The sequence below is a fragment of the Phoca vitulina genome, unplaced genomic scaffold (assembly GCF_004348235.1).
Source record: "Phoca vitulina isolate PV1807 unplaced genomic scaffold, GSC_HSeal_1.0 scaffold78, whole genome shotgun sequence".
NCBI classification, from domain to species: domain Eukaryota; kingdom Metazoa; phylum Chordata; class Mammalia; order Carnivora; family Phocidae; genus Phoca; species Phoca vitulina.
The window spans coordinates 440,586-511,204 of NW_022589781.1; the positions used below are offsets into that span (position 1 = coordinate 440,586).

The 70,619-nt window shown below is 47.4% G+C and overlaps 2 protein-coding genes across 2 annotated transcripts; both read left to right on the forward strand.

The window, feature by feature from the left end:
• Positions 1 to 8,106: 8,106 nt before the first annotated feature.
• ACBD3 (acyl-CoA binding domain containing 3) lies at positions 8,107 to 47,093 on the forward strand. The gene is made up of 8 exons (XM_032393926.1): positions 8,107 to 8,434; positions 26,063 to 26,204; positions 26,863 to 27,003; positions 31,050 to 31,208; positions 33,300 to 33,474; positions 36,970 to 37,156; positions 39,125 to 39,409; positions 42,760 to 47,093. Exons 1-8 carry the CDS (start codon positions 8,158 to 8,160, stop codon positions 42,969 to 42,971), a joined length of 1,578 nt encoding a protein of 525 aa, XP_032249817.1. The 5' UTR covers positions 8,107 to 8,157; the 3' UTR covers positions 42,972 to 47,093.
• On the forward strand, positions 28,568 to 29,096 carry LOC116625418 (40S ribosomal protein S29-like). Its single transcript, XM_032393927.1, has one exon. It carries the CDS (start codon positions 28,777 to 28,779, stop codon positions 28,990 to 28,992), a length of 216 nt encoding a protein of 71 aa, XP_032249818.1. The 5' UTR covers positions 28,568 to 28,776; the 3' UTR covers positions 28,993 to 29,096.
• Positions 47,094 to 70,619: the final 23,526 nt, after the last annotated feature.

Consider the following 70,619-nt stretch of genomic DNA (forward strand, 5'->3'; position numbering starts at 1 on the left):
CCAAAATTGGACAGACTGGCTCTATAATCCCTCCCCTTTCTGTAAAATAACGTTCTATTATTACAGATCTCCCTGACCCTCTATTTTCTCTTCTGTAAAATGGGTTCATAACATCTACTTAATGAGATTTTGAGAAATAAGTGAGATACAGCATGTGAAGTGTTTGGGGCATCGTATGTGAGAAATAAAGTAACTGACCATCGTTAATACTGTTGGGGTCCCTGTTTACCAGGGTGGGGGTTCCAGAGGTGGATTGTCTGTGGACCCGGTCTTATAAGGACACATCCCCTTGAGGAACACTCTTGATCTGCTCTGCGGAGGGAGGGTGACGGCTCGTGGGGGCTTCGGCTCTGTAGCTCCAATATTCAGAGCACAGAGAAGCTGTGTTTGTGGTGTCCAAACTGCCCATCGGCGACACAGCCTGGCCCTCCCAGCAGTGCCTCCTCCAAACTCTGTGCGTACTCTGTATATGAAACGCAAGATTCAGAGGTCCGGGCCGACCTGGGCTGGAGGCACCTGATGGAGCTTCGGAGCCAGACAGACCTGGCTGCTAGGCAAGGACCTGCCAGGTGCTTCACCTCCGTGACCTGGTTTCCTCATTTTTAAATAGGGACAATGATGCTTATCTCAAACAGTTACTCCGAGGCTTAACTAAGACAATGTATAGAAGGGGGTTGGCCTAGCTCTTTACACGTACATGTTCAGTAGCTACTATTGGCTCTCTTCAAGGATGAGGTCAAATTTTAGAAAGTCTTCCTCTTAGTGAGTTGAAGTTGGCCTCCTTCATGAAAGTTCCTTGCAATGCTACGAAACGTGCATGCCCTTTCAGTCTTTCAGCAAACATAGATTGGGCACCTTCTGTGTGTGCCAGGGTCAGGCCAGGACTATGAGCACATCCAGAATTCGTGGGGCTTGAAGCTTATTCAATGATGGGAGGAAGGGGAGTTCTTTAAGACAAAGAATAGAAAATCAGGTACAGGGCGCCTGGGTGGCTCAGATGGTTGAGCGTCTGCCTTCAGCTCAGGTCATGATCTCAGGGTCCTGGGATCGAGTCCCGCATCGGGTTCCCTGCTCAGTGCAGAGCCTGCTTCTCCCTCTCCCTCTGCCACTCCTTCTGCTTGTGCTCTTCTGCTGCTTGTGCTCTTCTGTCTATCTCTCTGTCAAATAAATAAATAAAATCTTTAAAAAAAAAAAAAAAGAAAATCAGGTACAGAAATGAATGTTTATTTAGAATACAAAATGAAACCCAAATGAATCACAAATGTTAAGAAAGCTGACTGGTATGACAAAATTCAAATGACACAGTAATAGGGGCGCCTGGGTGGCTCAGGGTCCTGAGTTTGAGCCCCATGTCGGACTCTGTGCTCAGCGGGGAGTCTGCTGGAGATTCTCTCCCTCTCCCTCTGCTCCTCCCCCTGCTCACAGTGTCTCTCTCTCTCTCTCTCAAATAAATAAAATATTTTTTTAAAATGACACAGTAATAATAACCACTATTATTCATATTACTCAACTTCCTGATAGATCTCTATGCTTATTTTTCTTCCTACCTTTTTTTGGGCTGCATATCCTTTGTTGTCTATGTGATAACAATTTCAAAATTTAATTTTCTATTGAGGGGATGGAAAGATAATTCAGTCTTTCCTCCAGCAGGGCTGATTGAGTTTGGGTTTTTACATCCATCATTTAGAGAAGTGTCATGGTGCTCGGTGTCTTGCGTGGGGCAGACCCGCCCAGAGCCCCAGCCTTTGTTCTGGCTCTGCAGGTCCCAGGCGGGGCCACAGAGGCTGTCCCCACCCCCCAAAGCCCCCACCCCCTACCCCACCTTGGCGGTGGCTCCCGCGCAAGGGTGAGTCCACCTGCGGCAGCATTTCTGCATCCGGCAAGCAGGTGGCGCTGAGGGTCCCTAAAGCTCAAGCATTGGTCTCAGCATCTTGGGAACAGATCCTTGGAATCAGGGGCCTCTCGTTTCCTAAGCACTTCACCTCTTCCTACTGTCAGTGGAGGATACTACTTAGTCATAATTACCGGTATTATTATTGTGTAGATATTAGCATTTGCAAACAGGAGAATGGAAGGCTGTACCCCATGTTGCTAATGTTGGTTGGGATTACGGGAGGCTTATTTTTAAAAATATTTTTATGTCTTTGATTAGACCCATTTTTACCTTTGCACCTAAACAAATGTGCATAATTTCATAATGGACAATGACCCTTAAGAGTGTTTGGATGTGGGGGCGCCTGGATGGCTCATTTGGTTAAGCTTCCAACTCCTGATTTCTGCTGGGGTCATGGGCTCAGGGTCGTGAGATCGAGCCCTGGATCTGATTCCGTCTGCTTGAGGTTCTCCTGCTCCTTCTCCCTCTGCCCCTCCCCTTTCTCTAAAATAACCTTTAAGAGTGTTTTGAATGTGAAGGTCAGAAAGTCGTGGTAACAGCAGCTACACGAATCATATCTTACCTTTCCAGGAATTTAAAACACTTTCACAGATATAATTATTTTAGGCCCGTTCCTATATCAACATCTTGTGATGGAAGCAAGGCAGAAACAATTTCTACTTCTTACAGGTAAAGAGACAGAGATCCAGAAAGTGGGCCTAAGGTTACAATGCCTAAAAGGGGCCAGATTCTGTCCCTCTGCCTCCCCAATCCTGGCTGGCTCTGTGGGCTCTGGGCGCATCTTCTTGGAATCCATTTCTTCCTTGTCGTGTCCCTACGCTGCCCCTTCTCAGGATCTTGTCATCTTGGCCTGGGCTAACAGCAGCTTCCATCCCGAGCTCCCTACTGCCGGCCCCCCGTCTGGTTTCTCCTTCTACCACTGCCTGCAGGCCGAGTCCTCCAGGCAGTTCTGGCCTCCCCTTTTCGGCCTTCCGCATCTGGCCCCTGCCGTCTTCTTGAGGCTCCCCCCTCCCCGCCACCCCTCCCCTTGCTGTTTCTGCTCAGGCCAAGGCTAAGCAAGCATGCCAGGTTCTCATGACCCACGGGGTGTCAGCGAACGGTACTCCCTCTCCCTAGAATGTCATTTCTACCTTCTTCAAATATAAACATGCATAGGGATCCATAGAATGACCTCCTCAAAACTTCCAGGCAGGATACCATCTTCTCCTATCTTAAGGAGTCACGAACACAAAAGCCTGCAGTGGCCAGGCAGGTGGCACTAGAAATAGATAGTGTTGGCCTAAAATGATCCCTGGCATCTCCTACGGGCCCAGGATAAATAGCAAGGACGGTGTCCTTCACAACGGGGTGGGGCTGGGGGGATTGTGGCAAACTTGAGACCACACGTCCCTTCTCAAGGAGGCAGCCTCCAGCTCACTGTTGTCCAGCGCCAACACCAGGCCCACATCTTAAAAGGCCAACCACCAGTTCACTGCAGGTGCCCCCTCTTGCAAGCCAAGGCAAAGACCCCAAGTTGGCCGACTTTCTCCTACGAGCCTCCCGAGAGCAGCGTCTCTTCGGCGTTTTAACGGAATGTGGTACACAGCAGTGGCCCCAATTTCTGAAAAGCTTGGTGCGTGCCAGGCGGGTCCTTTCCTTAGTGCTTTACGTGTATTCACACATCCTGTCTTCTCAGCAGCCCAAGAGGTGGGTGCTATTATTATCCCCGATGTACAGGGCAGGCGGCAGAAGTGAAGTCACGTGCCCAAGGTCACCAAGTTGGAATCCAGCCCTAATACAGTGCTTCTCACCGATCCCACCTACTGGACCACAACTCCTTGGGTTTAGACACCAAACACAGCCCTTCACCTTTGTATTTCCCCCAGCGTGTGGTGCAGGAGTCACTCCTTAACTGTACGTTGAGCTGAATTGGTATTGTACGGAACAGATGGAATTGGGCCTTAATTCATCCACTCAGTGAAACATTCTGAGCACCTGCCCCTTTCCCCCATCCTCTGTTAGGGACTGCGGGAGATCAGAGGCCATAGCCTTTGCCCTCCAGATGCTTGCAGTCAAGGAGCACAAAATAATCATCACTACTATTGTCGTCTGCTTTACTGAGACTAATGGCAACACGTACTGAGTACTGATTATCACCAGAGAAAGCCAGAAATTGAACTCAGTCTCTGTCTGGAAATCTAATAATATTTCACAGAGAAGATGAACATAATGTGGAGGGAACAGTTTCCTCCCTAAGATTTAGGGAGGAAACTTCAGAAAGCATTTCAAAAATGGTAATACTTACTTGGCGAGTGTTTGAATGAATGGAGCTTAACTGAAATTCACACGGCAAAGTTGGTTGGTTGGTTGGAAAGTACCCTTGGGTCCTGGGATCAAGCCCCGCATTGGGCTCCCTGATCAATGGGGAGCCTGCTTTTCCCTCTCCCTCTGCCCCCCCCCACCCCGCCCTGCCGCTCATACTCTCTCTTTCTCAAATAAATAAATAAAATCTTTTTTTTTTAAACTATTTTTTTTTAAGATTTTATTTATTTATTTGAGAGAGAGAATGAGATAGAGAGAGCATGAGAGGGGGGAGGGTCAGAGGGAGAAGCAGACTCCCTGCTGAGCAGGGAGCCTGATGCAGGACTCGATCCCGGGACTCCAGGATCATGACCTGAGCCGAAGGCAGTCGCTTAACCAACTGAGCCACCCAGGCACCCTAAATAAATAAAATCTTAAAAAGAGAGAGAGAGAGAAGTACCCTCAGGGCGCCTGGCTGGCTCAGTTGGTAGAGCATGCAACTCTTGATCTCGGGGTTGTAGGTTTGAGCCCCACATTGGGTGTAGAGATTACTTAAAAATCTTTAAAAAAAGAAGAAAAGAAGTGTGCCCTCTTTTGTATAGGAACAGACGCGGGGAAGATATTTGAAAGGTTTCGGAAAATATACCATTTTGCTAACTCTGTGCCTCCACATATAAAAGAGAGAAATATGGGAAATACAGGTGGTTTCTCTGAATTGTTTTTTACAAGTCAGATTCTATTGTGACAAGGACATTAGAACAAAAGTCTATTGAAAAGTCTAGGAAGAGTGATAGATATGTTATCTTGATCGTGGTTAATGGTCTTACAGGTAGGTGTGTATGTCAAAACACATCGCGTTGTAAACTTTGAGTATTTGCAGTTTGTTGGACGTCAATTATATCTCAATAAAACTGTGCAAAAAAGTGTCCTAGACTCTTGCTATTTCAAATGTCTACAGACAGCTGCAGCCCAGGAGGCTTATTAGAAATGCCTCCCTTCTGACTCCCTTCTGAGTCCAAATGTGCAGTTTAACAAGCCATTCAGGTGATTAGCCTGCATGTCAAAGTTTGACCTCTTGTTCTAGTGAATGTCTGGAACTCACTTCCCATAATGAGTAATTAAAGGGAAGTTATATTCCCTAATCTTTTTAAGCTCACTAATAGCAACTACCTGCAAGACGGTTCTTGATGGCTCAAGTAGGGAGAGGTTTAAATGTTTGATACAAAGGATGTGCCGAGGGGCGCCTGGGTGGCTCAGTCATTAAGCGTCTGCCTTCGGCTCAGGTCATGGTCCCAGGGTCCTGGAATCGAGCCCCGCATCGGGCTCCCTGCTCGGCGGGAAGCCTGCTTCTCCCTCTCCCACTCCCCCTGCTTGTGTTCCCTCTCTCTCTGTCTCTTTCTGTCAAATAAAATAAAATCTTAAAACAACAACAACAACAACAACAAAACCAAAGGATGTGCTGATTTTTCAAGTCCCCTATAACTAAAAGCAGGTTTACCGTAAATTAATGAAGCTTGTTTCAGAGCTGTCCCGTACACAGGTCCTTCCAAGGCCTTTGGAAGAGCCCTAGCAGTATATTCACCTGGTCCAAAGTTTCTGTAAAAGTGTCTAAAGTAAGATATTTAAACCCACTGTCTCTTTGCCTTCTGACTTCCGTGACTCCTCTTGTGTTTGATGCTTCAGGAATGGCCAAGGGCTTTTTTGAGATCTGGCTAAGGGGACAATGATCAATTAAAGGACACATTTTTCTTTTAAGATTTATTTATTTTGGAGAGAGAGCGAGAGCACAGGGGGAGGGAGGAGCAGAGGGGGAGAGAGAGAGAGTCTTGAGCAGACTCCATGCTGAGCACAGAGCCCAACACAGAGCTCCCATGACTCTGAGATCATGACCTGAGCCAAAACCAAGAGTTGGATGCTTAACCAGCTGTGCCACCCAGGCGCCCGGAGGACGCGATACGTTTAACTGGGGCTTAGCGGCATGCACTTACGTGATTTGCAGTCATTTCCGCGTACTGTTAAATCATCGCCGTCCGTGGGTGGAGGAATGGCTTTCTGAAATACACCTACTGCCCATTATGCCAACTCAGCCAGCAATCATGTCACAAAGGCACAGGGCCAGAGGGCAAAGGAGCTCTGTGATGCCCAGCCCGGAAAATACATGGGTGGTGGAGGGGGAAACAAGATGTGAAAGAAAAGGAGAAACTAGTCCATAGAAAATCCTCCCAACCATCAAGAGTAAAAAATGGTAAGTGGCAGAATCAAGTCTCTCAATGCCTAACCTAAAATGGAGATTCTCACATAAGTAATGTCATATATGCAACTGTAGTGTACCAGGCTTATGTTTGTTTGTATGTGAATCATGCAAAATGGAATATATTATGATTCTTGCGTTTATGGGACACAAATTTGTAATTCAGTGAGTCTGTAGGTAAAGTCACATGTTTTATTGATCTTAATGGGAGCAGACAGATCTTGTTCTGAAAACCACTGGGGATCGAGTAAAAACCATACAGGAAATTGCCATGGAAGTAGCCAAACAGCCCTAAAATACTATAGCTCATATGTGAAAGCAACCTGATACAGGTTGTTCCAAACTTGACAATAATCTTTTAAAAAGTACACACTAGAGGCGCCTGGATGGCTCAGTCGTTAAGCGTCTGCCTTCGGCTCAGGTCATGATCCTGGGTCCTGGGTTGTGGGATCCAGTCTGGGAAGCCTGCTTCTCCCTCCCCCACTCCCCCTGCTTGTGTTCCCTCTCTCGCTGTCTCTCTCTCTGTCAAATAAATAAATTCTTAAAAGAAAAAAAAAAAGGAACACACTAAGAACCCTAATGAGTTGTAAAAAGAACACACTAAGAACACTAAAGAGTTGTGAAGCTGAAACATAAACAATAAAAAATTTTTGAGCACCATGCTGAAAAGAACACTGACCTTCCTCTTTTCTTTATAGAAAAACATTACAAAATGTCGTAGGAAAATGATTAAAAGTATGCAGCCAAAAAAAAAAAGCATGCAGCTAAAAAGCGTGGGAAAAAATGACCATAAATGGTGCCCATAGTCTAGACAGACAGGTAAGATATACGCAATGCTGTCAAGGGCAGTTTCGATCTTCTAAACAAAATAATTGTGTTTCTGGACTTTTGGACACCCTGTAGAAGCGTGTCAGGAAGTTAATAAATGCTTTACCATTGTGTGTGTGACGCTTGTGGCTTTTTTTAACTTTTCAAAGTGTCATTTGTGATTTCTCATTCTAAGTGTATTTATGCGAATAATTTGGGGTGTTTTTCTTTTTTAAGTAAGCTCCAAGGCGGGACTTGAACTCAGGACCCTGAGACCAAGACCCGAACTGAGATCAAGAATCACGAGTGGGTAGCTTAACCAACTAAGCCACCCAAGCGCTCCCGGTGTATTTTTTTTTCTTACTGGGGTTCCCACAAATTGTATGGTTCCTGCAAAACCAGGGTCTGCCGATTTAAAACAGCCGCAGAGAAGCAAACGATTTCTCCACAGCCTCAGCTTCCTCTTAAAAAAAAGTCATTCGCCCAGCATTTCCGCAGCGCTGCAGTGAAGATCAAGGTCAAGTGGGGGGTCAGGTTCCGGGAAGTCCACGACCCCACAAACGGGAAGGGTCTCGGCCTCCAGCGTACGGCGCCTGCCCAGTCACCCCGGCCCCGCCGCGACCCCCGGCCCCGCGGGCCCCGCCCCGCCGCGACCGCCGCAGGTGGGGGACTGGGGAGGGGAAAAGGGGAGAGGGCGACGCTCGCGGGCGGACGCGGGCAGGAGGGGCGGGGCCGGGGGGGCGGGGCGGGTCCCGCGGGGCTGGGGGTCGCGGAGGGGCGGGGCGCGAGCCTCAGCCCCTCTCCCGGAGCCGGAGAGCCTCATCAGCGGCGGAAGTTCCGGCGTCGGTAAGTGGAGGTCAGAGGTCAGCAGGAAGTCGATACGTGGCCGCCGCCTGTCCCCGCCGAGGAGGCGCAGCAGCCGGAGATGGCGGCGGTGCTGAACGCAGAGCGACTCGAGGTCTCCGTCGACGGCCTCACGCTGAGCCCGGACCCGGAGGAGCGGCCCAGCGCAGAGGGCGCTCCGCTGGTACCGCCGCCGCCCTCGCCGCCCGGGGCGGGCCGGGGGCCGGGCGCCGCGGGGAAGCAGCCGGATCCCGGGGAGGCGGCGGCCGGGGGCGCGGCGGAGGAAGCGCGGCGGCTGGAGCAGCGCTGGGGCTTCGGCCTGGAGGAGCTGTACGGCCTGGCGCTGCGCTTCTTCAAAGGTGAGCCGCCCCGGCCCCACCCCCGCCTCGGCCGCCCCGGCGAGTCCGACCCGGGCGGTGGCCCGAGCGTGACCGGGCCAGTCCCCTCCTCGCCCGCCCCGGCCGCGGCGACCGGAACAAGCTCCGTCCTTGGGGGTCCCCGAAGTTTGTCACCACCCGCTGGGCCACTGGGTCACACCCCTGAAGGGCCTGGAACCTCAGTATAGCAGTCCGAGTCCTGCCTCCCCGAGGATACCAGGACGTTTTACCCAATTTAGCTTCTCGGGTTTCCATGGCCGGGGTGGAAGAATGAGTCTTTTCTCTCCCAGAGGATGCCGTTCTGGGATGACTTTTTGTATGGGTTTGTTTGTTTGTTTACTGTCGCATTCCTTTTCTTGTTTCCTGTGGCTTGGCACATCAGACTCCACCGATTTTTACCCCTTTTCCGGGAAGGAAGAAATCTTCCCGTAGGTTATGTTCACTCCCTTTCCAGCCATTCTGGGGGAACCGTAAACTCGGGATAGGACTTGCTCACCTGGCAGTTTCGATGTGGCCGAGAGGAGGAAGTATTAAGCTAATAGGTCCCCTGTGGCTAATTAGCCTCCAAAGGGAAGGGATGCCCACTATGTTCTAGTAACTTCTAGATGGTTAAAATTGTCCCTTGGAAGCAATGTGCAAGAGTAAATTCTCAATTAAGGCCTAAAGGTACCCTCTCTGTTTCTCGCAGAGTTAATTGTAAAATGTCTCTTGTCTTAGAGCACGATTGTGGTGTGGATTTTTTGTGGGTTTTTTTTTTTTTTAATTGGGTGATTCACTGGTGGTGATACCAGTCACATGATCTTTTCAGTGGGAAAGACTGATGAGAGGCCCGTTACTTTGATTCTTAGAGATATTTAGATCTTGAGGGGCAGATCTTCGGCAGAATGAAACTTTAAAAGTGGTTGCTAGGTTTTGTATACATTCCAGAACAGCATATTTGTGACACTTTTCCCAGAGGGAGTTCCTTTTGGAGTGCAGTACATACTTGAGTAACTGAAGTTGTGTAGTTCATTGTACTGATAACGTGCAAAAGTTATTTGTTCTCTGCTGAAATAACTGTGCAAACTAATGAAAGTCTTTTATAAATTTTCCAGAACATTTGATTATTCCACATTCATTGTATTTTTTATTAAAAAGTTTACCCTTGAGATATTCGTTGTCATTGGACAGGGAGTTCAGCCCTCTGTGCACTGGCCAGCTTGGGGAATTGGTAATGGCTAATGGGTGTTAGATCACTTGACCCTTAGGTCACTGGCTGGAATTTAGTGTTTCCTGTGGTGGTGATATATTACCACTTATATAAAAATCTGGTGTTTCTTATACAATTTGTATAACTACATTTTACTTCATACTTTTATTCTTGGAACTTACTTTCCCAGTGTTCAGGAAGATTAAAGTATATAGTAGCACAAAGGTATCTAAGAATAGAAAAAGACCCACTTTTAATCCTAGCTTTTGCCACATGACTAACAAAAAAGTAAAGGTCATTTTATCTTCTGAGCTTGTCTTACTTGAAAGTGGTAATATTTTCTTTGAAAGATTAAAACACTGTATAATGTATGGTGAATTTAGTATTGCTTTGGGAGTCAGGAGGCCCTGGATTCTATTAACCATGTAAACTCCTGGATAACTAACTTTTCTCTTCCAAACTCTGTTTCCAGGTGTGTGTGTGTGTGTGTGTGTGTGTGTGTAGAGCAGCTAGGTTAGATGAAATTTGATGTCTCAGGTTTAAGATTTGGTCTCAAGCTAACATTATTTTAACATGTTTGTTGAGTAGTAGGAGTCCTTGGGGAACCTGTAATTGGGGTGCCTAGTTATCAGTGACCTTAGAGAAAAAAGCTGCATTAATAGGTATGGTTCATTCACTTCCTAAGTTAAGCTCTCAAAGCAATATTCAAATACTTAAAAGGAGAAATAGCAGTGTAGCAATTAAAGCTACGTTTCTGCATGGATCATTACATAGTTGGCATGATGAGGCTATCAGGATAAGAGACTACTAAGGGCGGGGGGGAGGGGCGTGTCATTATGGAAAGTAGGTGAGTCAAGTGTTGCTGCTTTTGTTTTAATGTATAAATTTTCCCAGTGCAATACTTGACATTTTTATCAGTTTTGTAAGGATTTCTAATAGATCACTATTTTGTGGTTTTTTGTACCAGAATCTCAGCAAGAATCAGAAATGACATTAAATTTTATCTTCCTCTGTGGAATAAATATGAGTCTCGAAAGCATGGCTATCCATCGAAAATAACTTGGATTGGGAATCACGAACCCTGTTTTTCATTCCATCCCAGTCACAGCGGTCACAGGCCAGTGATTGAACCCATTATGTCAACTACCTACTCTCTTTAATTTTATGCAGGTAAAAATAAAATAGTAGATGAAAATATGGATGAATGTAAGTTACCATTCTTACTGTCCAAGCTTCAGGTATTATTGGGGCACCAGGCTGGCTCATTGGGTAGAGCATGTGGCTCTTTTTTTTTTTAAGATTTTATTTATTTGAGAGAGAGCGAGCGAGTGAGCGCACAAGCAGGGGGATCAGCAGGCAGAGGGAGAGGGAGAAGCAGGCTCCCCACCGAGCAGGGAGCGTGTTGCGGGACTCGATCCCAGGACCCTGGGATCATGACCCGATCCGAACGCAGATGCTTAACCAACTGAACCACCCAGGCGCCTGAGCGTGTGGCTCTTGATCTCGGGGTTGTGAGTTCAAGCCCCATAATGGGTGTAGAAATTACCTAAATAAGATTTAAATAAATAAATCTCAAACATTGTTGAATCCTTATTATGGATACAGTTTTATGTTAGATTACCACTGTAAAGGAGTAGTACGTTCCCTTTTGCTGTTAAGGAGCTTAGGGTCCAAAAGAGGAGTTAAAGACCCAATGACAGTCGCAATAGAGTGTGAAGGATGGAAGGGGCAGATGCGGGGGGAGAGGGGGAATGGACGACCAAGAGCCCTGAAAGGACAAGGCGTGTGTCGGGAAATGGCAAATAGGAAGCCGTGTGATAGAGCTGGAAAGGCACGTTGGTGTCAGTTCTGCGGAGGGACTTGAATGCCATTGTAAATAGCCTTTTTGTTAGTGACAGTGAAGAACCATTGAAGGTTTTTACAGGGCGGAGCCAAGTTGCCCGATTCTAGCTTAGCAAGCTTCAGCGGGTATTCTCAGCTCTTTGGGTAAGGGCTGTATTGGTTGGCTTTATTGTAGCCTTTATACTTCTTGGATAGAGCTAACCTGAGGAGTTGTATTTTGGCTTTTAGAGTCGTTGGGGGTGAATGTTTCCTTTTCTAATATTTTATTTCCTCATCACATGAAGCTGTTAGATGGTTGCATTAATTTAAAATTCCAGAGTATTAATTAGCCCCAGTTGTTGAGCCGATGTTCACTCTGTGTCAGGTACTGCTTTGAAATAATATAATGTATAATATGCATTATTCTGTGTAGTCCTCCACAGACCTTCTAGTGAGGACGTTGTTCTGGTTTCTTAGTAAAGGAACTTGATCCAGGTCCCTCGGTTATTAGTAAGAGGCAGGGTTGATTTTCTGATTCCAAAGAGGTCTTCCCACTACAGGAGATGACAAGTGAATAGAAACCCTGCTTTATCTGATGGTATTCTGAGCGAGATACTTAGAATTACTACCCTGTTGCCTTATCACATTTTGGAACTTTTAATTTATTTTTTGTTTTATTCTTTAAAAAAAGATTTTATTTATTTATTTATTTGAGAGAGAGCACGAAGGGGGTGGGGAGAGGCAGAGGGAGAGGCAGGCTCCCTGCTGAGCAGGGAGCCTGGATTCGGGGCTTGATCCCAGGACCCAGAGATCATGACCTGAGCCGAAGGCAGACACTCAACCGACTGAGCCACCCAGGCGCCCCCTCTTTTTGGAACTTTTAAAATATATTTGCTTGGAAATATTAAGGGCTAATGGAAAGATTCCTATTGTTTTTTACACATGATCACTTTATCGAGTCTCTTGAGATATCTGGAGGAGTGAAGTGTGAGAGAACCATCTACTCTGAATTCCTACATGATATTGCTCTCAGGTTTGAAATTTTGGACGTAATGGGGCGGAAATTGCCTCCAAAAGACTGAAGTAAATGTGCTCATCAAAATATTGACATGCTAAATCCCACTGCTACTAATAATACAATATTAGATCTTTTGGGAGGCCCGCATTTAGCTAGTGTAATGATTTTTTTTAACTCTTGTAAATTGAAAATGGATGTGTTAATTCATTGGGGATTGAAAAACGGACTCAATTGTCTTTCTTTCACTGGAATACTTTCCTTCATACACTATTTGGTGCGGAGTATAAATTCAAATAGGAAAGGAAAAATGCTTCTTTCCCTTTATTTTCAAAATAATGAGTTGTTTCTCTAGCAGCCTTAACAGGTGACAGGTTTTTTTATTGTCATTATGTACTAATGCTTTTAAACGTATTTGGTTTTTTTTAAGCTCTTACCGATGCTCAGTACCATCTTTAGCAAGTGGGAGCCTTGTCAGATTGGCTCTTAAGTTCCTTTGACATGACTGGTAATTTTTCATAGCTTCCTTGCTATCTGGTATGATGAGATATTCCAGGTTGTTCTTATACATTTCCTGCTTCAGCAGGAATCAGCCATTTGTCCAAGGAGACATGGTTCCCGTTAGTGGGAAACAGCATTTGAAGAGATATAATCTGGGTGATGGGAGTGGGTGCTCATTGCTGCTGGATTGGTCATCATTTCTAGGCCTTTTCAGTAGACAGATAAAGGGTGTGTGTGTGTGAGAGAGAGAGAGGAGTATTTTTGAGTATATGATACATAAAAGCTGTAGTTGAATTTGGAGGAACTTAAGTCTTGGACTCAGAGTCTTTCTGGACTTGTTAATGCGTTTCTGCTAGCAGCGCTGGTGATTATACTCAGTAGTACACTCAGCTGTGTTACTGGTCACACAGAGGCCATCAGGCGGATGGGCCGAAATGGTTCTGTTTCCTTTTGTTACCTTTAGGCATATGCATTTACAACAACATGTAGGAATGGCCCCATTAATGTTTAAAAAAAAAAGTACAGCTGTAATTTATATGTATGTATAATTAGTGTGTGCCTCCTGGACTTCAGTGGTCTGACCTCAGATAATTTCAAGGTTAATTATTACCATCGACCATCTGTTAAATTTTGAGTTTATTTTTTCCTTCTTTTTTATTGTCTTTACCTTAAGACATAAGTGTGTAATAGTATAGGAGGACGCATAGACCCAAGAGACAATTGTAAAAAAGAAATTGTAACCACTAGGGGCACCTGAGTGGCTCAGTCAGTTAAGCATCAGACTCTTGATATCAGCTCAGGTCTTGATCTCAGGGTCATGAGATCGAGCCCCACGTTGGGCCCTGTGCCCAGTGTGGAGTCTGCTTGTCCCTCTCCCTCCCCGCCGCTTGCGTGCTTGCTCTCACTCTCCTAAAATAAATAAAACCTTTTTTAAAAACCCCGAACCAAGAAAAAGAAGAAATTACAGCCACGAAGTATAGTAATACCTCGGGGTGGGGGAGATAAAAAAAAAAAAAAAGAATAGTAATACCTCTCAAGCATCTGATTTTTTAATTTGCTAGTTCATATTAAATTTGAGCTGAACTAAAGTTTTCATATGAAGACTGGATTCGAGGATATGGTTATACACGTGTGTATATATTTGTGTGTGTGTTTAATGTAAGTGATTTTAACATTCGCCGGAGGCCTCCTGTTTGTTTAATACACATTCAGAAAAGTACACAGGTGATAGGTGTATAGCATGATGAACTTCCACAAAGTGTACATACTCTGGTAACCAACACCCAGAAGGAGATAATGTTTATAGTAGTTTCCCCCTTATCCGCGGTTTAGCTCTCCCTGGTGGTCAGCTGCATTCAGGAAGCAGGTGATCCTCCCCTGACGGGGCGGCGGAAGGTCAATAGTAGCCTAGCGCCGCGTCATCCTCCGGCGTCCTTCATCTCACATCATCTTGTCCATCATGTAAGCATTTTATCATCTCCTGCCGTCGTAAGGGTGAGGACAGGACAGTAAGATATCTTAAGAGAGACCACGTTCACTTACCTTTTATTACAGGGTATTAATTATTCTTGTTGTTATTGTCTTACTGTGCCTAGTTTTATAAATTAAGCTTTATCATAGATATATACATATAGGAAAAAGCATACTTTATATATAGGGTTTGGTACTATTCACAGTTTCAGGCATCCACGGTAGGCCTTGGAATGTATCCCTCGTGGATAAGGGAGGACTGTGGTACTTTCCTCTGTTCACTAAATGAGGTCTACTCTGGCTCAGTATTTAGGAAGTTGAGCTCGGTAGTCAACACTGTCTCGGGTCCTTTTCCTAGTTCTGCCACTCAGTTTCTTTAATTCCGTGCCTTCCTTTACTCAGGGGTTGTTGTGAGAGTTACAGGGAATTATATATATAAATTCTTAGCCGAGTGCCTGGGGGCAGTTGATATTCTGTGGCTGCTTGTGTTGTTAAAGAGGAAAGATTACCGAGAATTTATTACGGGTTTGTTGAATTAATTGGGAGAAGTCAGCTTTTATTAAGCACTTAGTACATGCTAGGCCAGAGTGTTTCATAGTCATTGACTCAGAAATACTGCATCGTGTTATACTTTCTTACAAGTAATAGAAGAATTTATCAGTCACGTTTTTCTCAATCCAACATAGAGGAGATGTGATTTTAATTTTAGTATTTCTAAAAGATGGATTTTACTCAAAGTATATTATTTGGGAGTCAGCAGTGTGCTCGGGCTGCGGAAGAAAACACATTTGGTCTTAGGCTGGTTTGGCGGAAATACCGTGTCTAAGATGAGGGAGGAGAGAGATGGTCCTGCTCTCCTCTGCACAGATCAGACAATCCCTGGATAATGCTTTTAGTTTGAGGCATCATCCTGTGGGGTTAAAGACAAATGGAGCTGGTCTAGTAGAGAGCAACTTGTCCGGGTGTGGGACTTCGGATCCCTGCTGTCATTACCATGATGGCTGCTCCGTGCTTGGTGCGGGCGCTCTACCAGGACTTTTCTAACCCTCACAAGAACCTTAAGGGGAAGGTAACCTCCATTTTATTGGTTAAATAAGTAGTCCCTATTATGTACATAGCAGAGTGGGGATGTAAATGCAGGTCTTCGGGAGGGGCGAGGGAATGAGCTATGGATGTTCAGCCCAGAGAGTATAGAACTTGGGGCAACCATGACAGGTATTTTGTGGCTTTTGAGGTCTTATCGGTTAAATGTGTTTTACTTAATGCTGAGGACCGGAAATAGACACTGTGGATGGAAATGTGAGACGTGAAGTCAGAATAAAGAACTAAAAATCACAGCCATGCAGAGGATGGAATAGAATGCTCTGGGACACTGAGTTCCCATCCCTGGACCTGCTCAAGCATGAGGTAGCAATTGCAAGGTGGGTAGGCTTCCTCTTTCTTAATCTTTTTTGTCTCTGCTACAGGTTTTTTCTTTCTGGTTACCATGAGGCTTATGTAGAATAGTTTATAGTTATATTAGGTTAAACTGGTAACTTCCACAGCATACAGAAACTGTACTTTTCCCTCTCTCATACATTAGGTTACTGATGTTGTCATATGCATCTTTTTTATACTGTGTGTCCAGTAACAGATTGCTGTAGGCCAAGTGGATCTGCAGAGGGGATTTGAACTTTGGTTATGCAATTCAGTCACTGATGGTGAATATCCTCTCCAACTCATAGATTGTACAGTTTCATTTCATGAAATAAAGGCTAGAAGGGACGTTGAAATACTTTGTTACATCCTCTACCTTCATCTCCAGAGAGAAGAGAAAAATAAGATTTCTGGTGTGAGACTAATAATCCTTTGTATAATTAATTTCAGGTGGGGACTTAATGTTACTCTTTCAGAGCTTTGGGCTTGGTAACTGTGATTATAATACTATTATCCAATTATGCTGCCTTATTAGAACTGTAAAGTTAAGTACTAATGAACTTAATAAGAACATAATTTAGAAGCCATTTATATGTTTAGTTGCTTGGGAAAATGTGTTTTGTGGATTGCATTCGTTTCCTAATATCAGTGTAACAAGTCACCACAAATTTAGTGGCTTAAAACAGCACATACTGTCTTATAGTTCTGGAGGTCAAAAGTTCAAAATGGGTCTCCCCAGAATTTCAGGGTATTAGTCCATTGTTTTCTAGCTTTCAGTCTTCATACTCTTAAGATGTCTGTAGTCTTTCTTATTCCCGGTCCTGTGTATGTCACCTGTTTTTCTTCCTAGAAGTTTTTAGAATTTTTCTTATCTCCAGTGTCCAGGAATTTCTGTTATTACCTTTCAGTTTATGTAAGTTTTTGAATGATTATGTTCATCGTTTGATAGTCCTTTTAGTGTCTAAACTGCATCCTTCATTTCTGGGAAATTTTCTTGTATTATTTCATCATAAATTCCCCTCTTTTTTTCCTCTCTTCACACTCTGATACTGTTAATACTAGGTATTGGATCTTCTGGCTTGAACTTCTAATTCTGTTATCTTTTCCATCTTTGTCTTTTAGGAGATAGTCTCAACTCTATTTTCCAACCTGTGAAAGATTTTTAAAAATTTATTTTTACATTTTTCATTTCCAAGAGTTTTTACTGTCTAAATTGTCTTTCTTTCTGGTACCTTGTTTTGCTTAATGGACACATCAGCTTATGTCTCTGAGGATATTAAATACAAATTTAGTTTTGTTTTATTTTAAAATTTTCTTTTGGGGGGGCCTGGGTGGCTCAGTAGGTTGGGCGTCTGACTCTTAGTTTTTGCTCGGGTCATGATCTCAGGGTCGTGGAATTCAGCCCCGAATCAGGCTCCACACTCAGCGTGAGGTCTGCTTGAAATTCTCTCTCCTTCTGCCCCTCCTGCGCTTGCACATGCGGTCTCTCTCACTCTCTCAAATAAATAAAATCTTTAAATTTTTCTTTTAGACTTTTTTCCCATGTTGGAAGCTTTCTTGAATGTCGGGTAATACTTGGATATTCATTCAAAAAAACGGTAAGGCACTGAGCAGCTAATTGTAACCTTGAGCAGAAGCCTTTACTGTTGGGTGAAGAGGCAGAGGTTTCATAGGGGAACCCTCAAACGTTAGTATCTTTCAAATCAGTAACTGTAGGTTTTTTCTTTGGGGCCAGTTTCCCCTGCAAATACTCCCCTCTCCTTCCTGGGATGTATGAACTTAGTTGTCAGCATTTAGGAACCAGGCAGGAGAAGGGAGGGTGGCTGGAGTTGTTTACCATTTACTAGGGAAACTTCTGTTTCTCTGTTTTTAGTCCTGCAGTTCACTCCCAGCCTGGTGTCCTCCCATCTGGAGCATCTGTGAGTTCATGTTCTCTAGTAAACATCAGCCTCTGCTGTGGTAGGGGTGAGGTAGCCATCTGCGTGCTTGGGCTTGCCACACAGTAGGAGGGAGGGGTACCTGCCGCTTAAGAGTTTCAACCAGCATTCTTATCTCCATCTAAACTCCAGCTTTTAAAGAACCCAGAGCCTTCACTTCCTGAACCTTCCCAGGGTTCTCTAAATTGCCTTCCATATTCCTTTTCATTGAGGTCTCATTGAGGATCATGCGTGTTTAATCCATCATGGTTAGCTAGAAGTTTATGTTTTCTATCCTTTTAATTATATTTGATTTTTTAAAATATCTAAAAATCGGGCGCCTGGGTGGCTCAGTTGGTTAAGCCACAGCCTTCTTAACCAACTACCTTCAGTTCAGGACATGATCCTGGAGTCCCGGGATCAAGTCCCACATCGAGTCCCGCATCGGGCTCCCTGCTCAGCGGGGAGTCTGCTTCTCCCTCTGACCCTCCCGCCTCTCATGCTCTCTCTCTCTCAAATAAATAAATAAAATCTAAAAAAAAAAAAAACAAAACAGTAAAAATACTTCTTCTTCTAGTTAAGAGTCAGCAAACTTTTCCTAAAAGGACCAGATAGTATTTTAGGTTTTAATAGCCATATACGGTCTATGTTCATGTTCATTCTTTTTTGTTTGTTCAGTTTTGCTTTTTGTTGTTGTTTTACAACCCTTAGAAAACATAAAATTCAGGGGCGCCTGGCCGGCTCAGTAGGTGGAACATGCAGCTCTTGGTCTCGTGAGTTCAAGCCCCACATTGGGTGTAGAGATGACTTAAAAATAAAATCTTTAGGGGTGATTGGGTGGCTCAGTTGGTTAAGCATCAGACTCTTGATTCCGGCTCAGGTGATGATCTCAGAGTTGTGAGTTAGAGCCCCACATTGGGCTCTGCACTGGGACCAGTGGAGCCTGCTTAAAATTCTCTCTCTTCCTCCCTCTGCCCCTCCCCACTCTAAAAAAATAAAAAAATAAAGCCATTCTTTGCTCACAGATCTTTCAGAAACAGCTGTGGGCAGAGCTGGTCCAGTTTGCCAACCCCTGCTTTAGTCTGTCTCCTTTAACCTGGCTTTTATCGGTCTTTGGTTTTATAGAAAATAAACTTTTTTTTAATAATTGTTGCTGGAGCGATGCCAACAAGTGATCTCATTCAGCCCACTCAAACGAAAATGACTTGCTTTGCCGTCAACGCTTCCCTTAGGTGGTAGAAGTGGTCACTGTCTGCTTCTCGTTGCTGTGTTTGTACACATGGGTACCTGAAAAATAGCTCTGCAGCTTCTTCTAAGCATAATTTACATTTGTCCTTTTGGTTGCCGTAGAAAGCAGAATTCCAAAATTGAGTATAACTTTGTAATCATTAAACTGTGAGTGCAGGAACCTAGGTTGATGCCTGTCTATCCCTTTCTGGCAGGCCTGAAATAGAACTTTCCTGTAGGAATGTGGTCCTAGTTAAAGATTTTTTAGTTTCGGCACCGCTTTTTCTGTGTAGTTAATGATAGTTATAACTTTCCTGTTAAGCGTATTTAATGCCCATACATCCAAAAGTAATTTAGAAGAAAATGATTCCCATCTAACTCAGAAAACTAAACAAAACAAATCCTGGGATGTATGAACCAGAGGTATCTGAAGAGTAAAAGAGAAGTAACTTTTTTTATTATAATACTAATAGTCTGCCTAGTGGTGTAGATTGTGAAGGGTTTTCATTTTCTGCGTTTTAAGTTGAGAACATCAGCACAGTGTGTGCTGTCCTGTACTAAGGGTGGTTGGGATTATTTGCACATCCTCCTGTGTTTTGTATATTCCTCAGGAGAATAATTGATTTGTTAACCTTGTCCCAAAGTCTGAAAGATAAGTTGTCTTGACTTTTTTTTTTAAGATTTTATTTGTTTTTCCACGCATGCATGAGAGAGAGAGAGAAAGAGAGAAAACACGCATGCATGCGTGCAAGCATGAGGGGAGGGGGGCAGAGGGCGAAGCAGACTCCTGTTGAGCAGGGAGCCCGATGCGGGACTCGATCCCAGGACCCTGGGATCATGACCTGAGCCAAAGGCAGACGCTTAACTCACTGAGCCACCCAGGCGCCCAAGTTGTCTTGACTTTTAAAAAAAATGTTTGTTGAAAAAAAGTGTATATGTATTTAATATGAAAGTATATACGCATATTGAAGAAAATTTGGGAAAATAAAAAATGAATAAAGAAAAGTCTGTAATCTAGTCTTTCAGAAATAACTATTACTATTAACAGTTTGATGTGTTTCCTTTTCTTTGTTTTGTTGTGTTTTTTTGTTTTTGTTTTAGATAAATTTTGTCCCCAACCTGAATAATGATGATTAATTTGAAGATCGAATAATAGAGTTTAAAGAAAAAATTATAGAACAGTTCTTTTTTTTTTTTTAAGATTTTATTTACTTATTTATTTGACAGAGAGCTTGAGAGAGCACAAGCAGGAGGAGCAGCAGAGGGAGAAGCCGGCTCCCTGATGAGCAGGGAGCCCAATGTGGGGCTCAGTCCCAGGATCCTGGATCATGACCTGAGCTGAAGGCAGATGCTTAACCAACTGAGCCACCCAGGCGCCCCCATAGAACAGTTCTTAAAACTGACAAGTGTGTAAATGATTCTGCGGAAATGCCAGTACAATTCATAAGAATGGATGTACTGTTTTGCTAATTCCCACAGAAATTAACCTATAAAGTTAATGTTTTCTTTAGTGAGATGTGTTGGGCGTGGTTTTGGTGGTACCGGTGAACCAAGCATGGTGCTTAGTGCTGGGGTTCATGGTGGTGAACAGATTTGACTGCTTGACCAGAACTAACACTTAAAACGTATTCCTCTTTTTTTTTTTTAAGATTTTATTATTTTAAAGATTTTATTTCTTTATTCATGAGAGATAGAGGCAGAGACAGAGGGAGAAGCAGACTCCCCGCTGAGCAGAGAGCCTGATGCGAGGCTTCATCCCAGGATGCTGGGATCATGACCCGAGCTGAAGGCAGACGCCCAACCAACTGAGCCACCCAGGCACCCCTAAAGATTTATTTTTATTTATTTATTTTTTAAAAAGATTTTATTTATTTATTTGACAGAGAGACAGCCAGAGAGGGAACACAAGCAGGGGGAGTGGGAGAGAGAGAAGCAGGCTTCCCGCTGAGCAGGGAGCCTGACATGGGGCTCAATCCCAGGACCCTGGGATCATGACCTGAGCTGAAGGTAGATGCTTCACCGACTGAGCCACCCAGGCGCCCCTAAAGATTTTATTTTTAAGTAATCTCTGCACCCAACGTGAGGCTCCCATCTCACAACCATGAGATCAGGAGTCCATGCTCTACTGACTGAGACAGCCAGGTGCCCCAAAACATATTCCTCTTTTGAAAAATTCTTTATGGATTGGCAGTATATTCTTAATTCTGTCAGGCATAAAAAGGGCAGATGTTAAAATGGCATTCAGAAATCCTGAAACTCACCCTGATGAGTCACTTTTTTAGGCTGGGGGTCACTTTTTCACTTTGCTGATTAATGAGTAGTTTCCTTGTTTACTCACCAATCCCTTCTTCCCCGCTCCTAGTTCATACTACTGAGTGTTCTGTGTTCGAAATGAAGTAAATTCGTTACCTGATAAGAAATGGGCCCTCCCTCCATTAAAATAACTGGTGTAGTCATAGGCTAAAAAGTTCCCCCTTATCCATTAGACCTTTTAGTTTCAAATCCTCTCCCTGCAGCAAGTAAAATTTGTGTGTGTAGGTTTGAAAATTCCTGTATTACATGACTTATCAGGAAAGTGTTTGGTCTTCCAGTGAGTGGGGTTTCTATCTGATTTTATCTTTATTTACATTTACTTAGGTCAAAGCAACTACTTTCACAGAATTCGGCTCCCCCCCCCCCCAAGGAAAAAATAAAACAAAATCCCAGGAATACTGACTGAATAAAGCAAGAAACTTGTGCCATGTGCTCTGCCCCTCCTATTTCTCAGGCTCACTACAGCTTTCTTGAGTCACCAGCACATAATTTCTTTTTATAAGGCTCAAGATAAAACGATGTAGTTAGAATAGTTCCTTTTTGGTTGTTTCAAAAAACAAAAACCTTCTGCGGCGCCTGGATGGCTCAGTCGGTTGAGTGTCTGACCCTTGGGTTCGGCTCAGGTCATGATCACAGGGTCCTGAGATCGAGCCCACGTCAGGCTCCATGCTCAGCAGGAGTCTGCTTGGGATTCTGTCCCTCTCTCTCAAATAAATGAATAAATAAAATCTTAAAAGAAAAACCTTAATTCTATTTCAACTAATAGATCAGAAGTTGGAACTGTTCTTCAAATCATCACAAGTTGGTGAAAGTGAGAAGAACTTGTTCTGGGCTATGTTTCCTTTTTCTTTTTTAGTTTTTAATTTTTTTTTTTTTTTTTTAAGTAATCTCCGTACCCAACGTGGGATCAAACTCACACCCTGAGATTAAGAGTCCCGTGCTCCACTGAGTGAGCCAGCCAGGTGCCCCTAAGCTATGTTTCTAATGATTATCTGTGACATAATTTTTTTTTTTTTTTTAATTTTATTTTATTTATTTGACAGGGAGAGAGAGACAGCGAGAGAGAGAACACAAGCAGGGGGAGTGGGAGAGGGAGAAGCAGGCTTCCCATGGAGCAGGGAGCCCGATGCGGGGCTCGATCCCAGGACCCTGGGATCATGACCTGAGCCGAAGGCAGACGCTTAACGACTGAGCCACCCAGGCGCCCCTATCTGTGACATAATTAACACAAGAAAACTTCTGGTGGTTAATTTGTACAAAATAAAGGTAGATGGTTAAGGGTGGTTATGCGCATCTTCAAAATTAAAGAAAGGCTTTTTGGTAAATGGTAGCCCAAAGTAGCCACTATTGTTTCACACATTTTAACAATCTAACATCTGAGAATAGGGTTTTAAGTAGCTAATTTTGTAAGAAAAATCTTAACTGTAATTTTAAATTAATTTATTTATTTAGAGAAAGAGAGTGTGGGGGCAGAGAGAGAGAGTGAGTGTGGGTACCAGGGGAATGGGGAGAGGGAAAGAGAGACTCTAAAGCAGGCTCCACGCCCAGCACAAGCTGACGTGGGGCTTGATCCCTCGACCCTGAGATCATGACCTGAGCCGAAATCAGGAGTCAGACACTCAACCGACTGAGCCACCCAGGTGCCCCATTAACTGTAATTTTTTAAAAGGAAGATCTATAGTATGTATAATCACTCACCCAAATTCTTAAAATTTTATCTTTCTACATTCTCTGTAGTATCTGGCCGCATTGTAGGCATTTTTAAGTAATTCTAAACATCATATATAATTTTTCATTCTACTTACTTTAGTTAGTACATCGTAAACCTGTTCTCTGAAATGCTGTATATCCCTTATAATTGTCTAACAGCTGTATATTCTGTTCCCTGGATTACTGTAATTTAAGTGTTGTGTTATTGTTGAATAGTGAGATTTTTTAAAATTTAAATAATACAACATAAGTAGGCATAACACCATTTTTCTTGCCAAGATAATTTTTCAGGGTTGTATTTCAGAGAGATTTCATTGGGAAGAGAATGAAATAGCAACTCTTTTGAGCTTGTTGGTTTTTCCATGAAAGACAGTACAAAGGTATATTTTGGTTTTGTAAACTCCAGTCCATATTGCTTTATCTTGATTACTGTGATGGAATTTAACTCAACTCCTGGCCCAGCCTAAGGAGTTGAAATAAGTCTACTTCATTACCTTTTGATCTGTTTTCTTCTAAGTCAGAAGCGAGCTCTAAAATAATCTTTTCAGTTGGGTGTCTGCCTTTGGCTCAGGTCATGGTCTCGGGGTCCTGGGTTCCAGCCCTCTGTCAGGCTCCCCACTCAGTGGGGAGTCTGCTTCTCCCTCTCCCTCTGCCCTGTTTGTGCTCTCCCTCTCTCTCTCAAATAAAATCTTCAAAAAATAAAATATTTTCTTTATCTCAGTGTAACTGTTATACTTTGCAGTAAATATATACCTGAAATACACACCTGGCTATAGCTGATTACTGTATTGCCATGTTATAAATTTGTAATTGAACCTCAATAATTTGTAAGTTATTACATGACGGCAATGAATTTACACTCGGGCTCAATATGTAGTAAGTTGAAAGTATGAATATAAAAATGTTTCCTATAATGTCAGTCATTAATTGAAATCGCATTCTAAGAGTACGATTTTGAAGTGAGAGTTACCTTTTCGTTAGTAAATACAGAACTATGATAATCCTGTTGGAAAAGCTTTAGAGGAAGTTACTGCTCTTGTTACTAATTGTCTAGTGATACTGTTTGCTCAGTAGCAGAGACCGATGGCAGGTCCACAGGTTGCTGAATTGTTCCGATTTTTTAAATAAGGTCAGTGCCACAGTTTGGTTTTTTCCTCATGTTTATTTTTTCCAAGTATTGCATGAGTTTGTTCTTGCAGAAAAAAAAATTCATATATAAACAAGCATATATAAATGGGAAACTCTCCTTCAGTCCTCATCCACTAGTTTTGCCGGTTCTTTCCCTAGAGGCAGTCCCTCTTAACAGTTGGGTTTGTCCTTCCACACCTTTTCCTTGGAAAGTTTGGATGTCACAAGGAAGGCTTCAGTTCTCTGAGAGACTCCTTGGGTCTCCTGTCTTGTGACTCCTGGATTTTGTTATTTGCATCTACCTTCATGTAAGGGTACCTGGAGAATATGCATGTGGGTGTGTTTACGTGCTGTGTTTTGTCAATTCTAAGACTCACTGTTATCTTACATGCTATTATTTAGAAAGAAAAAGCACTCTTGTAACTGTAGAATACTGGATTGTAAAACCGAATCTGATTTAAGAGATGTTAAAGCATGTGGTTGGGGGAGTGCTTGAATGGATGGGATAGATTGTGTGCTGCGATTCTATATCGTTTTCTGCAGCTTGCTTTGGCACTTAGTGTTTCCTATAAATGCTTCATTTATACCACAGTGTGAATATATCACATTATTTAGCAGTCTCTATTGAGGAACTTGTAAATTGTTTACGGTAACAAGAAAACAGCTGTATCCCCCAGTATCACGGATGGGCCACAAGAATTGGAATGACGGGGTCATGGGGTGTGCACATTTTTACCTTTGAAATAAATTGCTGAATTGTCTTCCAAGATAACAGTGTATACTTTCAACATTAGTATAGGAGAGTGGATACCTCTTTGTTCCATTCTTACCAACTCTTGATGTTACCTGACTTGTTTGACCTATATGACGCCAGAGGCTTTGGTATCTAATGAAAACTTCGCATTTCCTTGACTGGTGAGGTCAAGGATCTTGGGATGCTCATTGGCAACTTCTATTTTTTTTCTCCTTAGAGTTTCCTGTTCATAACCTTTAACCCACATTCTTGTCTCAGCAGTGATTTTATTTTGGTGACTACTATGTGCATGGATAAAATACGTAGGCAGTATATACTCCTTTCTACCTTTTTTTAAGTGGTAGTCTCTTTTGTTAGAACCAGTCAGTAATCAATGCTACCATTTATCAGAGAAGCAGAACTGTTCTCTAAGGATTTCCCATATTTACCAGCACCCACTTTCATACGGCTTTGAATGGTGGTGGTAGCCAAGTCTTCACAGGTCAAAACTGGCTTCACTCTTCATTGCCCGTTGAGGCCTGCCAGAGCCAACCATGCTCTGAAGGAGGGGAAAGGATCTGATAGCTATCATCGATACTATCCCGTTACCTCTGAAGGAGCAGTGGACTCCTTACTTCCTTGATGAACAGAGAGGTTCAGTGTCTGACAGCTAGGAAAGGTCTGAGAGGAGATTTACCTCTCATTTCAGAGCCCCTTTACCACATCACACTGCCTCAGTGGGACCGATGCGTTTGACTATAGCCTTTCAAGGTATGCATAACCTCTTACGCGTGATCATCTGAAAGGTGACTGATGCAAAATTATTTTTTAAACTTTTAAAAAATGATTGTTACACAACTTTTGATATGGGTAGAAGATGTCCAGCAGAACAGTTTGTGTGTCTGACTGTTAGCTTGACAGATGGGTTTCTCTGCAGAAGTTTGAACATAAATATTGGTACTCGGCTTCATGGAAAAAATCTCTGCATAAAGGATTTCTGTCTTAGGCTCCGACTGTTAAAATTTTGTATTTGAAATACAAATGCCACCATAAGATTTGTATCCATCACAGGCCGTGTGTGGCATCCCTTACAGTGGACCTTCAACGTAGAACACCGAAAATACGTTTTTTTTGCCAATTCTAATTGTTTTCATGTTTCTTTATCTTGCAGAAAAAGATGGCAAAGCCTTTCATCCAACTTATGAGGAAAAACTGAAGCTTGTGGCACTGCATAAGCAGGTTCTTATGGGTCCATATAATCCAGACACTTGTCCTGAGGTTGGATTCTTTGATGTGTTGGGGAATGACAGGAGGTAACCGTGTTTTGTTGTATAATGACCTTAGAGTAGTGTTGAGAAGAGCGCAGAGTGAATCGGTTAAGATGCAAACGGCTGGTTCCTTAGCTTAGAGGAAGACTGAAACAGCCATTTTTGCTTGCAGCTTCTGGAGTCTTCAGATGTGTATCTGTTTTTGGCTTGGAGAGGTTTATGGATAAATAATATGGAAGAAGTTTACTAATCTGATTATGAACATAAGACAAGTACAACTTCATTTGATTCTTCCTAAATAACATTAAAAGCAGCCACTTAAAATACACAATCATTGCTTTCCTTACTGGGACATACACAGAGTGGTGACAGAAAACAGTGCCCTGAGAACTGTATTCAGTTAAGACTAAAATGTGACGAAAGGAAAGTCAGACTCAGATACCCCTTTGCTTGTATGGAAGTTACCAGGAGTGCAGCTGAACTGTAGTTTACAGCAGTAGGTGTGGATTGTGTGTGGCACACATAATTTAATACATCGATAATGCCTACTGGTTGAAACTTGAGTTTTGAGCTTTTTGCTTATGGTAGAATCATTCTGCATTTTAGTTGTCGTTGAGAATTTTTCACGTTTAGGCTTAAATTAAATCACATTCTTACTCTCTTAGGAAGAGACAGTAATGACTTTTCTTGTTATTCCTTCCAGGAGAGAATGGGCGGCCCTGGGAAACATGTCTAAAGAGGACGCCATGGTAGAATTTGTCAAGCTCCTAAATAGGTGTTGCCATCTCTTTTCAACATATGTTGCATCCCACAAAATAGAGAAGGAAGAACAAGAAAAGAAAAGGTGAAGTTCGAGGATACGGTGTACTTTATTCCTGTGCAGCCCCGGTCCTGATGCTTTTGCCTTATGGAATATCTGTTCTAGATCACGTGTCCCACTGCCTATGGATCTCCACTTCCCCCTTTTTTTTTTTTTTTAAGATTTTATTTATTTTTAGAGAAAGAGAGCGCACGAGCAGGGGGAAGGGCAGAGGGAGAGGGAAAGAGAATTTCAAGCAGACTGAGCGCAGAGCCTGACGCAGCACTTGATCTCACGACCCTGAGATCGTGACCTGAGCCGAAATCGAGTCAGACGCTTAACCGACTGAACCACCCAGGCGCCCCCAGACCCCCACTTCTTACGGCAGTTGTTCAAACCTGCTTGTGTGAGCAGGTATTCGTACTAGGAGTTTGGGGGGCAGGGGGCTGCTGCTTCCATCTGGTGGCAACATTCCTCTTGTCCTGGTTACACTGAGGTTTTGAGCAAGCTCCACCGTAGCTCTCCCCTCCCAAAAGGAAACATTCTTTGCTGTTGTTTCCCTTGAGCTTCTAGAACATTATGCTCCATATCCTGGCTGTCACCTGTGCTATGTGGTAGGCCTTATGGAGACATCCATATTGGCTCTGGCTCCCAGACGGCTTATTAATTATTTCCAGGGGGTGGGTGGGAATGCTGCTGAATACACTATTTATTTTGATGGGATTTTTTGTCATGACTGTGAATTCAACAGCATTACAGTTAACACCTTATTATTATTTTTTAAAAGATTTTATTTATTTGAGCGAGAGGGTGAGAGAGAAAGCAAAAGCTGGGAGAGAGGCAGAGGGAGAGGGAGAGAGAATCCCCAGCAGACTCCCTGCTAAGCACAGAGCCCGACGCAGGGCTCAATCTCACGACCCCGAGATCACGACCTGAGCCGAAACCGAGTTGGATGCTTAACCGACTGCGCACCCAGGTGCCCCCAGTTAACACCTTATTTATCTAGAGGTTATATTTTCAGTAACTTTGATTATCTGAAATATCTGAGTAATGAAAATGACACTATAAAGCCGTTTTTTTCCTCAGATACTTAATTTAGAAACCGTTGGTTCTCTGCTTTCTTACCTTAACCAGGACTGGAACAGAAAACAGCCTGATAGGAAGAAGACAGCAACCAGGAAAAATAGACACAAGAATTATAAAAAAAGCATAGCAGTCAGGGGCCACTGATACGAAGATAAACTTTCCATCACAGTATTAGGACATAGACAGTTCTTAGGTATGTAGTTATAACTCCTGAGTCATCAACAGACAGCACTAGGTGTAATTTATTCCTGTTTAAGGAGATAGGAAGTAGTTTAATACATTTTCAGGGGTGCCTGGGTGGCTCAGTCATTAAGCGTCTGCCTTCGGCTCAGGTCATGATCCCAGGACCGCAGAAGCCCCGCATCGGGCTCCCTGCTCAGCGGGAAGCCTGCCTCTCCCTCTCCCACTCCCGCTGCTTGTGTTCCCTCTCTCGCTGTGTCTCTCTCTGTCAAATAAATAAATAAAATCTTCAAAGAAAAAAATACATTTTCAGAAGATATTTATCCAAAGGAAGATTGTTTTTATCCAAAGGAAAAGTTTTGATTCGGGCAAAACTTTTAGGGCCCTCTTGGGTCCCTCCGGAGCTCTTTGGGAGTTTTGTGCTATCACTTTACTATCGATCAATAAACCTTGCTTTGCTGCTCAAAAAAAAAAAGAAAAAGTTTTGATTCTTAGTGGTAAATTGAAAAGTTAGTCATCTTAACATGTAAAACTGCATTTTTCCTTTTAAAAATGTACTTCTGGGGCTTTTTGCCTCGTTGCATCCGAGAGAACAAGATGGGTCACCAGCAGCTGTACTGGAGCCATCTGAGGAAATTTGGCCAGGGTTCTCGTTCTTGCCGCGTCCGCTCAAACCGGCACGGTCTGATCCGGAAATACGGCCTCAATATGTGCCGCCAGTGTTTCCGTCAGTACGCGAAGGACATAGGCTTCATTAAGTTGGATTAAGTGAACTTCCTTGAATTGGTCATCCAGGATAACCTGCCTTAACTGCAGATACCCAAGATACCTACTTTAATGCCAACACACTGTACATAAAATAAAAATGCTTCGGGGCGCCTGGGTGGCTCAGTCGTTAAGCGTCTGCCTTCGGCTCAGGTCGTGATCCCAGGACCCTGGGATCGAGCCCCACATCGGGCTCCCTGCTCCGTGGGGAAGCCTGCTTCTCCCTCTCCTACTCCTCCTGCTTGTGTTCCCTCTCTCGCTATGTCTCTCTCTGTCAAATAAATAAATAAAATCTAAAAAAAAAAAAAAAAACTTCAATTATGAGTGCTTTAATGTGAATGGAATGGTCAATTGATTATAGGAATCTCCTTTTTAAAATGCACTATTTTCTCAACAGTTCATCTTCAACATGTGGCTTAATTTCCTTCAGTTATATAAAAGTATTCATGCTGAACTCTGGAAAAAAAAAAAAAAAATGTACTTCTGGGGACTCAGTCACTAAGCGTATGCCTTCGGCTCAGGTCATAATCCCGGAGTCCCTGCTCAGCGAGGAGTCTGCTTCTCCTTCTGCCTCTGCCCCTGTTCATGCTCTCTCTCTCACTCTCTCTCAAATAAATGAAATCTTTTTAAAAAATGTACTTCTTTCGTGAGATGAAATCCATCTGGCACCCTTTGAAAGTGTTTAAGCCTAGACTTTCTCGGTCCTACAGGCCCAGCTCTGGCTGTGGAACATCTTGCCCTCTCCCAGCTGTGACAGGTTAGAAGTAGGTCACATTATTGCTGTTTTGAGCCTTGGCTGTGCCTCCAATATGCTGTTCATCACTTACAGGAGTTTGGGGAGGAAAATGGGGTAAGCCGAGCAGTTCTTGTAGGACCAAGAAATGGTGTCCCCTTAGATCCTCAGAGACCACCTGCGTACCACCCTCAGCCGTCCTGCCCTCCATACCGCGCTCAGCTGGCAGCGCACCCGCTCTTCCTGCCGTGGGGTCTGTGCTCCCCCCGGGAAAGGAGCCGAGAGCAGGCGAGAGCTGGATAGAGGCGGCACCTGCATTTCTAGCTCTTCTATTTCTCTTTTAAAGTCAGAGCTTTGACATTTTTTAAAATTTCAGAAGTAATATACAGATACATGCGATATAAATATTTTTCATTTATGGCAGTATGTGACGCACAGACTGAAAACCTTCCCCCCCACCTTGCTTTTAATCGCTCTCTTCTCTCAATAGATGAGAAAGGACACATTTAAGGTGTATTTTTAAGACTGACTTATTTGAGAGAGAGTGCATGGAGGAGGGACAGAGAGAGAGAAAGTTTAGCAGACTTCTATGTTGGGCCTGGAGCCTGATGGGGGGCTCCATCCCAGGACCCTGAGATCATGACCTAAGCCGAAAGCAAGAATTAGACGCTGAACCGACTGCGCCACCCAGACGCCCCCAGTTAAGGTGTTTCTTTGCAGACCTTTTCCTGTTATTTCCTTGCTCTTTTCATTAAACAAGTATATTAAGTGCGTGTCAGGCCATATAGTCGTGGGTTTTTTTCGTGGCCACGTGGCATTTTGGGGTGCCTTATTCATTTTAGACACATGAGTTGAGGGCTTGTTCTTTCTAGCACTGTGCTCGGCTCCAAGGTTGGAGCACTGGGAGATAGGCAGCTTTTGCCCTCGCGGAGCACAGACTTTGACGGTAGGCAGGCATGTGGCTGAATTTCTCGCGCAAGCTTAATTACAACCACAGCAAAAAGTGGGAACGGAAAGCCTGTGACGCTGTGAGCGTAGGTGAGGGAAACCTTCAGGGTGGGCATATCATGATCTCAGTGGTCTCTTACTGGTGGACACCTTTCTCTTCTGCCGCGCAGCCGTAATTATTTCTGCTGTGTTCTTGCGGATTGTGGGATTGACCCCACAGGATAAATTTCTACCAGCCGAGTGTATGCATCTCAAATTTCGATAATATGACCACTTCGTTCTCTCCGAGTGTGTCAGTTTTCACTGGGAAATAAAGTCTTCAGTGATGTTTAAGCAGGATTCGTTGTACAGGGTTCACCGTGTCTGTCCTCGCTTGTAGGAAGGAGGAGGAGGAGCGGAGGCGGTGCGAAGAGGAAGAAAGAGCGCGTCTGCAGAAGGAGGAGGAGAAGCGCAGGAGAGAGGAGGAGGAAAGGCTGAGGCGGGAGGAAGAGGAGAGGAGGCGAGTAGAAGAGGAGAGGCTTCGGCTGGAGCAGCAGAAGTAAGCGGGTCGGACTGCTTGTTCGTTGAAGCGGGAGAGCCGGACCGCCATGGCCTCCGGGCGCCGCGCCTTGGGAGAACTCTGTGACTTGTGTGCTGGGAGGCGCACGCCCCTCGGCTCCCGCCGTTTGTACCGGTGGTCTGTCACGTTCCCCAGGGGGCCTCGGCTCAAGCTTCAGTGGGTGGCGAAAAGGAAAGGGCTTGGGGTTAGCTGCCAGGACCCAGGGACTAGAGCGGGAGCTGAGGTGGCTTGCTGGCTCTGTCCCTGGGTCCTGGTGATCTTGTCTCGATTCCCAGTTGTATGTCTGTCTCGCCCCTTCTGTTCTCTGCCTTGGTGGACACGAGGCTGTCCTGGTGTGGATTTGTGTGGTCCGGGATTTCATGCGTCCGACAGACTGGCCGGAATTGGACAGAGCCCCAGGACAGAGGATGGGGCCTGAAACCATCTCTCGTTCAGGGTTGTGAGAGCAGCTGCGTCACAAGGGACTGGTTCTTCAGGAGGGAGCTGTGGGGACAGGGAGGAAGGGGTTGACACCGCACGTGCGGGAGGAAGGTCTGAGGTGTGGGGGGGGCGGGGCGTGGCGTCTAGAGGAAACCAGAGAGCGTGATAGTCTCTTTTTTTTTTTTTTTAAAGATTTTATTTATTTATTTGAGAGAGAGAGAACGAGAGACAGAGAGCATGAGAGGGAGGAGGGTCAGAGGGAGAAGCAGACTCCCTGCCGAGCAGGGAGCCCGATGTGGGACTCGATCCCGGGACTCCAGGACCATGACCTGAGCCGAAGGCAGTCGCTTAACCAACTGAGCCACCCAGGCGCCCGAGCGTGATAGTCTCTTGATGTCTCGTTATCTCTCAGCGGCTCCTCAGAAAGGCTTCAGTGCTGGTCGCAGAGCAACCTAGGGCCTCATTCCGCTTTGGGGAGAGACTAGGAATGCTACATCTTTGGGAGCAGGCAGCGCCCTGGTTGGGCCAAGTGTCGGGTTCAGTGCAGGACTTTGTGAGATTTTGCTTTATCTCATCTGTCTACTTATTTATCTGTCTATTGAGAGATGGCTTTCTGAACTTTGTTAAATTGGTCACATAACTGAGGTAGGAAGCCTGTGGTGCCTGTAGGAGAGAAAATGAGATTTATAATAACAGAAATTACTGTCTCTAAACCAAGTGTGCTCAGATACTATTTTCAGTGTTGTTCTGGAAGGCAGGCTTTATTTATTTATTTATTTGACAGAGAGGAAGAAAGAGCACAAGCAGGGAGAACAGCAGAGGGAGAGGGAGAGGGAGAAGCAGACTCCCCACGGAGCAGGGAGCCTGACATGGGGTTCGATCCCACAACCCCGGGATCACGGCCCGAGCCGAAGGCAAATGCTTAACCGACTGAGCCACCCAGGCACCCCGAAGGCAGGCTTTAAATGAAATGCCTGAGAGCTGCAGAGTTTCCCTGGCTTTACTTACATTTACCAGGGCTGCTCGTGACACGTTCTGGTTTCTGTCCTGCCTCTTCCGGCTCTCCAAGTGTTCAGGTAGAGAAGCCGTGGCCGACAGCTGAATGTTACTGTCATTGTCATGTCGTGCCCCCCCCCCACGCCCCCGCCGTAGATGACAGGGCGCCCTCTGACAGCGTCCTGCTGGGAGTCCGCGCTGATGCCGGCCTGCCTGACCACATCCCGGCTCTGGCCGCTCCCACAGAGTGATCTCGGGCAAGTTCCCGAACGCCGGCACCGCCTCCCATCTGAAGCCTTGTCTCCGCCCAGGTGGCTGGTACCTGCAAGCAAACGGCGCCTGGCGCACAGTCAGGGCCCAGCGACCGTTCGTAGTTACGATGGGGACGATGGGGATCCGACACGGGAATCCTTCTCCCTCTCCATCCCAGATTTTCCTTGAAAACCCTCAGTGAAAAGTGAGAGAGAAGCCCAGTGGCTTATCTGAAGCCTTTCTTCTGGGCCCGCGGCACCACATGCGGGTGGGAAGGCATGCCCAGCTCAGTCCTTGCGCGGGGTGACCAGTGGTACAGATCAGCCACGGGGCCGTCTGCTCTGGCCGCGAGCCGTGACCTGTGACCCGCAGCCCGACGAGTGTGTGTCTCTGGTGTTTCAGGCAGCAGATCATGGCGGCCCTGAACTCGCAGACGGCCGTACAGTTCCAGCAGTACGCGGCGCAGCAGTACCCGGGCAGCCTGGACCAGCAGCAGCTGCTCGTCCGCCAGCTGCAGGAGCAGCACTACCAGCAGTACATGCAGCAGCTCTACCAGGCCCAGCTCGCCCAGCAGCAGGTGCGCCGGGGCCCCCTCCTCGCCGGGCTCAGCCGCTCCGCGCCGTTAGCTTCAAAGGAGAACGTGACTCGTAGGGGCCTTGTGGGGAGACTCAGGGTGCACGGGCAGTTACGAAAGCAGACAGGTGACATGGAGGCAAAAAACGACGTGACCACGGGGCATCCGGGGGTCGTGCACACCGGGTGTCATTCCAGTGAGTCTGGGGCAGACTCTGTTGGTGATCCTGGGTGATTCGTGTTCAAGTTAGGTAGCCGTGTCCTTCAGGCAGTGGGCGGCCCTAGGCTGGGGCGGCTGCCCGTGGGAGGACCGGTCCCCTCAGGCTGTCAGCGGGTCTTGCGGGCTGGTCATCTAGATGTTTGCGTGAGGTGCTAGAGCGAGACTGTGCCCCCCTGCACCACAGTGCTAGTCCCTCCAGCTCCCTACCCCCAGGGACTTGGCGTAGGTGGCGTAGCATGAAGAGCGTGGGGTGAAGAAGAGCAAGGTAACACTTGGATTCGGTCCTGGCTTCGCCGTTACCTTGTTTGATATCAGACTAGTTACCTACAGCTCTGATTTTTCTGCCTTTTCTCCCAGTGAGCGGGAATGGGAGAAAAAAATCCCGGTACCGATCCCGCTCACCTCCCTGAACTCTCAGAGGACCAAAATGAGAAAAAGAGTTGCTCTTTGAAAGTGTTGTGTACGTATGGCAGATCGCTGATTTGTGTTCCCTTTTCACACCGGGCAGAGGCACTAATGCCTTCTTGGGGTGAATCTGGCGAAGTTTTACTTCCTTACTTTCCACTTAGAAAGTAGTTATGACCTGTCAGTCCACAGGAAGAAAGTGTGCGACATTATAGTTGCTCAACATTTCTTGTCAGATGAAGTGACCTTGATTGTTTTGCTAACCTCTTTAAATTCTCTGGAAATTAATATCCTTACTTAAAATACCTTACCCCTTGAAGTTAAAAAGGCTTGCAGATTTTGTGTCATTCATAAGCTGAAAAGGATGTCACCCCAGAGTTTATTCAAGACAGTAAGTGGCTTTTCTGAGGGATTTCTTTTCTGTCCTGGAAAGCCTGTTTCTGCTTGAGCGTACCACTCCCTCTTCCTGCTTATAGGGCTTTGAGATGGGCTTTGAGATGGTTTTCCAGTGGGATAGCTCACACGCCCTGCCCTGTTTATAGGTTGCTGTCATTTAGTGAGAACAAACTTGGTCAAGTAGGGCAAACCAAGAATCTGTGGAAGAGAAGGATCTGGAATCCGTAATTTAGATTACAGTGATGGAACTCGGTTTTACACATTGACTGGTGGTCTCTGGGAATGGAGAAGGAAAGGCACTGGGGAAGGAACATAAAGTAGTGATTTTTGTATAAATACTGAGCAAAATGACAAAGTGCTAACACTTGTTCATTTGGAGGTGTAGTTACGTGGGTGTTTGTTCCTGTACCTTTCTGTGCTTTTAAAACCTTCCCAAAGTACAGATGAGAGATGATGTAAATAAATCATAATGATCTGCTGTTTGTAATAGATGTATATTTGTGGGCAGTGGGATCCCCAAGGGAGTTGTTCACTCTGCTGGAGGATTTCAAGCACGGCCTCCTAGAGAGCAGCCATCTGAGCTGGGCCTGCTGATCATCCACAGAAATGCTTTTCTAGCTGTCCTGTCACGCAGTGAATGTTCTGAGTGTGCCGACTTGTTTTGGTTGTATGCACTTTTTCGGGAAGCTGGTACTCTTTCTAGAAAACTCATGTGGGAATGACTGAGAATCTAGGCCTTGAAAGGAGGTATTTTAAAATCTTACATGTATTACCAGCCTGTGTTAACCACAGAAGAAAGCGTTGCTATTCATGGAAGTACTTGGATTGTAGATGATATGTTGAATTTGTGTACAGGTATGTAGAAATATGTCATTATCCCTAAACCGTGAGATTATAAAGGCTTTTTTCCTATGTTTTCTTTGTTTCATTATTTTATTTTTTACTTTTGTAAACGTAAGCTCAGTTATGACTTCATGTTTTAATGTAGAGTTACTTAAATGCCCAAATGTTTATCAACAGTAAAATGGATAAATTTTGTATCTTCACAATGGAATATCATAGCAGTGCAGACAAACAAAATACAATTACTTTATAACCTTATGGATGAACCTTGCAAAAATAATGTCGAGTAAAAGAAGCCAGACACAAAAAAGAACATTTATTATACAATTCCGTTTATATAATGTCGAAAAACGGGCAAAGCAGATATGTAGTGTTTTAAGTCAGCTTAGTTGTTACCCTTGCAGCACGGGTCGGGGAGTGTGTCAAAAGGAGAATTCTGGATGCAGATAATGTCTTGACCTGGTGTTGCTTACGTGGGTATGTTTGTTTTATGAAGAATGATCAGGTTGTACATTTGTTTATGATTTGTACATGTTTCTCTCTATATAATTCAAAGTTTTCCCAAAAGTTGCTTAAGTAACAACACTTAGGTATATCTAATAATACTAATATCCGTCTTGATAGAAGAGGGGAATGTCCCCAAATAGTTGTCCTTTGTGTTTAAGATGTTTTTACTCTTCCATTTTGACTTGGGACATTTTGATTCCATTTTTATGAAGGTACATATTTTAATAACAGTGATGAATTGTCATTAAGAAAGTCTTTTGGCCTCAAGCTCCATTTTGTAAGCCTGTTTAATTCTTAGGTTGATATTTTTTATAACATGATTAACAGTTTTCAGTTCAATTGTGATGTTTTTCTGTGTATAGTTTATGGTGAAGATTTCATTTATTAATTATTTTTGTCCATATTAGAGTAATCGCCCATATTTGATTGATTACTTTGGGGCCCCATATCGGATTTTACTAATTACAGCTTTTGCCTTCGTGATTTTTCCTCTGTGATCATTTATTACTACCAAGTTTAATTTTCTTGATTCAGATTTTATGTATCTGAATTTTATCAAGATTTTCTTCTGTCGGTTTTAAGAACAAATGTTACTGTGTTCAGTTTTTGCGTATAATTGTCTTTGGGGTTGATTATTTCTATCTACTTTAATTTTTCCTGGTTAGTTTTTCTAATGATCTTTAGGTCACAAAAACGTGACCCAGGTTTTTGTCCATGATAATTTTTCAGCATTTTTAGCTGTTGGCTCGGTATTATCCTACTAATACTCATCATAGATAAGATAAAACTGATAAAAGTCTATTACTAATTTTTTTTTAAAGATTTTATTTATTTGACAGAGCAAGAGAGCGCACAGCAGGGGGAGGGACAGGCAGAGGGAGAGGGAGAAGCAGAGTCCCCGCCGAGCAAGGAGCCCGACGTGGGGCTCGATCCCAGGACCCTGGGATCATGACCTGAGCCGAAGGCAGACGCTTCACTGACTGAGCCCCCCCAGGCACCCCTATCAGTAATTTCTTGAAGCACAGTGCTTTAGTAGGACAAAAACACGGGGTCAGAGTGCATTCCAGGGTAAGTGTGCCATCCTTAGCCGTCCTGGTCAGTGTGTCTTCACTGTTTCTCCACTTGTAGGCAGCCTTACAGAAACAGCAGGAAGTAGCAGTCGCGGGGGCTTCTCTGCCTGCGTCATCAAAAGTGAACGCAGCGGCACCGGGCGATAGGATGTCAGTCAACGGACAGGCCAAAACTCACACTGACAACCCAGAGAAAGAACTTGAACCAGAAGCTGCGGAAGAAGCCGTGGAGAATGGACCCAAAGGTATGGTTTGGCATGTGTGTGTCCATCCAGATGTCATAACTGAGATTCATGGAAAGCAAGGCAGGAGTCAGGCTCACTGGCTTTGGAGAGCAATCACATATTTGTGAGAGTTGAATGCTTTTGTACCCTTTTGAGTCTGAATCCGATGCCTCTGGTGACCCTTAGAATAGGCAGAGAAGAGCACATCAGAGGATTTTTGGGCACTTTGGGTGTGTATTGGTTATCTGTTGCTGTGTGACAAATCGTACCCAGATTTAGCAGCTTCCAGTAACAGCCGTTTACTGTCTCACACAGCGGGTGAGATTACTGGGGTTTTGGGAAGCAGCTTAGCTGAGCGGTGGTGGTTCTGGTCCCATGGGGTTTTGGTCACAATGCTGGCTGGGACTGGAGTCGGGTGGATGCTCCACGGGCACCAGAGGCTCTGCTTCCATGGTGCTTCCCTCCATGACTGGCAAGCTGGGGCTGGCTGTTGGCAGGAGGCCACAGTTCCTTGCCCTGCGAAGCCTGTCCTTCGGCCTGAGCGTCCTGGACGCAGTGGTTGGCTTCCTCCAGAGCACGTGATCCGAGGGGACAAGGCAGAAGTGGCAGTGTCTTTCACACTCTAACTTTGGAAGTCCTGCATCAGCACTTGCACAGTATTCTGTTGGCCACACGTACCAACCCTGGTATGTTGTGGCCGGTGACCTCCCAAGTGCGTGAATACCCAGACGTGAGGATCACGGGGTCAGGGGCATCTTGGAGGCTGCCTACCAAATATTGCAGTATTTTTTGAGACTAAAGTACCAGAAGATAACTTAGCATTTTCAAAGGTCTAGCTTTTTACGGGCAGCTCATTCGTTCCTTCAGCAACTGACTGAAGATTTTCTGAGCGTAGGGGGACAATGTGAGGGAGAAGGACACACAAGATGTAAACCGTAGCCAAGTAAGGGCTCTGGTGGGGAGAGAGGCACTGTGTAGGTCGAGAGTGTGTGATGTGGGGACTGTGACTGAGTGGCAGAGGTCAGCAGGGCTTCCTGGGGAAGAGAAGCCTGAGCCGAGAAAGCCGAAGCAAGACTAGACACTAAGGTGGGCTGAGTGGTGGTGTGGTTCGTAGGGAAGTTGGTTTCAGACATCTGCCTTGTCTTTTTAGAGTAAGTAACTGAAAACAGCTTTGGATAAGACCTTGAAAATTCCATGGTTTAACCTCTCTTCCCTTTTATCCTTATAAGAGTTTATCAGTATTTTTTTTTTAAAGTAATCTCCACACCCAATGTGGGGGCTGGAACCCATGACCCCAAGGTCAAGAGTTGCAGGCTCCGCTGGCTAAGCCAGCCAGGTGCCCCAGGTCTCCCAGTATTTTCAAATGAATCTTTTGTTAAAGGTTCTGCGACTGCGTCTGAAGAACCTGCTGAGTGGTCTGGTGCACATAGACGCTGCTCAGCAAGAAGACTTTCCCCCTTTCTGTTCGGTCCCTAGCGGTGCCATCCTGTCCAAGTGTTTCTGTTTCTGTGAGCTCCTTTAGAATAGCCCCTGGAACTTTGGGATCCTCAGAGGTCAAGGGTTTTATTTTTTTTGACAGAGAGACTGAAGTCAAAGCCTAGCTTTCTTTGTCCAGATCCAAAAGTGAGTTTATTCCTAAGTCCAGACACTCTTCGTTATTAGGTTTCCCTGGCTCCAGCTAGGAGGTTTCCAAGGTCAGTCTCAAATCCCCATACGTGATCAGAGTGTAGAGAAAAATCTCTTTTAAGATTGTGGATTGCGTGTGTTCCTTGAAGTGGTGTGGTGACCTTTGATGCCTGGTGACTTTGGTAAATGCTGCAGTTCGGGGGGACACTTGGCTGGGGAGCCCGGACATTCCTCTGAGTCCCTGACCCTCAGGGAGACCAGATGGCACGTGGCGCCTCACTGCAGCCGGGCAGGGGTCCCGTGCGAGTTGGCCGCCTGCAGGTGAAGGCTCATCCTCTTCAGCATAATTCCTGTTGCCTTTAGAATCTCTTCCAGTGATAGCAGCTCCGTCCATGTGGACCCGACCCCAGATCAAAGACTTTAAAGAGAAGATTCGGCAGGATGCAGACTCCGTGATTACAGTGGGCCGAGGAGAAGTGGTCACTGTTCGAGTCCCCACCCATGAAGAAGGATCATACCTCTTTTGGGAATTTGCTACAGACAATTATGACATTGGCTTTGGGGTGTACTTTGAATGGACAGACTCTCCGAACACTGCCGTCAGCGTGCATGTCAGCGAGTCCAGTGATGACGACGAGGAGGAGGAAGGTAGAGCCATGGGTCCGTACTGACGAGTGCTGGGGTGTGTGTTGGCAAGAAGGGCCTGGTTCCTGTGTCAGCCACCCTTATCCTGATTAACTCTTTCTGGACAGGGATTCATCTCTTCAGAAGTGGGACCTCAGCTGGAAAGGCTGAGAGACAGGCCAGCCTCTCAGAAGGGCCTGGGGTCCGAACATGCCATTGTTTCAGTGCGCGGCGGGTCTGTCTGGCAGTGTATTACGTGTTATGTCACTGCTTTCTCAGTACTGTTTTACTTCCAGCACTTTGTGTTGGAAAGCCAAATATGCAAGATCATTTTGAAAAATTTTAAAAGAGCAAGCAAGAAATTCTGCCAACTCTGGAGTTTATTTAAATTTATAGTTCTGATATTAGCTTTTTAGGTCGTTACTCTTTTTTTTTTTTTTTTAGTGTAAATACAGAAACTCATACCAGAACGTCGTACCTAAAAAAAAAAAAGTCAGCTGTTCTTCCCCATTTTACACAAGTATAATTTTTTATTTTCTCCCAAGTGGACAAAATGGAGTGTTTCCAAGAACAGTTTAAACTCTCTCAGTCTAGGAAGTAGGCTATAAAATGTATGCATATTAATGGAGAAGATGGTCTCCTTAATTTTGTTTTGCAGAAAAGGTAGAGCTCAGGGCTTTGGTACGTACCTAGTGAGCACTCGAGTTCCTGGGTCGGCTTGGCCGAGGCTCATGTGGAAGGAGTGCCCTGGCCGTGGGAGTGAAGAGGCAGCCTCTTGGTTCTTGGAACTAGTAACCTTTGGGGTGACTTGCAGACCAGCTGCTCGTGCTTGAAGACGGTTGGTAGCGTTTCGCAGAGATCACGTTGGGATACACTGAAAGAGGTAGCTGTCGGAGGTTTGTGGAGGAAGGCTAGAAGTTCAGGCAGCTGTGGAGGCTCGCAGTTGGATCCGGGCACCACACGTGCCGCACACCAGGCCCCCTGGGGCCACGTATGGCAACACACACGTGGGCCCGTGTCGTTGAGGGGCTGCTTTGTGTCCCGTGGCCTTTATCTCTGAGGACCGGAGCCTGGTGAAGCATCGCCCACAGATACTGCTGACTGAACTGGAAGGGAAAACACAGGAGTGAGGAAAGAGCAAGCAGAGACAAGAGAGACCCCTGAGCAGGTGCCCCGACCCCCATGGCAGGTGCCCCCGAGCAATGTCAGGGCCGGGACTGGCCTCTCTGATGTGCCACAGGGACTCATGAAAATCAGACTGTTTGCACATGTCTGGGAAGGGAGGTTTGTGGTGCAGACCGTTGTACTTCGAAAGAGCTTTGTGGCTAGTGTAGAAGTCTGCTAAGAAGCAGGTCGAGATGATCTGTTTCTCCTGGCTTGCCTGCTGGAGAGTCTCCAAAGGGAGGTTGTCCTAGTGTGAGCACTCCGCTGAGGGTCATTTTTGGCTACTGATGTTGGGTGGGGCGCCGGTAAACATGGCCGGGGTCCAGTGCCTCTCTGGAGGCGAGAGCCACGCACACCCTTGATCTTTGCGTTTGTGTGTGACATCCCTCAGGTGGAAATGGACTTACCTGTCCTCGGGCTAGTCCTAATCATAAAATCATTTCCATCTGAAACTAAGTCATTAATACCCCTGTGTGAACCGAAACAACAGTGAGGATTTATTGCTCCCAAGAGTTGTTTGCGAAGAGTGAGCATAACTCTCCTTTTTGAAGATTTAGCTCACAGACTGCATGTGTCCCCATGGCTTCTTATGAAGGCCACTGTGCCATCTCGTCTTGTCCCCATAGTGCATTTTATGGGGGTCCTTTTATCTTGGATTAAGATGGAAGAGCAGTCCAGTCTTTTTGTTGCTTTGGGGTTTTTTTTTTTCCTCCATTTGGTCTTGGAAGCTACAGGAATTTGTTCTCTCTGAAGTGTGGCTGATAACTCCGATTCTGTGCTCTGATTCTTCCCGTCTTTATTGCTGCCAGGTCCCAGGTCTTTGCTTAACTTGATGAAAGGTGCATTGCTCATCTGTCTCAGTAACCTTTAGTTTTACAGGTTTTGAACAAAATCTGGATCTTGAATTACTGGACCAGTAATCTGTTTCATGGATATCCTTATAGGCAATAGTTTGCATTTTGAATGGCTCTGTATTTCTCATTTGCAAATGAAAGATATTTAAGTATTGCTATGATGAAGCAAATCTGATTTGGGCCTATTTATCAGAATGTCATTTGCTTTTTTTTTTTTTAAGTAAACTTTTTTATTTTAGAATAATTTTAGATTTATAGGAAAGTTGCAAAGACAGTACAAAGAGTTCCTGTGTACTCCACACCCAGTTCCCCCTTGTGTTAACACCCATTTGTACTGCAGTACGTTCAGCATCAGTGACGAACCGATGTAGATACATTATGATTCGCTGAAGTCCGTATGTATTCACATTTCCTTAGTTTTCATCTAATTTCCAGGATCCCATCCAGGATGCCACATTTTAGTTATCCTGTCTCCTTCAGCTCCTCTAGACCATGAGAGTTTCTCAGACTTGCCTTGTTTAAATTCCTGTTAGTGGCCACTGACCGTCACCGTGCAGTTAACCAATGTTGCCAAAATTCACTCTGCCATGTTATGGACCCGAAAGTCTTTTATCTTTTGCACTGCATATTTCTCTGACCTGTTTGCCTGAGGTTGTTTATATTTAATATGTGAAACTGAGATTTTAAGCTGGATCATAATTTTCTCACTCCTGTAGGTTTCCAGAGGGTTTTTTCCCTAACCTCCTATCATTACAGTTCAGAAACTATTAACTGGGACAAACCTAGAATCAGAGCTCACTTTTTGCCACTGGGATCATCCCTGGGTTGACACAGGCCTATAGCGAAAGGAATGGATTTTCAGAGTGTCTCTGAATACCTACCTCTCTGCTGTGGTTTCCTCATTTTACTCTCAAAGCTAAGATGTACAGAACATGATAGTCCTCAGAAGCTCGATTTCCCCTTCCTAAAACAGAGAGAACTTTCATATTGTTGAGGAAGAGGACAGGAGCATCGTTTTCCTCGGTGCTGATCAGACGAGCGAGGTTCCGCCTGCCAGGAGGAGTGAGGAATCGAGTGGGTGTCCCCAGGGAAGAGTGGGCTCCAAAGTGGGAGCGGTGGTCCAGGGAGAGCGAGATGCTGGCTGCTTCCACCCCCAGCTAGCAGCTGCTCAGAGACAGGAACGAACAAATGAACGAAAGACGAAGCCAGGACGTGCTCACGGGCGTGTACATGGTAGACTGGCTTCAGAGAATTCCTGATGATCCGTTTCTCAGAGGAAGGATGGGGTTGCAGTGCTTGATGCAAATGTGGTTTTCCTGGATCTGTTCACTGACGTGTCTCCATTCTGTCTCACAGAAAACGTCAGTAGTGAAGAGAAAGCCAGAAAGCACGCCGCCAAGCCTCTGCTGGACGAGATTGTGCCTGTGTACCGGCGGGACTGTCACGAAGAAGTGTATGCCGGCAGCCACCAATACCCAGGGAGAGGGGTCTACCTCCTCAAGTTCGACAACTCCTACTCTTTGTGGAGGTCAAAGTCAGTCTACTACAGAGTCTATTATACTAGATAAAGATGTTGTTACAGAGTCTGGAGTCTAGGGTTGGGCAGAAGACAGCATTTAGTTTGGAATTTCTTTTGACTTTTGTGGAGCATTGCAGTCAGTGTTTACCCTCTTGGATTTTGGTCTGATGGCTGGTGAACTCTTGTTGGACTCGGGGTTCCCTTGAGACCCTTTAGCATTAATACTCTGGGGCTCGGGGGCTTCCTCAGAGCCCTCCAGCCCTTGGGTGCTGACCACCAGAGTCACTAATGGATGCTGAAGTTACAGGAGCTACGTGTTAAATCTTTAAGGTCTCCAAAATAAAACCTCCCCACGTTGACCCCACCTGGCCGATGGTGAGTCCGTTGCTGCCTGCTCCATGTGTCTTACGAGAGCCCGTAGTTACCGTGACCGCTGATGGGACATCCTCATGTCAGTAGTCTCCGTGAGGTGCAGCTGACTTTGATGAAGGTCATCATTTTTAAAGCTTAAAAACTGAAGACCTCACAGATGATCATAGACAGATTGCCTCAATTCGATTTTGTTCTGAACAACCCAGATTGTTTTTGCTTTGAGTGCAGCTGTTCAGTTCAGAGTTGTATGACAGAGAATTATTTTCTGAGATAATCTTAAGAATGTTCAGAGCTGATTGATAATTGAACTATCAAGACACCTAGAACACCTCAGACATCCGTCTTAGCAAGCATCTGCTTAGTCTTTTGCTCTTCCTCTGGTCCTCACTCTGCCGGTAACAAAGCAGAACTAACTCCTTTTTGTCTCGATCGGGCTTTTATAGAGCACCTCAAATTGAAACTGTTTTCTACACAAGCAGATAGGTAGGGGTTTTATAAACTCGAATTGGCACCTACTGAATTAAAATATATAAAATCACTCAAATATAATTCGGTGTGTGGGGAGTAACATTGCAGTCAGTGGGAATGACTGCCAGAGACAGTCCGTTTTCTCTTCGTGTGTTAATACTTAGGCACAGACCCTACACAGTTCCGTTTGGAGTTGCTTGCTAGAGAGGATTGGAGATGCAAATGCCCATGCTTAAGTTTTTTTATTGCTTTAATCTGTATTATGTCTTCATAGATGGGAAGAGGTACATTTTTGTTTTCCTTACTGAAAACAAATATGGATTAATTGCCTCATGTTTGTGTAAGTGATCGACTAGTGTAGAGATTCTTGTTTTCAGAAGGGAGGGGTGGTATAGCTAGAAAGCAACAAAGACGGCAATACACACGTAATGTTACTATATGTTGTTACTGAAATACTTAGATTTTTACAATTTCAAATCATAAATCACTTCTCGTAGGAGGGTCTCCATTGATTAGCTGCGTTATATACAGTTCACTACACGAGGGGCTGTTGGTTTTTGTGCTGCATTTCTGTTTTTTAATACCTGGTTTTGTACATACCTAACTCTTTTCTCTTTTGGTTACTCGGAAACTGGATTATTTTCTCCTAAGCAGTGCTTAATTTGTGTTTTTTAATTTTGATTCACTAGTTCCAGCTCAGAGGTGTCCACACTGTTCTGTCTAGAACACTTTGAGGCTCTCCATCAGCTCTCATGTATATATGGTAGAGAAACCATGGGGTTAGGCACTTCTTGGCTTTTTTTTTTTTTTTTTTAATGAGAAAATACTGTATTTAAAATGTAAAATAAACTTTTAAAAAGCAGGCACTAATATATATTTCTCCCAGCCTTTGATTACAGATTTGTCCTTGCACATGTTAAGGTAAATTATCTTCTAAAAGTATCATTGTTCTCGGAAGCAGTGTATGTCACTTTACACAGCAGTGGTTCCTGTCATATGTGCTCATGTCAGAACATTTTTTGGTTTTAAACTTTTTTATTGCCTTTGGCTGTTGATTAGTACAGTACAAGTGCGATTTCAAAAAGATCTTGAAAATAATATATTTAATCAATTAAAATGTTTATCTGTAATCCGTTGACGTTTCATTACTACAGTTACTCTCTGAAGCGTTAGTTCTGCACTTCCTCATTTTGGAAGGACGAGAAGAAGTGGCCCAAAAGACCTTTTCTGTTTTAAAAAGTTGAAAACCAACAAGACTATTTCTGACTGATCGGTTTTTGCTGTGAATTGCCCCAGAGAGTTAGGAAAGATTTTAAAGTGTTCAGACTTCTTGGTGGAAAGGAAAGCACTGGCTTTTCTTATTGAAGGGGACTTAGAAGATTATTCCCCACACAACCATGTGCTGCGTAGCGTGTTCCTTGAAGTTCACAGGGACCCCCTGCTCTAAATTTTCCACAGTCTGGCACCTGCGAAGCAGTAAGCAGGGGAGTGCCCCCATCAGGATAATGTGGAGTGCCAGAAACTATTCCAAAAATGACCCCCACCCCCGAAATGCAGGCTGACTTGGACCTCAAATTTCGTTTGCTTGTGTGAGATTTGGAGAGACAGAAGGAGTTGGTCATCTTGGGGTTTTATTGCCGTGTTGGGGTACCGTGAACACTTACGGAGAGCTGTTGGTGTGTGAGTACATCTCGGAAGCTGTGCATCCAAGTCCTGACCATCTGCCTTATGGAAGAGGAGAAGCAACCAGTTCAAAATCATAAGTGATGGCTAAGAATGCATTGGGGGCTCGGAGTGCAACAGTCTGCAACCAAAACCGTCTTTGTGTCGTCTTTCCCCAGCTGAGCTGAGCTCAGCACTTCCGTCAGCCACCTAAAAATGTGCGCATGTGATCTCCTTGGGGGAGAACCAGTCTGAACTTTATTTCCATATGTGTATTAATCAGACTTGGACTTTTATCTCACATACTTGCAGCTTTTTAAGATGAGTTGATTACTGTCCTTCCAACACCCTTCTTTGGAATTTATTACGTGGTCCTTATTTCAGGTGCTTATTATTTTGCTTGATTTATTTTGTAATGAAAGAAGCATTAGCTCCATTTTTATTAGCTGTTATGCCACTTTTAATAAGTTGTGATTTGATTAGGATACTTAAGTACCAGGAAACGAAGTGGCCGACTTTTCCAGAACTGACCTTGGCGTTTGGCCTCGGGCCATCAAACATGGGGGAGCAGTAAAAATTGGAGCAGTCAATTCCTTTCTTGTAGTTTTAACAAAGTCTTGAGCGTGATTGCTCCGTTCAGCCCGGCCCTGAACTGCTCACTTGACTCGCGAGTCTATGGAAAGAGCCAGTCCAAATGTGATTACATGCGCTGATTTTTTTCACCTTTCTTTAATGTCCTATTTGTACAATTCTGACAGTTTTTACCCTTTACCAAAATCATGAACTTAAATATCTCCAGTTGAAGGGGACATAACTTTTTTGTGTGTGTGGCAGAATAGAGAGATGTAAACATGCTTCTCATAAGGTCTGCATTTTGTAACTTTTAATTCCGGTCTGTGTTCATGGAGAATTTTCCCTTTTACTAAGTAGAGGTCTACTCTGTTCTTTTAATCTGCTGGGTTTCTTCCATAGAGTGGTTCTTTGGCCATTTTTCTGTTAATTGAACATTTTAGGTTCCTTGTGGTTTTTTTATTCTAAGTGCTGTGCCAGTGAACGCTCTCTTACGTATCTTCCTGCACGTCTGCATGAGTTTTTCAAGGGTAGATACCAAGAAGTGGAATTGTTGGCTCACGCGGTCTGTGCAATTTTTTTTTTTAATAGACCTGCCACGTTGTCCTCCAGAGTGGCTGACCTAATTTCCCTTCCAGCTCCATAGTGTTGCAGAATACTGCTTTTTCCCCTGTCAACACTCCATATTGCCAGACTGAAGTCTTGGTCAGTCTGATGGGTGAAAAATGAAATTTCATCTTCATATGTGTTTCTCTGATAACTAGTAAGATTAAGCATCTATTTTTATTAGCCAGTTGTATTTCCTCTCCTATAAATTGCCTGTTTGTGTTCCTCTACCCATCTTTCAATTAGATAATTTTTATATTGATTTATTAGCATTAAAAATATAGCTTGTATACTGATCATTCATTATATATATCTTATTATATAATTTCTGCCAGTTTATTGCTATTCTGTTTTGTTTATGGCGTTAGGCCTATTTATATGTGTCTGTGTTTGGTCATAGATGTTATAATCTGTATTGTCAGTTTCATTCATTTTTTTTCTTTTATGACTTCCATATATATGTATATACATATACACACATATATGTGCATATATATATCTGCTTCTGAATTCTGTTCCATTTATCTGACCACTTATGTGCTAATACATATTTTTATACAAGGCAAATCTCCCCGTTTTTGGATACTTTCTCTTACCTATTTTTGAACCTCTGTTCTGTATGAACATTTAATCATTAGCCTGTCATATTTCATGAAAAGTCTTAATGGGATTTACATTCGAGTATTGCATTATTTTCTAGGTTGATTGAGAGAGCTTACATTGCCTTTATAAAAGAGTGGTAGTGGGGCACCTGGGTGGCTCAGTCAGCTAAGCATCTGCCTTTGGCTTGTGTCGGGATCCCGGGATCCTGGGATCGAGCCCCACGTTGGGCTCCCTGCTCAGTGAGGAGTCTGCTTCTTCCTCTCCCACCTTCCCCGCTCATGCTCATTCTCTCACTCTTTCTCTCTCAAATAAAATCTAAAAAAAAAAAAAAAGATGGGTAGTTCCATGCTCTTAAATGGTATCCAGTAGCAGAGATGGAAGGCACAACCTTAAGCTGTTGTCCCTGGCATTATTAGTTAGGATGCCAACTAATCTGGGACAACAGAGATTCAAAAATAAAGTGGCATGGGTATCGAGCCCCGCATCGGGCTCCCTGCTCTGCGGGAGGCCTGCTTCTCCCTCTCCCACTCCCCCTGCTTGTGTTCCCTCTTTTGCTGTGTCTCTCTCTGTCAAATAAATAAAATCTTTAAAAATATATATATAATTAAATTAAAAAAAATAAAGTGGCTCAAGTAAGATAGTTCAAGCTTATGAACAGGCCAAAGGAGGCAGGTGGTACAGGACGGGTCGGTTTCAGGACTTCGTGAAGTGATCAAGAGCCCCAAGTTTCTTTAATTTTGCTTCTCTACCATCCTAGGGGATGGGATTGTTTCATATGCATTGGTTAGAAGCAGGCTTGCCAGGATCACATCCCCAGTTCAGTGAGGGAGGTGGGAGTGGAGGGGCAGGGATACATGCCCCATTTTAAAGGGAGAACCCTTATTTCTGTTCCGTCAGCAAGCACTTAGTCCCACGGCCCCCTCCAGCGGCAGTGTCTGCTGGGCAGTCACGTGCCCAGCCACAACTCAGAGAGGGGCGTATCTACTATGAAACAGACATGGCTCCCAGTGCACGGTTAGACTACATTTGTCGGCTGAGTTTTGAAATCCGTAGCTTTCATTGATCTTCTCCCCATTACAGGAGTCCTCATTTACTGTGGAAAATTTAGACAGTATACAGAGATGGAAAAGCGTGAAACTAAAATGATAAACTTCCCATGAAGAATAGTTATCATTTGGGAAATTCCTTCCTGTGTTCTTTTCCTAATCTTCACTTCTAGAATTCTAGCATACAAAAAGGTATAGAGCGTAGTATGAGTACACGTACCCACCACCCACACTGGTCACATTGGTCATTGTTTTTGTCTCGTGCTCATCGGATCTTGTTGAAGTAATAAAACAGGAATGAGAGAGTTTGAGCCCTGTGTATCTTTTCCTGATGACATTTGGCTCTTTCTTCCTCCCAAAGATAATCATTACCCTGATTTTGAGGTTTATCATTCCATAATAATGTGCATTGCCAGAAAAAGGAGATAATAGTGTTTTGCAGAATGCTTTTGAATTTTATATGAAATCCAAGGAAATAGGTAGACATTTATACATTCTCCCTTACCTAATACACTATGGCTTTCTTCACTTAGAAACTTATTTTGGTAATCTTCCTATATCAATACATAGGAGCTTCACTTGGATTTGTTTTTCATTGTGTTAGGTGAAAATCATGTACAGTTAACCATTTTAAAGTGTACAGTTCGGCACGCCTGGGTGGCTCAGTCAGTTAAGCGTCTGCCTTCAGCTCAGGTCATGATCCCAGGGTCCTGGGATTGAGCCCCACATCAGGCTCCCTGCTCAGTGGGGAGTCTCCTTCTCCCTCTGCCTGCCTTTCTCTCAAATAAATAAATAAAATCTTAAAAAAAATAAATCTCTGATATATATATATAATTTTTTGAGAGGGGGGAGGGGCAGAAGGAAAGGAAGAGAGAGAATCTTAAGCAGACTCCACGCTGAATGGGGCTCGATCTCACGACCCTGAGATCACGTCCTGAGCCAAAACCAAGAGTCGGACACTTAACCGACTGAGCCACCCAGGTGCCCCGATACTTTTTATTGCTGTCACAGATTATCTTTTTAAGTATCATCAGATTTGTATTGAGGTTTACTGAGATTTAAATTATATACAGTAAAAACGCACCTTTTTATTTACGCTGTTAGATGTCACAGTGCCAGCATGTTTTGCCTTGTCCCATTAGAGTCAGTCCCCTTTCCCCGCCTCCTGGCGGCCACTGATCTGATTCTGACCCTACAGATTGAGCCTTTGCCCAACCGTCACGTAAGTGTGACCACAGAGCACAGAGCTTCTTGCGTCTGGCTCTTTTTCACTTAGCATGATGTTTTTGAGAGCCACCCATGTTGTTGATATATCAGAGTCCCGTTTCGTTGCTGGAAAGTAGCCCATTGCCTGGAAGTGCCGTACTTTGTTTATCCATTCACCTGTTGATGTGTGAGTTTTTCCAGTTTGGGGTAATTAGTAATAAAGCTGCTGTAAACCTTCCTGTATCTGTGTGGACATAGGTCCTCATTTCTTGTGGGTTAATATCTAGGAGTCAGTTTGCTAAGTTGTAAGTATATGTTTAGTTGGGGTGTGTGTGTGTGTGTGTGTGTGTGTGTGTGTGTGTGGTGTGTGTGTGTGTGTGTGGTGTGTGTGTGTGTGTGTGTGTGTGTGTGTGGTGTGTGTGTGTGTGTGTAAACAGCCAAACTGGTTTTCAAAGTAGCTGTGCCATTTTTAAGTTCCCACTAGCACTGTTCGGGAGCTCTCATTGCTTCATATCCTCACTAGCATTTTGTATGTCAGTTTTTTGTTGTTTTTTAAGATTTTATTTGACAGAGCACAAGCACGGGCAGAGGGAGAGAGAGAAGCAGACTCCCCACTGAGCAGGGAGCCTGATGCGGGACTCAATCCCAGGACTCTGGGATCATGTCCTGAGCCCAAGGCAGACGCTTAACGACTGAGCCACCCAGGTGCCCCTGTATGTCAGTTTTTCAAATTTTAGCCATTTAATAGGTGGTGTCTTATCGAGGTTGTAATTTGCAGCTTCCTAATGACCGAGGTGCTGAGCGTGTGTTCACGAGCTTACTTGCCGCCCATCTGTTATTTGCTGAAGTATCACGTTTGTGTCTCTTGCCTTTTTTTTTTTTAAAGATTGTATTCATTTGACAGAGAATGAGACAGCAAGAGAGGGAACACAAGCAGGGAGAGGGGCAGAGGGAGAAGCAGGCCTCCCACGGAGCAGGGAGCCCAATGTGGGGCTACATCCCCGGACCCTGGGATTAGGACCTGAGCCGAAGGCAGACGCTTAACGACTGAGCCCACCCAGGCGCCCCATCTCTTGCCCTTTTTGACTGCACTGTTTTCTCATTATTTACTGGTGTGAGTTCCTTACATTTCGGGATACAAGCCCTTTATCAGGAGTGTGTTTTACAAGAATATTTTCCCTTCTTTTGGCTTGCCTTTTCATTTTCCTAACAGTGCCTTTTGATGAGAAGACATTTTAACTTAATGAAGTTCAGTTATCAACTTTTTTCTTTTATGATTTGTAGTTTCTGTGTCCTGAGAAGTCTTGGCCTAACTCGAGGTTTTCTGCTGTTTGTTTTCTAGAAATTTTATAGTTTAGGTTTTACATTTTAGCTTTATTATCCGTTTTAAGTTTATTTTTGTATGTGTTGTGAAGTAACAATAAAAGTCTGTTGTTTTGGGGCGCCTAGGTGGCTCAGTTGGTTAAGCAACTGCCTTTGGCTCGGGTCATGATCCCAGAGTCCTGGGATCGAGTCCCACACCAGGCTCCCTGCTCAGTGGGGAGTCTGCTTCTCCCTCCCTCTGACCCTACCCCCTCTTGTGCTCGCTTGCTCTCAAATGAAGAAATAAAATCTTAAAAAAAAAAAAAAAGTCTGTTGTTTTCTATGCAGACATGAATGTCTACATATTCTACCACCATTTATTTAAAAGACAATCTTTCCTCTTTCGAATTACCTTGGCACCTTTGTCAAAAATTAGTTGATCTTAGGGGCGCCTGGCGGGCTCAGTCGGTGGAGCATACGACTCCTGACCTTGGGGTCGTGAGTTTGAGCCCCACGTTGGGGGTAGAGTTTACTTTTACAATGAATGAATGAGTGAATGGATGGATCATTATATGGAGAACTGGGGAGAATTGACATCTTAACAATATTGGGTCTTGGTGTATATCCATTTATTTAAGTCTGACTTTCTCAGCTGTGTTTTGTAGCTTACACTGTGCAAATCTTCTATGCATTTTGTTAGATTTATTTCTAGGTATATGATGGTTTTTGATAATATCATAAATGGTACTGTTTTCTTCTGTAATTTCACTTGCCAAATGTTCAGTTGACTTAGTTTGTATGGAACGTGTACTTGTCAGATTTTTTACTTCTCACTTTTTTAGATTATTTAAGACTTTCTATACAGAAGATGATGTCCTCCACAAAGGTAGTTCTTTCTTTCCAGTCTGTATGCCTTCCTAATTCTTTTTCTTGCCTGTTAACACTGAGTAGGACCTCCAGTACAATGTTTAAAAAGAGTGGGAAGAGCAGACATCCTTTCTTCATTACATCTTACAGGGAAGACATTTAGTCTTTAACCATTAAGGATGATGATAGCCGTAGGTTTTCCTTTATCAGGTTGAGGAAGTTCCCATCTTCTCTTAGTTTGCTGAGAGTTTTTGTTATATGTTGAATATTGCCAAATGCTTTTTCAGCATCTGTGGAGATGAGATCATGTGACTTTTCTCTTTTGGCCTGTTGATATGGTGAATTACACTGATTGCTTTTCAGATGTTGAACCAACTTTGCATTTCTGGAATAAGGCCCACTTGGTAATGATCCTTCTTCTATATCCCCGGATTCAATTTGCTAATACCTTGTTAAGGAATTTTATGCCTGTGTTCATGAAGGATATTGATATGTAGTTTTGTTTTCTGGTAATGTCTTGGTCTGGTTTTGGGATCAGTAATTGAAGGCTTCATAAAATGAATTGGGAAGTATAACCTCTTATATTTGCTGAAACAGTTATTATTTCTTATTTAAATGTTGGTAGAAATTTCCAGAGAAGCTATCTAGGCCTGTAATTTTCTTTTTTTCTGTAATTTTTCTTTTTTTTTTTTTTTTTTTTACTTTTTTCCTTTTTTTTTTTATTTTTTTATATATATATATATATATATAATATTATATTATATTCAGGTTCTCTCTTTCTTCCTTTTTTTTTTTTTTTTTAAGTAGGCTAGCGTGGGGCTTCAGCTCACAACCCCGAGATCAAGAGTCACATGCTCTACAGACTGAGCCGGCCCGGCGCCCCTGTTTCTTCTTGAGTGAGCTTTGTAGTTTGTTCCTTTCAAGGAGTTTTTCCATTTCATCAAGCTATCATTTATTTGCATAAATTTCATCATAATATTTTATATTATTAATGTCTGAGGATCTGTAGTGTGGTCTCCTCTTTCATTCCCACAGGTAATTTGTGTCTTCCCTCTCTCTTTTGATCTGATTGGCTAGAGAAATATCAATTTATTGATATTTTCAAAGACTCAGCTGTTGGTTTCATTGATTTTTTTTTCTATTGTTTCTATATTTTAAGTTGAATTGATTCTACTTATTGCTTCATTCTTTTTGTTTGTTTTGGGTTTAATTGCTCCCTTTCCCCCCAGTTTCTTTTTTTTTTTTAAAGATTTTATTTATGTGAGAGAGAGTGAGTGAACGAGAGAGAGAGAGAGAGAAGGAGCAGGGAGAAGGGCAGAGGCAGAGGGAGAAGCAGCCTCCCTGCTGAGCAGGGAGCCCAACCAGGGATTCGATCTCGGAACTCCAGGATCATGACCTGAGCTGAAGGCAGACGCTTAACTAACTGAGGTACCCAGGCACCCCTCCCCCAATTTCTGAAGGTAGAAACTTAGGTTATTATTATTATTATTTTTTAAGATTTCATCTATCTACTTGTCAGAGAGAGGGAGAGCGGCAGGCAGAGGGAGAAGCAGACTCCCCGCAGAGCAGGGAGCCCGATGCAGGACTCGATCCTAGGACCCTGGGATCATGACCTGAGCTGAAGGCAGACACTTAACCAACTGAGCCACCCAGGTGTCCCAAAACTTAGGTTATTAATTAGAGATCTTTCTTTGTCTAATCTAATAATTAAAAGCTATAAATTTCCCTTTAAACTCTGTTTTAGCTGCATCCCATAAGTTTGGTATATTGGGTTTTTTACCTTTCACTTAAAATATTTTCTAATTTTGAGCACCTGGGTGGCTCAGTCAGTTAAGCATCTGTGTTCAGCTCAGGTCATGATCCCAGGGCCCTGGGATGGAGCCCCACATTGAGCTCCCTGCTGTATCATATGAACCATGTTTAAGTGTCCAGTTTCAGTGGTGTTAAGGACATTCACACTGTTGTGCCCCCACCCCCGCCGTCCGTCTCCAGAACTCTTTCATCTTCCCAAACTCTGTCCCCCTAAACAGTAACTCCTCTGTCCCTTTCCCCTGCCTCTGATAACCGGAATGGAAGAATGGACGCACAAAATACGGTTCGTCCACACACAATGGAATAGTCTTCAGCCTTAGAAAGGAAGGATGGCCTGCTTTCTATTGCCATGACTTGGACCAGTCTCGGTCCTGCATATAAATGGAGTCATACAATATTTGTCTTTTTGTTCCTGGCTTTTCTCAGTTAACATAATGTCTTCAAGATCCATCCGTGTTGTAGCAGGCGTCAGAGTCTCCTTCCCATCGAAGGCTGGAGACTACTACGTTGTGTGTGTGCACACCACATTCTGTGTGTCCATTCTTCCAGTGTTGGATATTTGGGCTGTGCCCACCTCTTGGCTACTGTGAATAGTGCTGCTGTGAACGGGGGTGTGCAGCTCTCTCTTCTTGAGACCCTACTTTCAAATCTTTGGGGCATATACCCACCAGTGGGACTGCTAGATCACGTGGTACTTCTAATTTTTAGTTTTCTATAAATTGCCATACCACTCACTTCCCCCGTGGCTGCAGCAGTGTACATTTCTACCAGGAAAACACAGGGGTTCCGTTTTGGGGCACCTGGGTGGCTCAGATGAGCATCCGACTCTTGATTTTGGCTTAGGTCATGATCTCAGGGTGGTGAGATCGAGCCCCGCGTCGGGCTCCATGCATGGAACCTGCTTAAGATTCTCTCTCTCGGGGCGCCTGGCTGGCTCAGTTGGTTAAGCGGCTGCCTTCGGCTCAGCTCATGATCTCACGGTCCTGGGATCAAGTCCCACACCGGGATCTGCACTCAGCAGGGAGCCTGCTTCTCCCTCTCCCTCTGCTGCTCCCCCTGCTCGTTCGCTCTCTTGCTCACTCGCTCTCTCAAATACATAAATAAAATCTTAAAAAAAAAATTCCCTCTCCCTCTGCCCTTCCCCTCCTGCTCTCTTTAAAAAAAAAAAGTTCCAGTTTCTCTGTAACACCTGTTATATATATACGTGTGTGTGTGTGTGTGTGTAAAACAGCCGTTCTAGTGGGTGGGAAGCGGATCTCATAGTTGTGATTTGCATGTCCCTAACTGATGAGTGCTGTTGAGCATCTTTTACATTTTTTTTTTAAGATTTTATTTGTTTATTTGACAGAGAGAGACACAGCGAGAGAGAGAACACAAGCAGGGGGAGTGGGAGAGGGAGAAGCAGGCTTCCTGCTGAGCAGGGAGCCCGATGCGGGGCTCAATCCCAGGACCCTGGGACCATGACCTGAGCCAAAGGCAGACGCTTCACCAACTGAGCCACCCCGGCACCCCGAGCATCTTTTAGATTTTATTCTTTATTATTATTTATAGAAACCTCTATTCACATCCTTTGCCCATTTTTAAATTGGGTTGTTCGTGTTGTTGTTGAGTTGTAGAGGTTCTTTATATATTCTGGATCTCCATGCCTTACCAGATGGATGATCAGTAAATGTTTTCTCCGGTTCTGTGGGTTGGACAGGTTCATTTTTGGAAGGCTGTTGCTTTTTTACTAAACAGCACGAGCCCATTTGCTAAACCTTTTAAACAGTAGGTGCAGAGGCTGCAGAGTGGATGACACTCTGCCTCCACCCACTGGACTTGGGGGCTCTGTGGAGAATAAGCTTCAGGGTCACGGTCTGGTGGGCACAGCTGTGTCCCAGCGAGTGGTTGGTCGTACTTGGAGGTGAGCGTTCAGTGAGCATTTCCTTTGTTGTCTTGAAGAGCTTTATTTGACTACTCTTCCAGGGGCTTCTGCTTTTTCTTTTAAAGCTCCTTTCCTCGGCAGGTGTGAGGAGACCGAGGGGTTCAGCCTGTATTGTCCCCACAGTGAACGTGGGGCTCAGAGCTCAGCCTGCTCCACAGGAGGCAGCCAGCAACTGCCTGGAGCCTCCGCTGATTGTGTCTGGGGGCAGATGCCGTCCCTAGAAGCCTCTCCTGCCGAGCCGGCCGGGAGAATGGTACAGATCTCTCCGGGAGCACATTCCTCTAGCTCATGCAGATAATTAAATCCCTTAAAGGATTAAAAGTCCTGTGGCAAACACTTGATGTCCCATTTATTAGTATTCTCTGAGTCCTGTTCCTGCCTGAGGGGTTGAATACTTCCGTAGTCTTGGGGAAATCTGTATATTACACTATGGAGTACACAGACGGGCGGGCCAGTCCTGGGGGATTGCGTAAGACCACAGTGAGGACTTTTGTTTCTTCTGGCCCAGAGGTGGTGTAGCGGAATCTCTGGACTACTTTCTGGCTTCATGTACGAGTTGCTAGTGTCTGAACGGGCTGCCTGTCTCTTTCCTGTTTCTCTGTCTCCCCGGGACACCCTGCCTGCCTGCCCCCCAGGCCGATGGTGCACCTTCCACCAGCTGTGAGGCTGACAAGACAGGAGACTGCTCTGGGCTGGACTTGGGTTTCTTAGCTGGGAAATGGGCAGGTGGGACCAGATGGCTGATCTCGGAGATGTTTGGGACAGCCATTCTTCTGTCCTGGGTGCTGGTTCACCCCATCAGCAGCATCCCGGGTGTGATCTGAAGCCGGCACCCAGACACAGTGGACAGGGGAGGGATGGAGGAAAGAGGCAGGCCACTCTAGATGGGTTGAACAAGCACAGGAAGCAGACCTATGAGGCTTGTCTTAGGGGCTGCGAGTTGGTGGATCCCCGTGCCCGTCGGCCCACCCGCCACATCCTCACCGTTCATAGAGCCTCAGCTCAGGTTCAGTCACATACCCCCTCCCTCCTGATGGTCCCAGCACCTCATCACTGTCTCAAGGTCGTCCTGGGGGCAGCTTCTGGGCGAGGTAACCGGAACCCACATTCCAGGGACAGGGGAGGGGGTGAGGAGCCTCCACGTGCTGGAGTCCAGCTGCTGGTCAGCCAGCGGTCACATCCTCATGATGGGCGGTACTTTCCTGCACAGAGCAGTCCTTGTTCCTTCTGGTACCCCTCCTACAAAGCCAGAAACCACCCCAAGTTCTAGAGAGACATTTAAAGGAAGAACAAGTGGCTGGAGGACACTCCAGACTTGTTACAGTCCCTGGAGGGTGAGTAGCCACATGCCCAGCGATGCTCGCTGTATCCGCCCCCTGCCAGGGTCAGTCACCAGCCAGAGCCCCTGGGGCTGTTCCAGGGCTCACAGACTCAGAGAACTTCCTCGGGCTCGAAGCCTCAGCTGAGAAACTGCTGCGTCCAGTTCCACCCTCTTTCAACACCACCACACCTCCCTAAAAGCATACAATTTGCAGCAGAGCCCAAACTAGATTTGGAGCTACCCAGCTATTTTACCTGGAAACCGGTTTTTTAAATTCCCTGGTTTTCACAGTCATTTTGCAGGGCCTCGGTATGTGCGCTCCAGTGGGACTGTACTATTTTACCTGTAAATACAGGCCATGACCTTGTGTCTCCATGTTATGACTGCCACGCGGGGAGCGGGGGAGATTGCTGGCTTGCAGGAAGAGGGCTTGCAGTAGGAGGAGAAAAAACAAAAGCCTCCAGCCCGGAGCCTGTTTGTGCTGCTGGAGGGAAGCCCCTGTCCCTTGTCGGGTCCTGCGGCCTTGACCTTGGTGCCCCTGCATCAGCCATTCCTGGCCCCCATCCACAAGTGAGCGCACCTGCTACCAGCAAGTGAAAAGGCCCCGAGGCGTGCCCTGCACCTCCTCATCTCCGCTGACCTTGCTTCCCATCATCCTGTCCGGTTCCACCCCTGTCCCCGCATCCTGTCCCCACGTCCTGTCCTCGTGTCCTGTTCCCCACCACTTCCCCTTCAGCAGGTAAGCAGACTTGAGGTTCATCCTAAGAGGAAGAAAGTTCGCATCCCTTGAGCCCGGCCCCCGTTGCGCTCTTGCCCCATCTCCTTCCCACTGCACATGGGGAGGAAGTCCTGGCCTCTTCTGTCTCAACACGAGGCTGGCTTCTACCCCCACCGAACGAAGGTCACCAACAATCTGCTTAAAGCTAGTGATCTCTTTGTGCCCCAGCTGCTTCACAATATTTGACCCTGTTTATTTAGTTCCTTCTTGAAAATCTTTGCTGGCTTCCAGCGTCCTCCCGATTTCCTGCTGCAGCTCTGGGCGCACTCCCACCCCTTCCTGGGCCCCCGGTCCCTCCACCTGTCTCCTAAAGGCCCATGTGCCTAGGGGTCTGGCTGCAGGGGAGGCTGGTTCCTGGGCTTCCTCTTTTGTAATCCAGGAAACGGGAGCCCCCGCATGACTTGCTTAGCTGGGACAGCAAGGTTCTGTGTGTAAAACCCCTTTTGCAATCAGTAAGTGGGAAACCAGTTTGGCAGTTTCAAGAATCTGGGGGAGGGGGATGCTCCTGGTTTGGTCTTTGGACCCTGTGGTTAGGCTGTTTCCAGGCACCCTCTGGAAACCTGTAAGCCGGATTTGGACACGTGGGTGGGCCTTTTTCTCAGCTTTCACCCTGTTCTCAAAGGGCTCGGACCCAAGAAGTGAGTTTGTGGCCAGTGGAGCTCGGAGCTGCGGAGGAGAGCGGGGGGTGAGGTCAGGGGGACGGCAGGGGCACAGCCGGGAGGGCTTCGCAGGCTGGTAAGGGTGTGGATTGCAGCTAGGTGACGCCGGCCGCATGGTGAGAGGGTGCTGGCGCAGAGTACTGTGAGAAGGTTTCTCTGTTCCGTCGGGAGTGGAGAGGTGGGGCCGGAGGTGGGGGTGCGGCTGCCGCTCACGTGGACGGACTCTGGAGCCGGAGCTGAGGGGACAGCAGCTGCTCTCTGGCAGTCTGCAGAGGCTGGCCGGGCTAGTCACCCCGAGGGACCCCCGCCTGGTGTGGTGGGCTCTGAGCCGTGTTACAGGTCCTCGGGGTCCTCTGCTGGGGACCACGGAGGGAGGCCCTTGACGCCGGGGCAGGTTGGGGGCCACAGGGAGGGGGAGGGAAGTCTCCTGCGGACACTGGGGGGAGAGGGGTGCGTGGTACATGGCACCACCGGGACACCTGCTGGATTCACCCATGGAGTCCCACTGGTGTCCGACCCAGTATGTCCCACGCCTCCCCAAATCTGCCCTCCCCAAATGCCTCCGGTCCGTGAGTGGCGGTGTCTTCAGATTCTCACCTCATCTGTCCCCGAACCCCAGTGATACCCACCCGGCAGGTGTCACCCACGCCAGCCCCCCCACCAAGCCCCCGCAGGGCCACCCGCACTCCATGCCTGGCCCCTCCTCTGCGGCGCAGGCAGAGAGCTTGCAAAAGCAGGTCTCCTAGTCCCTCCGTCCCTGCACGCTGAAAACCCTGTGGATCCGCAGAGGGTTCTAGATAGACACCAGACCGTTAGAGCAGGGCTGGTTACTGCACTCACCCACACGGGGCTCCACCTGCCTCCCTGCTCCGCACTGGCTGCAGGGACATGGCCCGGAATTCATCAGTTGCCCTTCGGGGCCTTTCTTCCAGTGCCTCTGCTCCCCTCCACTGAGGCCCTGGCTTGCAAGGCCGCCCCCAGAGCCCCCAGACATGGGAGCCCTCCTGGCTCTTGCCGGCCTCCCCCCCGGGGCTGGACCCTGGGGACAGGGCTGCCCTTTTCCTCCGGGGCTCCTGTGGTGCCCTCCTCCACGCCCCCTTCCCAGGAAAGGAGAAGGCTTCGGCCAGTAGAGGAGGGAGCAAATCAAGAAGACTTAGAAGACTTAGGCTCCGGGAGAGTCGGGCCAGCATTGCCTGCACACCAGCCACACCACAGGGTCCTCAGCCTGAGCCCACAGAGCTGCTGGGCCCATGCGACTGGGGAGGGGGCGGGGCAGGAGAGCGGAGGTGGGGCCTCCAGCCCCGCTCCCAGTGGCGCCCCAGCCCGCCCCTGTCACCTGCTCCTCATTCCCACTCTGAGGCCGGGGATCCAACCAGGTGGCAGCCTGCTGCTGGGCCGGGTGTCTGCGCTCAAGTGGATCTGCTCAGGAAGTCTCAAGGGCCAGGGGCCAGAGCCTGCGAGCAAGCTGGACGGAGGCCCTCGGGGCTCACCCACGCCAGGGGACTTCTGGCTCCTGCCTCGGTCGTCCACCTGCCCCACCGGCCCTGGCTGGCCGCACTCCTGCCTGGTGCGAGGGTGGAGGCGTGGGGACACCCGCGGGAGAGGCCAAGCGGTCCCTGCCGGGGGAGGGGCGGGTATCCAGGTCCGCAGCAGAGCAAGAAGCAGAGAACGAGACCGGTGGACACTGCGAGTGGAAGCTACCGTCTGAAGTTCATTTCCACCTGACAGAGGAATGATGGCCAGGGCCCGGCGTTTCTGTGCCAACCAAGGCGCTTAGTGCCCTAAACACACCGTGTGCCCTAGGGAGGTAAGTAATTTACCCAGTGTAGACAGCGCGCACTTGGCAGAGCGGAGATGCGGCTCTGCAGGCGGCCGAGCCACATGGCCTGCAGGCAAAGCCCCGCTCCGCCCCTCATGTGTCTGCACAGACTTGCCCTGTAACTCTGCTTCCCTGTCCGGGCTCACAGAGCACACCTCGGAAGCTGTCCGGGGGTGACGTGGACACACGAAGGTGCTCAGCAGGGGCCCTTGCAGACTGTGTTTCCACACCTGCGCTGCTCGCTCGGCGTCTGTATCAGACGGTGGGTGTGGGTCTGTAGGTGGCTGGAAGGAGGCGGGCTTCGTGGTCACTCCGGCGCAGCACCCGTGTCCTGTCCTGACGGACTGCCGCCTTTCTCCTGGAGCCAGACGATGACACGTGCCTGCTTCTATCCAGGTGCCTGTTAGGGGGATGAGTGTCACTAGATGCTCAGCCCCGGGCCCGGGGCTCCCGCGCTCCTGGCGGGCTCCTGCACCTGCTGGTGGGACCATGGTCACTGATCTTTCCTTCTGTTTCAGGCTCCAGTACCGTTCAGCTAAAGCTTGTGAAGGCTTTAAAATTGATGTTTTGTTCATATTTGGCATGAATTTTTATTTTTTATTATTTGACAGAGAGAGACACAGCAAGGGGGAGTGGGAGAGGGAGAAGCAGGCTTCCCGCTAAGCAGGGAGCCCGATGCGGGGCTCGATCCCAGGATCCCGGGATCATGACCTGAGCTGAAGGCAGATACTTAACGACTGAGCCACCCAGGTGCCCCGAATTTTTATTTATTTTTTAATTTAATTTTATTTTTTTTGAATTTTTATTTTTAAAATACCATTAAAATATCTATTTTTGGGGGGTGCCTGCATGAGTCAGTCGGCTGAGCGTCTGCTTCAGCTCAGGTCATGATCCCGGGATCCTGGGATCGAGTCCCACGTCGGGCTCCCTGCTCAGTGGGGAGTCTGCTTCTCCCTCTGACTCTCCCCCCTGTTCCTACTCTCAATCTGTGAGTCTCTCTCAAATGAATAAATAAAAAATCTTAAAAAATAAAATATCTTACTTTGTTGGCAACCCCTTAAATTTTGTGCCAGAGGCAAGTGCCTCACTCATCCTCGTCTCAACCCTGCTCCGTAGGGCCGATTGAGTGTCCTTAAATTTTGGGCACCTGGTACCCCCAGAGCCAATGATCCATGAGCAAGGAAGAAGCTGCAATGTTTCTTAGGGCCTAGGGTGGAAGACACTCCCATTACTTCTGCCATTTACTATCAGTTACACAAGTCAGTCCCGTTCGATGTGGAAGGGACGACACAGGGACATGAAGACCAGGACACAAGAATCATGGCGCCATCTTGGATGCTGGCTACCACACCAGGTGTCCTGCCCAGAGGCTCAGTGGTTGGGAGAAGCCTCCACAGCCTGGAACAAAAAATCTGGTGCAGTCTTCCCCCAACCCACCCCTTCTTGACCACACCCTCCCTCAGGCCCTGAGTGGTGCCGACCCAGGCCTGAGCTGTGGGGACCCATGTAGGCCTCACTCACCTGATTTCCGTACCCGACCCAGTCAGCCCTCCCCAGGGTTCCTGAATTTGGGTGGGAGTGAGTCAACACTGCCTGAGAGTAACTGATTCCGGCTGGATGGGAGAAATGAGCCATGAGAGATGAGCGAACTCACTCCAGGCCTCCCCTCCCATTGTCCGTGAGCCCCAGGGACATCCTCGCTCTGCCTGGTGCATTGTCAGGTTTTAGAGCTGAATCAATCACCCCGCTTCCTTTCTGTCACTTCCTCACTTCTTCCCGGGTGGCTGGCTGTGGCAGATGATGCTGGGGTGTTGTTACCTAGGGCTCTTGTTGAAAGTGTCAGGGCCCCATCCCAAACCTACTGACTCAGTCTCAGGGGTGGGTCCAGGAATCTGCACTTTTAACCCTGGGGTTTGGGTGCGCTTGTGCTCGGTGTCCTAACATAAGGCAGCCACTCTCCACCTTCGTTCCGCTCAGGCTTGCGGTTCATGGCAGCCAGTGCGGATGTGGACTTCAGACATCCAGGAGGTAGAGGACCCGCGAAGGTGGAGGGCTCCCAGCTGTGGGGCAGAGTGGAGTTAGGAGCTGTGGGCATTCTTGGCTGGAGGGAGGAGTCGTGGGGAGGTGGCTGGAAGGGGAGAAGCTTCTTCCAACTGTCTGTTCTCAGTGAGTGTTCTCAGCAAGCCATGTCAGCTCATGGCTGCCTCGTCCCCGGGGAAAAGAGGAGGTTGGCCCAATGATTGCAAAGCTCCCTTCTAGCTCTGGAACTCAAGCCAGGGACCATGGGAGCTGAGTGATTTCCTTTCCAGAAGACTCGGTCCTGAGGTTGCTCTGGGTTGCTCCCTGGGGGGGCGGGGGGGGGCTGATCCCTGCTCCCTTTGGTTTTTTTTAAAGATTTTATTTATTTGACAGAGAGACGGCGAGAGAGGGAACACAAGCAGGGGGAGTGGGAGAGGGAGAAGCAGGCTTCCCGCCGAGCAGGGAGCCCGATGCGGGGCTCGATCCCAGGACCCTGGAACCATGACCCGAGCCGAAGGCAGACGCTTAACGACCGAGCCACCCAGGCGCCCCATCCCTGCTCCCTTTGTTTGTCCACTCCTCCCCAGCGGCTGGGTTCCCTCCGGGAAGCAGGTGCCAAGGAGCCTGGGCACTTCTGGGCTTAGCCTTGTTTCCACAGCAACCAACCACCGTGCCAGCGAGCTCTGGGTTTCTACTGGTGGACAGCTGGAGGAGCTTGACCTCCTCTGTATCCACACCGCTGGACCAGACAAAATGGAGTACTGGGACACCCAGTAAACTGGGATTTGCAGGTCCCAAACACCCTTTCACTCAGGCCAGTTGTTCTGGAAGTTTGGGCTCCCAACCAGGAGCAAGTAGCACCCAGGAACTGGTTAGAAGTGCCAGTGATTGGACTCCACACTAGACCCACTGAACTGGGAACTCCAGGGGTAGAGCCAGCCCTCTGTGTTTTCATTAAGTGCCCAGGTGTCTCTGATGCACTCAGAAGTTGGGGAACCACTGCTTCCCCTCAGCAGGACTGGGGCTCTCTCAGTGTCAGCACTGAAAGTCTGCAAACCTCAAGCCCAGGCAAATTGGGATAGTGGTTCATCCCCAGCTTTGGGCTTTGTGTTTCATTATCTGATGCCGTGAGGCACCACCAAGCCCAGAATGACCTCAAAAATGTGCCTGTTTACAAATCTGCAATTTGGGTTGCGGCAGGTGGACTTCTCCACGGTGCTCAGGGATCCAGGGGGGTGTCCCAAGAGAGAGCATGCCAGGGGCACTGGGAGCACGACCACCACGGAACATGGTTTTGATAGTAGTTCCAGACTCCTCAGATCCCAGGGGAGGCAACGGAGCCCAGCCCCACGCAGGGTGTGCATGTCGCCCAGGGGTGGAGGGTGCTCACCCATGAGATGGTGCAGCCATCTATGGGAGATCTATGGGAGATCACTCGACCGCAGCTTGTCTCTTGTCCGTTCTTCCTCCTCCACAATGCTCTTGGAGCACCTACACTGTGCTAGGAACTTGGTCTGGGGGCTCATGGTTCTCTGCAACTTCATTATTTAACCAAATCAGGCCAGAACCCCAGCCCTGGGAGCCCGGGACAGCTTCTGCCGCTGGGGAGGCCGTGGCGCTGCTGTGGGCGGGCGACCTAGCGGCGGGGACGCTGAACTTGGGGACAGAGGGGTTGAGGATAGTTCCGGAATCCTACAGCTTTCCTGGAGAGAGGGGATAAGGGCCACACCCTCCCTCCCCTGGACATGGGCTGCGGGGGCTTCAGCGCACCTCCCTCATGTCACCCAGTTTGATCGGGAAGTGACCAGTAGAGCGGTGCCCAGAACACATATTGGCGTCCGTCCAGTGTCTACTTCCTCTACCCGACGGCAGGCCCCTGGGCAGGGGCTATCCTAGAGCCACTCCGCACCTCAGTGCCCAGCAGAGACCCCCCCCCCCGCCCCCACAGCCGTCTGGCCTGTACGTCCCCTGCAAGGGGGAGCGCCGGCGCCCTCGCTGCAAGTCCCCCCGCCCGCGCCCCCCAAGTGCTCCCCGAACTGCTGTGAATCACAAGGCAGCGCCCCCGCCCCTGGGCTGCAGCCTGGCACCGCCTGTGGACCCATCGTGGGCGCCCCGCTCCCTCCGCACAACCTCCCAGGTGTTTACTGAGACAGTCAGGCTTGGGAGAATCCCGGAGGGCTTCTAGGAAGTAGCTCAGGGACGGGGCCGGAAGCCCTCCCCGGCAGCCACGGGGCCTCATCTTACTGGCTTGGGCGCCATTTAGCGGCCGCGCCTGCGCAGGCCCCGCCCCCCGGCCGGGAGCAGACGCTGCTGGGAAGATAGCAGGGTAGGGTGTCCCTGGGTGACCTCTTGTCGCGTGGCCGCCTAGAGAGCACCCACGTCGGCATAACCCAGAAAGCAGCCCGAAAACTGGCAGAACAGACTCTCCGCAGCCCGGCACAGACAAGAGGCCACAGCGAAGCAGGTAGGACCCGGCGGAGAGGCGGCCCGCGCGGCGGGCGGGAGGGAGGCAGCGGACCCGCACATCGGGGGAGCCCAGGGGCAGGATAGACCCCCCAGAGCATTCGGCTGGGAAATCCAGAGGGGCCGAATTTCCTGAGTTCTTACAACCAGCGGAACTTAACACCTGGGCTTTTAAAAATTAGCAGCTTGGCTCCCGGAGAGAGGAAGCCGAGGCCTTGCCCTAAAAGGACAGCAGAGCAAACAGCCCGTGAGATACTGGGTAGAACCAGCAGTTTGAAAAATGCCTGGGGTATATGGGAGAGTTGTTGATTCATCTCAACCTGTGTCCCGGAGGGACAGAGGTCGGTGGGGACTCCTCCAGGGACAAGCGCTTGCAGGCGCTTCCCTCCCCGCCCCCCAGCCTAGATCCCCAGCAACGTGCCTGCGGGAACCAGCGTGGATACTCTCCACCTAACAATCCCCCCTGCTTCTGTGGAGCCGCCTCTCCGGCCTGGCCTGCCTCAGTCCCGGTGCTTCAGGGCCCCTCCCACAGGGAACCATCAGCCCGCAAACCTTGCTAACCTTGATCCTCCACCTAACTTGCTTGCACCACCTAACCCACCCCCACCCACCACCCGTTGTGCTTCTATGAACCCTCCCGCCTGGCCTGCGTCTGTCCTGGTGCTGCAGGCCCCTTCTGCAGGGAACCACCACGAGCTCGCAAAACCTTGCTAACCCTGCCCCGCCCCCCGTGTGCTTTGCAGATCCATCCCCTCCGATCGCTCTTGGCAAGATCCCGTCAAAGCAGTGCCACAAGCCTGGCAGTGTGCGCGCGGCCCAGACAAGGGTCAGCACCACTCCAAAGTGAGTCCTGCCCCAGGGAGAGGGGAAGATAAGCACACACCCGTCTGACTGTGACCCCAGCAGTGGGCTGAGGGCAGGCAGCTGGTCTGACTGCAGGCCCCACCCACGAACAGAAGCTTCTCCGGGGACGACACAGGGACAGGGCCTGCAGTTTGGTGCTACTGCATCTCTGGCAAACGCCTGGTCTGACTCAACTCCAGCCCAAGGCAGCCCCGGAGCAGCCCACTAACACCACGGGCACCAGACTCTGCCCACAACAGGCAGGGAGCCATCACAGACAACAGGACTGAAGGCAAACACATCCCAGCCACAACGGGAGGACACCCCTGGGGCAACACACATAGGAGACACCCCCTGAAGCACCAGGTTCTGGGGAACAGACATTGCACTGCAGAACCTCTTCATAAAGCCACTACTTTCAAGTGCAGGAGACGGAGCTGACTTTCCTAACACAGAGAAACAGACAACACAAGAGACAGAATGAGGAGACAGAGGAATATGTCCCAAATCAAAGAACAGGACAAAATCAGAGTAGGAGACCTAAGCGAAACGGAGATAAGTAATATGTCTGATAGCGAATTTAAAGTAACGCTCATAAAGATGCTCGCTAGAATTGAGGAAGGACTGCAGGACCTCCATGAGACCCTCCACCAAGAGCTAGAAGACGTAAAAAAGAACCAATTAGAGCTATTGGACTCACTAAATGGAAATAAAAATAGAGCATCTGGAATAAATAGCAAGCAAGAGGAAGTAGAAAGGATCAGCCACCTGGGGGACAGAGTCATGGAAAGCAATCAAGCTGAGCAGATGAGAGGGGGGAAAAATACGCAAAATGAAAATAGACCCAGGGAACTCAGCAACACTGTCAGGCATAACAGTCGCATGATAGGGATCCCAGAAGGAGAAGAGCAAGGAAAGGGGGCAGAAGATTTGTCTGAAGAAATAAAAGCTGAAAACTTCCTGAATCTGGGGAAGGAAAGAGAAATCCAGATCCAGGAGGCACAGAGAGCCCCCAACACAACCAACCCAAAGAGGTCTGCGCCAAGACACAAAGTAAATAAGATGGCCAAAAGTAGTGATAAAGAGAGAATTTTAAAAGCAGCAAGAGAAAGGAAAGCAGGTACATACAAGGGAAACCCCATACAGCTATCAGTGGGTTTTTCAGCAGAAACTCTGCAGGCCAGAAGGAAACAGCATGATAAATTCCAACTGCTAAAAGGAAAAAATCTACAGCCAAGAATACTCTATCCAGCAAGGCTTTCATTTAGAATAGAGGGAGAGATCAAGTTTCCCAGAAAAACAAAAATTAAGAGCAAAATCAGCCACGTCCCTGTCACACATGATGCCATCGGCCTGTGGGTCCCAAATTCACGGTCCACCCGCCCTCCTGCCCGAGTCAGCGTGCACAGCCTGCCACCTGCTAAATGCCACATCAACATGCCTTCACCTCAGATTGCCAAGGGCTCAAATTGACACTGTTCCCCTCAAATTTCAGCCCCTGTGCCCAAGTTTGTGCACAAAAGTGGGAATAATTATAACAGCAGAATGAAGCAACCCAAACATCTATTTCTGTGGAATATAGAATGGATAAAAGGAGTGTGCTAGGCTGAGAACATCTCCAAAAAGCACATGGACAATACATACAGCATGATTCTGGTTAGTAAAAAAAAAAAAACCTGGGAAGAATAAAACAAGATGAAACCAGAGAGGGAGAAAAACCGTAAGAGACTTCTTAAGCATAGGAAAGAAACTGAGGCTTGCTGGAGGGGAGGTGGGGGGGGATGGGGTGACTAGGTGGTGGGCATGAAGGAGGGCACGTGATGGAATGAGCACTGGGTGTTGTATGCAATTGATGAATCACTGAACTCTACCTCTAAAACTAATAATACACTATATTGTTAATTAATTGAACTTAAAATTAAAAAAAAGGAAACCCAAAACTGGCCTTTACTTAATGTAGAAGTTTGAAAATGGATGGGGGTGGGGCTGGTCAGGACACTCACTCTGGGAGGGAGGGTTGTGGAAGGGTGAGGGAGGCCTTTCCTTTTACACACCCTTTCTGTGTATTTTTTTAGGTTTCTAAGACACAAGGGAAATTAAGCAAACAAAACCTGTTGCCAGCATCTGAGTCCCTGCCAGTGCCCCAGATGCTTCAAGGAGGGGCAGCCCTGACCTGACTGAACCCCTTCCTGGGCTACTAGGTCCCAAGTGGCTCGCCCTTTCTCCCCTCAGGATGCCCTTAGCCCCCGTCGCTTCTTCCCTCATACCTGGCAGCCCCAACAGCGTTGCCTGTGATGCTAGCCCCTTCCCACGACATCACACCCAGCCATGGGGGGGGGGGCTTTCAGAAGCCTCTGCAGTCTTGCTGCTCCTGTTGAAGACCCTCCATGGACCTAAGTATCAGATACTTGGGGGGCTGTCCAGCGTCCACACCGCCTTCCTATTTGGGAGCGATCCCCATTGCGTGAGTCCCACGGGTGGCAGGGTCCTTCTTCCCACTTTTGAAACTGAAGGGGTCCAGCTATCCTTTCTCTCCCTCTGGCCAGCTGGGCTGCAGAGCCCAGACCCTGGCTGGGCTGTGAGAGCTCCCCCAGGAGCAAGTAGAACAGAGACGCAGGGACATTAGCCTTTAGCGCAGTGCTCTCGCCACCCATCCACAGCTCCTCAGTCCCTCCAATAACTCTTCCGCTGAAGGTCCGCAGGGCTGGTTTTGATTGCTGGCCACCTCCCTGTGGGGCCCAGGCACCTTTCAAGGGGTTCCTTTCAAGTACCACAGATTAAGGGTGTGAGGGACACCTGATCGGTGCAACAACCCGCAGTCCCCGTAGCAAGGGACCCCCGGCAGAGCAGGAAGTTGTCATCAGGACCCAGGTGTTTGAGAGGGGATGTGACATTCTAAAGGCAGTTTCCACAGCCACAGGACACAACGTTGCTGGGTTTTCAAAGTAGCTGAGGACGGAAGGCTTGGTGAGCTCCCACTGGGAGCCTCCCCGGGGACAGGACCGTCACCGCCGGTGAGTACATCTCAGGCAGGAGCCTGAGAAAAGGAGCCTTCCTGGGCCAACAAGGGCTGGTGATGTAGTTTGCAGGTATGCGGTAAACTGCCATTTTTACAAGCAGTAAGCTCTACTACCCATTTCACCCATTCTCCGACCTGTCCTGAGGGGCCACTTCACAGGTGCCCTTTCTACTCTCTGGGACTCCGCCAGCCCTCAAACGCTCGTCCCCACCTGGCCAACCTCTCCAACCGACACACAAGGCGCAGCCTCAGCTCCTCCAGGTCGTTCCTCCACGCCCAGGAAAGCCCCTGGGCACCTGCCAGGCTCAGGACCCACCCTCCACCCCCGTCCTGCCAGTCCTCTGCTCGGCTACCTCCTCCCCACCCACCCTCCACCACGCGCAGGTCCGAGAGCGCGGCCCGCGGCCCTGGTGGCTCCTCGTCTCGCCCGGCTGCGTGGGCCAACCCCTCCGCGTGGGAGCCGCTGGGCTGCCCTGCTCGCCGCGCCCGCGTCCCTATCCTCGGGAGCCCCCCTGCGGCGCCGCCCCCTCCGCGTGGACCGCCCCCTGCTGCTCTGCTCCCGCCGGCGGGAAGGGCGGAGCGCAGCCGCGCTGCAGCACGCAGGGCCGGGACGCAGGAGCGGGGCGCAGTCCCGAGCGGCGGCGCCGGCCGCAAACTGCCCTCGGCTCCGGTCTCACAGGCCGCACTCGGCGCCTCTGGCTGCGCTCCGCAAATGCGGGCGATTTTTAAAACGCGGAGGGGCCCGGGATTTCTCCAGCAACCTGTCTCCCCACGGCGCCGGCGGCGACCCCTCGCGACCTCGCGCCCCGGGGCTGGGGTCCGGGCTGCGCGGGGTGACGTCGTAGCGACGGCGTTCTCAGCTGAGGAGACGGCCGGCGGCGGCGGACAAAGGGGTGGGGCGGGGCCTCGGCGGCCGGATGGGCGGGACCTCGGGCCGGTGGGCGGGCTCCCCGCCCCGCCGGGTGGGCCCCGAGCCGCCCCGCGCCGCCACAACAATAGCCGGCGTTTCCGCTCGCCGCCGATGCCCGCGCTCGCTCCTCCGCACGCGCTGGGGCGCGGGGAGCGCTTCGCTCGCGTTTTACAGACCCGGGAGGCCCTATCGATGTCATCGATTTTACAGAAATTCGGTTTTAGCGCAAACGTGCTTTTAAAAAGGCAACGCGACCGCGAGGCCCGGACGCCCTCGCGCGGGCGTCCCCGGCCGCTGTCGCCCTCGCCCGGCTGCAGGCCGGGGGACTCCGGGCTGCCGGCTTCCGCGCGCGGCGGCCACCGGAGGGCGCCCGGACGCCGCCGTCCCTGTCCTCCGAGCACCCGCGTCTGGAACCCAGGCCCGGGAGGCGGTGCCCCGAGGCCCCCGACGGGCCGGGCCGGCCACCCCTTCCCCTGGTCCTAAGCGGGGCGGCCAGCGGCGGCCAGCGGGGAAGGGCCAGCGCAGGCCGCTGTCCCAGGTCCGAAGCTCCAGGCTGCCCGTAGGGGAGCCCAGCTGGGTGGCTGTGTGACGTCAGGGCGGGTGCTGGCCCTCTCTGTGCCAGGGTCTCAGCCTGTCTCTCAGCCTGTCTCTGTAACCGGGCCGATTGGAGGCTCCTCGGACCCCGCCCTGGAAGCCCCGTGTGTGGACCTCCCCAGAGCAGGCATAGACCAAGTGGTACAAACTGCCTGTTGCTTCTTTTCAAATCAAGTCCTTTGAGGGTGGGAGCCAGGTCCCCTGAGGGCCAGGCACACCCACTCCCAAGACTGGCTGCGTTTTCAGTACAAGCCTGGGAAGTCGTGAACAGACTTTCTTTAATCGCTTCTCAGGTGAAGTACACCGGGTAAAGGGAGATCTGGCCCACCCAGGGGACAAGCTTCCCTGGTAACACTGGATATAGGGCTGACGGGGAGGAAAATTTTTTATTTGCCCTGCCGAGTTTCTTCTGGCGGGTCTAAGAATCACATTGACATGAGACCGATTAACAGCAACAAATCAAATTTAACTTCAGGCCTACTGGAACCCCACATACAGAGAGGTTCAAAGACAGAAAAGGTAAACTGAGGCACGTGTGCCATCTTGAGCTAAGGAACGGATAGGGGTCTGGGGCCTCCAAGTGGAGGACCGCCATCCACAGGGCAATGTCTGGTAATGAGATGTCTGCCCTGCCCCACAGACGGGTCACTTGGCTAAAATCCATCTCGTAATAAATCCGATTCTGGGAAGGACCCACAATTTACATCCTTCTGGGTAGTTAGGGGAGGGGCAGAAGTTTCTCCTGAGTCTGCTGCATCCTGACTGCCCTCACCCCAGATAGTCCACATGCCAAAGTGGCACATTTTGGGGAGACTTGCTCTGAACCCCTTCGGG

What these genes read in the sequence shown, in the direction of transcription:
- LOC116625418 (XM_032393927.1), top strand. Translation starts at nt 28,777, where the DNA reads ATGTACTTCTGGGGCTTTTTGCCTCGTTGCATCCGAGAGAACAAGATG.
- ACBD3 (XM_032393926.1), top strand. Translation starts at nt 8,158, where the DNA reads ATGGCGGCGGTGCTGAACGCAGAGCGACTCGAGGTCTCCGTCGACGGC. An exon ending in GAAGAACAAGAAAAGAAAAG is followed by an intron (nt 27,004 to 31,049) that starts GTGAAGTTCGAG and finishes CCTCGCTTGTAG; the next exon opens with GAAGGAGGAGGAGGAGCGGA. An exon ending in CGTGGAGAATGGACCCAAAG is followed by an intron (nt 37,157 to 39,124) that starts GTATGGTTTGGC and finishes TGTTGCCTTTAG; the next exon opens with AATCTCTTCCAGTGATAGCA.